Source organism: Olea europaea, chromosome 19 (genome assembly GCF_002742605.1).
Source record: "Olea europaea var. sylvestris chromosome 19, O_europaea_v1, whole genome shotgun sequence".
Taxonomy (NCBI): Eukaryota; Viridiplantae; Streptophyta; class Magnoliopsida; order Lamiales; family Oleaceae; genus Olea; species Olea europaea.
The window spans coordinates 8713869-8785725 of NC_036255.1; the positions used below are offsets into that span (position 1 = coordinate 8713869).

The 71857-nt window shown below is 34.9% G+C and overlaps 4 protein-coding genes and 3 pseudogenes across 5 annotated transcripts; 5 read left to right on the top strand and 2 right to left on the bottom strand.

Moving 5' to 3' along the window:
- The first annotated feature begins 16473 nt into the window (after positions 1-16473).
- Positions 16474-18247, top strand: LOC111368302 (annotated as a pseudogene).
- On the top strand, positions 18094-19652 carry LOC111368303 (annotated as a pseudogene).
- On the top strand, positions 19122-19652 carry LOC111368705. Its single transcript, XM_022990113.1, has one exon. The coding sequence runs from the start codon at positions 19218-19220 to the stop codon at positions 19434-19436; it is 219 nt and encodes a 72-aa protein (XP_022845881.1). The 5' UTR covers positions 19122-19217; the 3' UTR covers positions 19437-19652.
- An 11300-nt stretch (positions 19653-30952) lies between these two features.
- Positions 30953-34359, top strand: LOC111368707 (ras-related protein RABF2b). Its single transcript, XM_022990114.1, has 7 exons — positions 30953-31240; positions 31844-31921; positions 32015-32182; positions 32412-32460; positions 32667-32740; positions 33029-33122; positions 33993-34359. The coding sequence occupies exons 1-7, from the start codon at positions 31202-31204 to the stop codon at positions 34091-34093; spliced, it is 603 nt and encodes a 200-aa protein (XP_022845882.1). The 5' UTR covers positions 30953-31201; the 3' UTR covers positions 34094-34359.
- Positions 34360-37199: 2840 nt separating this feature from the next.
- LOC111368708 (O-fucosyltransferase 23-like) lies at positions 37200-39556 on the top strand. 2 transcript variants are annotated; one of them, XM_022990116.1, is made up of 2 exons: positions 37200-37789; positions 37864-39556. In XM_022990116.1, exon 2 carries the CDS (start codon positions 38010-38012, stop codon positions 39315-39317), a length of 1308 nt encoding a protein of 435 aa, XP_022845884.1. In that variant the 5' UTR covers positions 37200-37789; positions 37864-38009; the 3' UTR covers positions 39318-39556. The 2 variants fall into 2 exon arrangements, with proteins under 2 accessions (XP_022845884.1, XP_022845883.1); XM_022990115.1 differs by having other exon boundaries at positions 37873-39556.
- Positions 39557-40806: 1250 nt separating this feature from the next.
- On the bottom strand, positions 40807-45844 carry LOC111368709 (probable E3 ubiquitin-protein ligase ARI9). Its single transcript, XM_022990117.1, has 4 exons — positions 45674-45844; positions 45009-45470; positions 43703-44448; positions 40807-41469 (listed from the first exon to the last, which is right to left on the bottom strand). Exons 2-4 carry the CDS (start codon positions 45414-45416, stop codon positions 41088-41090), a joined length of 1536 nt encoding a protein of 511 aa, XP_022845885.1. The 5' UTR covers positions 45417-45470; positions 45674-45844; the 3' UTR covers positions 40807-41087.
- A 17131-nt stretch (positions 45845-62975) lies between these two features.
- Positions 62976-70333, bottom strand: LOC111368305 (annotated as a pseudogene).
- Positions 70334-71857: the final 1524 nt, after the last annotated feature.

Consider the following 71857-nt stretch of genomic DNA (forward strand, 5'->3'; position numbering starts at 1 on the left):
ACTTTGTGTTGAGGACCAATGACCTATTCCTTCGACCATCTAAGACACTTTGTGTTAAGGACCAATGACCTGTTTCTTCAACTGTTCAAGACACTTTGTGTTGAGGACCAAAGACATGTTCTTTCGACCGTCCAAGGCACTTTGTGTTTGGGACCACGGACCTGTTCTTTCAACTGTTCAAGAAACTTTGGGTTAAGGACCAATAACCGACTTTTTCTATCGTCCAAGTCACTTCATTTTTGGGAGCAAGGACCTGTTCATTCAACTGTTCAAGACACTTTGTGTTGAGGACCAATGACATGTTCATTCAACTGTCCAAGACACTTTGTAGAGGCTGCTTACATATTTGGAAGACTCGTGATTTTAGACAATAAACCAATTTAAGAGATTTACTGCTCCCTTTTTTTAATTGACTTTTTTTTTTGTAGGCATGGCTGGAACAAGTTCTGATGATAAAGCGTACTCTAATATACACGAAATTGTTGAGCTTAAAAATCATGGCAAAAGTTATCTAAGTTTCAAAGATACTAACGTGATGTACCATGCCCAGATTGACGTACGAGGTGAACTTAAATTTAGTGTCCATAAGCCAATGATAGATCCTTATCCTGATCTTCTAGAGCTATTGTCAGAGTTGCATATGCCTAACATTAGTGAATGTCACGAGGATTTGGATGCTGGCAAGTCCAATCGCTCTAGCAGTCATCTTCCCTTTTTGTGTCTTCCACCTCATCACTCCCAAAGCATGGAGTGCATCCCAAAGAATGTAATTTGTGAAAGGATTGATAATAGAGAAATACGATGGGGAAGCACGTTGGTCAGTCGAGGAAAAATTTCTTTTCTTCCAAAATTTTGGGAGTGGTCTTTATAGGTCCAAAAACTTCTACTCAAGAGGAATTTTCACGAGTTAGCTTTTGAGTCAGTTCTGCTACAACAGATTACCATCGCCCAAACTCTATTTATAGAGAGCTCTTTGTGAGGTTTGGTGTCCAGAGACCAACACTTTTGTGACTGCCAATGGTGAAATTGGCATTTCTCTTTGAGATATTCGTGAGATAAGCAGACTTTTGATCATGGGTCATTACTATGAAGAAGTAGTCCCAAGCCTTTCAGAGTTGACGGATCATCTTCCCAAGTCTTGTCTATACCTCTTTCATATTTTCGCATTGATTGCCCATGCGAATGAATATGAGAGGGTTATTCACGAACAATGGATTAATTTTTGGTTTTATGAGAATGGTTGTGTCCAGAATCCTTGACAACACAAAAATTATAAGAATGCTATGAATTTAAATCCATTCAAGAGTCGTCATCAAAGAGCATCAAAGGAAATACGGAGGCCCGTGGTGACAGACAAGCCAAGAGACATTACTCGTAGGGATTGGCGTCATTGGAGCAATTTGCCAGTATCTCTGTTTGTGGAAGAAAAAGAGGAATTAGAGATAACAGCCTATCTCTCTTTATGGCTTTGTCGCTTCGTTCTTCCGTTTAGGGATGAAAGTATGAGAGTTGGGACCTTTAAAGCATCTTTTAAGATGGCAGGCGGATACATTTATAGCCTGGTCCCACCCATATTGGCGAGCATTTATAGGGAACTTACACGAACATCTAACTATCAGATAAACCCAGACCTTGGCTCAAATTTACATTCATTTCCTGGACATTTTCTTTATGCTTGGGCGGTAACTTATTTTGTCCGAGGTGTTTATGCTCATGTGGACAAGAGTTATTCTCGCCCTATAATTCAAAGATACGCTGGCACTCTGAATGCTTTTCAGTCTTGGGAAAAAAATGTTGTTGATTGTCGGGAATTTATCCATGGAGCGATGAACGCCAATGACTTTTGTTGGAATCCATTACCCTCACGTCTTATCCTGATGTACGTGTGGATGACCAATCGAGGTCTGCAGATACTTTAGAATTCATGATGAGTATTCGATCTAGATTTGTTTCTTATCGTCGAGGAAATTTACCTTTCATTCTCGAGGTGTATAATCATCACAGGTTTGCAAGACAATTTAGCTTTAGACGGAAACTTCTCAGTTCACCAAGAAAGTTGAATATTGCCCCCAGTGTAGGTGACATGTATCGGGTTTGGTTGTCCTTGACTCGGACGAAAAGTGGGTCTGTATTTCATATTCCAGAGTATGTGAGAGATATACTTCAAAACGTTGATGTTGAATACCAAGCTTGGTGGAATAGCGAAGTGTTACCACTCTTGACCAGCGTCTCAGTGCAAGTCTTATTTTCTAGTGAGAGTCGTGACTTTGTTCTTGGCCCGACTCCGAACAGGATTTTTAGCTAGAGGGTTAGACCCTCCAAATGTTGCTCTTGAAGAGGCTTCTCGAAAGAGGTATCCAAACCAACAAAATGAAAGAGGTATTAAGAGAATCAAAATTATAGTTCCTTCGACAAAGATTGTTGCTACCTTTGAGCCTACTGATAAGGTGCCAGAAGCAATTTTAATTTCTGATCACAGTAGTCCTGGAGGCCGAGCATCACAAGCACCGGGAAAGACTTTGACTCTAGAAGATGAAAGTTCTAGAGATCAGGTATAGTTTTTTTATTTTTATTTTTTTATTGTACAGCTTGTATTTGATTTCTGTCACAATCTTCAATTTTAGGCTCCTCTTTCTCGATTATATAAAATCAAACGACCAATAGAACCGAGGCCACTTCAAGCTATTTCGAGTCTTTCAAAAGGCAAAGTTGGAGCTTCTCATAGTAATATCAGCCTCCCGACACACCATCAGACGGTGAATTTTTAGACATGTCGCTTAGGACACAAAATGGAGGTATGTTCCTTATTTTTGTTTGCTGCACCATTTTTTTTTTTTGAAATCATACTTCATTTTTTGTAGGTTTTCCAAGCATTCCTGAAGAACTAAATTTCTCCATGAATCCCAAACTTTTTGAAAGATCAAACTGGCGAGAATGACAGGCGAATCGATGCACTCCAAGGAATAGATGGTATTCACGATTCTCATGACCCTCCTTGTAACTATCCGAGCACCATCAATGGAGGTACTTCGATACTTATCATGAATAATTTTAGGGAAAATTGCAGCCAAGATACCAAACCTTTCGTTTATTAGTAGACTTTGCCCAAACCTTTAGTTTGTGCCACTGGAGGTACCAAACCTTTCAAAAATTCGCACCCGAAGTCCAAATGGATGGAAACCGTCCGTTTGACCGTTAGTTGACCAATAAAATTAAATATTGACCAATTTTTGACTAATTGAAAAAGGTAAAAAAGTAAAAGTTACTTAACCCTATAATAAAACAATTAAAATAAATAACTAAAACTAAAAAAGATACTATTCATCTCCTTCTTCACCCATCCCATCCCACCCCCCCCCCTACCCCCACCACCACACCATGTTCTTCCCTTTTTCACCAGTTTTCTTCTTCAAAAAAAAAAAGAAAAACCAACACAAAAGTAGAAAATGCAGAGAGAATCTATGAAGTAAAAGAGTTGATTACCAAATCCATAGCCTCCCTCTTCAGAGCATCCATAGCTTCATCTTTTTCCACCATCTCTAAACGCACAAACAAAAACAACTGGAAAATCAATTTTTAAAACCAACATATGCAAGTATATATGCAAACCCACAAATTGTCATGTAAATTTATGTTGAAATTAGATGAAAACACCAAGTAAAATTGAAAAGGGAACTCACTGGGCAAATTGATTAAATAGTGTGGTATAGGTAGAAATGATGTGCAGAGGGTGGGTTGGATTAGAAATGGAATGGAGCAAATTCTGCCATCCTTTTGATCTCTATCTTCTCTCACTCACACGCACTCACTCGTGTATTGGAAGGAGGAAGAGAATAGTTTACATTTTACAGTTTACAGTATGGTTTGGATGGGGTGGGGGTAGGGTGGGGGAGTGGGGTGGGGTGGGTGAAAAAGGAGATGAATAGTATTTTTTTTTATTTTTTTGTTTTAGTTATTTGTTTTAATTGTTTTATTATAGGGTTAAGTAACTTTTACTTTTTTACCCTTTTCAATTAGTTAAAAATTGGTCAATATTTAATTTTATTGGTCAACTAACGGTCAAACGGACGGTTTCCATCCATTTGGACTTTAGGTGCGGATTTTTGAAATCTTTGGTACCTCCAGTGGCACAAACTAAAGGTTTGTGTAAAGTCTGCTAATAAACGAAATGTTTGGTATCTCGGCTGCAATTTTTCCATAATTTTAATAATGAAGATGAAGTGAATTCAGGGATCATGGAAGCTAACATCTCAGGGATCAATAGAGGAGTCTCTGTCGTTCCATCTTCATTGACTTTAGTCAGTATCCTACCTTCATAGACAAACAATCATCAGGCTGCACCAATTTGCTCTTTCATGTCTGCTCCCCGCCTGGAATTACTCAAGAGTCTCCTTATCTGAAGGCTGCTCTACAAGAAGCCATGACTAATTACCTTCAAAAGTGTTTTAAGGACGTTTTGAAACATGAATTCTCCAACATCCGATCTTGGTGGGATAAAAATAATTTAATTTTTCAAAACGTAATTACCAACTCATTCAACATAGACTCAGTGCCTTTGATGAAGCGAGTGAATGTGTTTTTGAAAGAAGTTGACTTTTACTTATCTGAAAGAAAGCAACACTTGGATTGTCCAACAGTTGAGGAGAAGACTAAGCAGTTGAAACTTTTGAACATCCAGCTGAAAGTAACGGATTCCACCCGATCTTAGTTGGAAGGCAAAATTAGTCGGCTAAGATAAACTCTATGATGAATTTCAAGCTTAGCAGGAACGGACGAGTATGCTTAGAACTAAGAAGACAACTTTGGAATAATCACATACAAGAGATGTCACTAGCATAACATCCACTGACCAAAAAAGGAAGACCCTTGAAGATAGTTTCCTACGAGTGATCAATGGCGAGTGATCCTGATGAAGTCAAGAATTTCTGATCTCTTTTCTTTTAGACCATATTATATGAATTTTCACTTAATATTTTTATTTGGATGAACTTTTCTTTTTCATGTTTCTTGTGTTTTTTTAAATTTATTTATTTATTACAGCGAGTAATAAACAAATTGAATGAATTTATTAGTTATGACTGAATTTGAATTTATAATTTATTCAAACTACATATGTACCCAAACGGGATTAAGTCGAACGTAGTTCATTATAAGAACACAATTTTTTTTTACAATGAAAATTTTTTAAAAATAAAGAACTTTAGGCGTAAAAATGCTTTAAAAATTTTTCATTAATAGGTTCGATTTGTCGTCCATCTTTGTCGATGATCTTGTACACTCCGTTAGTGAATGCATGAGTAACAAGAAATGGACCATTCCATTTAGGTTGAAACTTCCTCCCTATTTTTCTTGTGATCATGATTGGCCTGCACACGAAAAGTACCAGATCTCCAACTTGAAATGATCTTGGTTGTACTTTTTTGTTGAAGGACTTTGCCATTCGAGCTTGATAGCACTCCAAGTGCATTTGTACTTCTAACCTCTTCTCATCCAAAACTTCTAGCTCTTCCAATCGAAGACGGGCATTTTTTTCAGTTAGTCAAACCTTCCTGGATGGCAATTCAAAGTGACGAAATTTGACACTCCAAAGGAAGTACAGCTTGTACTCCATATACTAAGGCATAAGAAGTGACTTGTGTTGGAGTCCGATAAGCCCATAAGACTTCATCGATTTTCTCATCCTAATCTCTTTTTGATTTAGAGATAACCTTTTTTAGTAGTCTGCATAGTATTTTGTTGAACGCTTTTGCCAGTTCGTTAGTTGTCGCATTATACATGGACAAGGATGCGAGTGAAATCTGCGACATTTTCTTTATTTACTTCCTTCAATGGTACGGTTTTGGCCCACTTAGAGAAGTAGTAAGTCTCGGCAAGGATGTTACATGCCCTGCTGAAGACTTTGGAGTTATAGGTCCAATTACATCAAGACTCTAAGCATCAAACGACCATGAAGCTACTGTCAAATGTAATGGGTCCGGAGGTTGATGGATGAAATTCCCATGGACTTTGCAAGCTTTACATTTTCTTGCATAATCCATGGAGTCTTGTACCATAGTTGGCTAGTAATACCCCATCCTCTTAATTCGAAAATGGAGTTTAGGTCAAGACTGATGGGAACCACAAATTTCAGAGTGGGCTTCTTCCACGACTTGTGTTGTTTCATCATTACTCGGGCATCGAAGGAAAACTCCATCAAATGATCGTCGATAAAGTGTTTCCTTATGAAAGATAAAGAGAGAGGCACGTTTCTTGATTTCAGTTTTTCGTCGTGGATTATGTAGTAACTTTTGACGTTGAAAGAAATTGATTGTCGGCTGTCTCCAATCTTCTCTTTCCTCATCTTGGACTACTTCGACACTATTATTTTCTTCCAAATTACTAGGTAACAACAATGGAAGCACCTTTCTTTGAGCAATTGATATGGAGTGAGAGAAGTCTCCATCTGACCTAGCTAAAACAGCGGCCAAATTAGCTAAGGCATCAGCCTCTCTATTTTTACTTCTCAGGACGAATTTGATTTTTATCGAATTAAATCACCTCATAAGTATTGATGCATATTCATGATATGGCTTCAAGTCTGAATTACGGAGTTCATACTCAGCTAAAAGTTGGTTGATTATCAATTTTGAATCTCCAAAGACTTCCAGCTGGTGGATATCCATATCTAACGCTGCTTCTTAAACAAGGATAAGGGCTTGATATTCTACCACGTTGTTTAAACATTTCTCTGTTAAGGCAAAAGAGTAGGGCATGATGAGATCATGTGGAGTGACAAAAACTACTCCTGCTCTGGCACCATAACTTCGGGCTGCCCCGTCAAAGTATAGCCTCCAAAATGGTATGACTTTAGTGAATAGAACTTCTTCATCGGGAAGGTCTTCTTGAAGTTCCCATTCCACTGGAATTGGGTGGTCAGTAAGGAAATTTGCCAAAACTTATCCTTTAATGGCCTTTTGTAGAATGAATTTGATATCAAACTCAGACAATAGTAGTGTTCATTTTCCAATCCTTCCAGAGAGAATCAGCTTAGACATTATGTACTTCAATGGATCAATCTTCGAAACGAGATTGATTGTGTGTGATAGCATATAATGTCTCAACTTTTTAGCTGCAAAGATTAACGCAAGGCATATTTTTTTAATAGGTAAATACTTCGTTTCAGCGTATACCAGTGTCCGGCTTAAGTAATAGAGTACATTCTCTTTTCCTTCATCGTTGACTTGGACAAGAAGTGCTCCTAGAGAATATTCTCGTTCTGCAACATAAAGAGTCAATGGCTTTCTTGGGAATGGAGCTGTAAGTACTGGTGGACGGGACAAATATTGTTTAATGCTTTGGAAAGTATTTTGACAAGCATCGTCCTACTCAAATGGTACATCTTTCTTCACCAATTTGTTGAATGGATGACATGGCCAGGTTAGAGATAAATCTTCGAATGTATGCAAGTTTTCCTTGAAGACTTTTTAACTCACGTACATTTCTTGGCTCTAGCATGTTGACTATGTCATCAATTTTTTTATTGATCTTTTCAATGTCTCGATGTCGAACAACGAAGTCGAGAAATTTTTCAAAGGTGACACCAAATGCACATTTCAATGGATTTATCTTCAATTGATATCTTCGAAGTCTTTTGAAAATATCATGTAAATCTTGTAAATGATCGTCCTGTCTCTTTGTTTTAACAACAAGATTATCAACATAACATTCCATGGTCTTATGCAATATGTCATTGAAAATCTTTTGCATTGCTCTCTGATAGGTTGCCCCCGCATTTTTTAATCCAAAAGGTATAACTTTGTAACAACATATGCCTTTAAGGGTACGGAATGATGTGAGTTTCTCGTCTTTTGGGTTCATCCATATTTGGTTGTATCCAGAAAAAAATCCGTCCATGAAAGATAAGATTTCATGCCCGGTAGTTGCATCCACCATCAACTCTGTTATCAGAAGTGGAAAATCATCTTTCGGATATGCTTAATTTAGATCCTGAAAGTCAACAAAAATTGTTAATTGCCCGTTCTTCTTTTTGATAGGAACAATGTTCGCGATCCATGTTGGGTATTTCACTTCGCGTATGAATCCAACTTCAATAAGTTTGTTGACTTCCATTTCTATTTGAGGGATTAGTTCTAGTTGAAATCTTCTTTGAGGTTGCTTGACCGGTCGAACTCCATATCTTACTGCAAGGTGATGCACTGCAACCTTAGGATCTAACCCCAACATTTCCTTGTAAGACCATGCAAACATGTCTTTGTATTCCTGAAGCAAATTAATGTACTCGAATTCATCTTTTTGACTGAGGAGGGCGCTTACAAATACTGGTCTCGAGTCTTCTTCAGTCCCTAAGTTCAATTGTTTCAAGTCATCCACAGTAGCTTGTCCACATTCTTCAAATGTAGGTGGGGCTGGTTCAGGTCTATCTATCATGATAGAACTTTCGGACTCAGAGTCTGAATCGGGAATTTCTTCAAAGGCTATGTGATTGATAGAAACTTCTTCCTCATCTTCATTTCCCTTTAGGGATGAGTGAACTTTTTAACGTCTTCGTCTCCTTCTTGACTGTTGTGGTTTTGGACTTGGATCGGAAGTTTTAATTTCAAGTCGAGAAAATACAGATTGTCTTTGGGATGACATTTGGGAAGCTTGTGTATTCGTATCAATTTGGGTAGAAGAAGAATAATCTTCGCTGAATTTTTGGAAGACGGAAAATTTACCTTTTGCGTCGACCACTGGAGAGGGTTCTCCTTTTAACCTTTTAAACACCGAAACTCTAGCATTCTCATTTTCAATTCAATCGAACACTGAAGGTCTTGGTTGTTCTGATTTCTCTTCTGTAACTTCATAAATTTGAACCATGATGGGGTTGAGGAAACCTTCTTGACCTTAATCTTTCTCGGTGGATTAGGATCATATCCCAAACCATACCTAGGTCGAGACATCAGGGCTCCATCATAATTAAAAGGGACACGTCCACCTGAAAGGACAGCGTCAAGATCACCTAATTTATGAGGCTCTCCTTTTCCAAATCCAGCATTTTCAAACAACTTTTTAACTTGAGGATTGTAACATCCTTTGAAAGTCTGTTTTGATTCAGCAGGTCCTTCTTGTTTGGACGAGCTGAAAATACAAAGCTTTGATATGTCTGGAATGGATGTCGAAGCCTCTGATGTAGGTTTATGTTCTTCTGGGACCGTCATGAGTTGAAGGGGTAGAAGCTATTTTGGAATACTAGGTATTGGAAGAGTTGACTCTTTTCTCAATACCTCAACATCGGTTGATTCTATTTGAAGTTTTTTTTACCTCTAGAGAATCCTTCATATATAAATTTTGACTTGCCTTTGATAAGTTGATGAGATTGACCAGCACTAGACGTATCATGATCATTTGTATCTTCTTTGATTTTGAATCTAGACATGGTCAATCATGCAGAATTGCATTCTTCATCTTCCATGTAGAATTTGACATTAGCAAAATGAGATTCTTTTTCAAGGAATGGTTTAGACTCAGCTACCACACATTTAACTTCTCCATCTCGACTATATTTGAAGCATTGGTGCTAAGTGGAAGGTACCACTCTGGTTTCATGTAACCAAACACGTCCAAGGAATAACTCTTATGATGTTTTGGCATCAATGACATAGAAGAGAGCTGAGGAGATTAATTCTTCTAGTTACAGTTTCAAGCGAATCATGTCAATGGCTCGCTGACCTTTTTGATTAAATTCTTGAATCATGATTTTGCTTCTGGGCAGATCACCAACATTAATTCCAACCTTCTTCATTATTTTAATAGGCATAATATTCACAGCAGATCCACAGTGGATCATTATACAATTTATTTTGTATCTTCGAATATAACTGCTGACATACAACGACCTATTATGTGGACGAGAACCCAGCTGTAAATCTTCATCGTTAAATGTTGTGGATCCAATATGCTCTAAAACTTTGCCTTCGTATTCTTCCGGATCGATTAATGCTACGACCAAAGTCATTCGATCATTGAAAGGAAGACTAAGAGACTTTGCTAGGCTCGTATTGACAGGAATATTATTAAGCCGTGAGATAGTTTGCTTCTGTTTTGAAGTCTATCCGGATGTATTTTTCATCTCATTTTTCTTTTCAACATTGATAACATTGGATGTAAAACATTCTTTATCAAAGAAACCCTTGGGAAAATAATCACCCAAGGCTGGTAGTCTGGGAGGAACGAGTGAAGCAGTTTCAATCCCCATCGATTTAGTGAATCCTCTTGATTATGCTTTAGACCTTCTTTGGTCGTTCCTTGATCTTATTTTTTATCACAAGCATTAGAATTTGGGAGTTGTGGAGCTTTCGATGACGTCTTTTCATAAGGGTCCATACCCCCTGATCTCCTTCTAATATTTCTTCTTTATTTGGTTGAATTTTTGTACCCAATCCCTCCAGCTCTGTTCCTGTAAAAGGCATAGAAGGTAATATTTTACCTGTTTTGTTTGACGTTCGATATTTCTGCTTTTTGTTTATAAAGGTGGACCAGCCGTCACCAATCTTGTTTTCAGATTTTGAGTCAGAATCCCAAACATCCAAGTCACGTGTCATAATTTCAAAAAAAGGTTAGACGATTGGGTGTGCTTGGACCATCCATCCCTGAATAGACATAACTGATAGTGACTTCTCCGTCTACCACAAACTCCACTGAGATGGCTCCTTCTGAAAGTTGAGGTCCAAACTCCTTCACTGAAGGTTTACAGGCATCGTGTACATCAAAGAATGTTTCTTTCTTTCCTAGAACGAGAATTGGATCAAATGATCCAAATGAAACCATTGAGCAGGAGGCTGTCTAATTTTCTCTAGTTTCAAGTTTGATCTTATTTTCTTTGTCCGGACGAACAATAAGATCTTTCAAGACAAAGCATTTTTCCACCGGATAACTAATGATCCTGTAAAATTTACAGCATTTAGGTACAAGCTTCCTCGAGTCTTTTTGGTGCTGGAAGTTCGATTATTTTCTGTTCAAGGAGCTAATCCAGAATTCCAGAAACTTCAAAATCTGAGAATGAGTACTCCTTTCCTTCAAGTTCTTTCAGAGTCATATGACCTCTGTTTTGGACTTGTCCTTTGTTAGGTCTGAACTCTGGTTTTGATTTCGAGTTCGAGCTCGACCCTTGGAAAGCTATCTTTGCAGGAACAGTAGAAATCGTTATAGCCTCTTTGAATTTATCTATCTTGACATCCTTCTTTATTTCCTTCTTAGGATCCTTCTTGTCAAGTACATCACTTGGTAAGTAATTCTGGTGCCTTACAATTTGGAGCTCCAAGTCATGAGCACTTGTCGTCAATTCTTCGAATGAGTGAGCATATTTGCTTGGAGATTATATAGTAATCCCAATGTATACCTTGTACACACATGTCGATGGAAGATGCTTCACTTATTCGCTCTTTGCAATTAAGCACGAGTTTCCTCCAACGCTCAATGTACTCCACAACAGGCTTTTCTTTGCTCTGTTTTGTTCGAGCAAGTTCTGGAGGGCTGACAGTTCGTCGGGTGCTGTAGAAACGTGTTAGGAACTTTCGCTCGAGCTGACCCCAACTATCAATTGACCCTGTTGGTAAGTCGATGTACCATTCAAACGTGGTACTTTTGAGGAAACGTACGGACTGCTTTACCATGGTGTCATTGTAAGTGCCCGCATTATTACACGTCTCAATGAAATGAGTAACACGTTACTCTAGGTTGCCCTTTCTATCAAAGCACTGAAATTTTGGAGGTTGGTAACCAAGTGACATCTTTATTTCGTCGATTCGACGTCTATAGGGATTGGCATACACCAATGAATATTGCAGTAAACCACGATGTTGGACACGAATGGTGTCTGCAATCATATGTTGAAATTGTTGGACGCACATAGAGCCAAGGGAGAGTTGAGTAGTGTCACGCAACACGTTTTGAACAGTTGTTCATAATGTATATCTTGTTTCTGTTGGCGCTCTTGGACTTTTAACTCTTTGGCTTTGGAAGATCCTGAATTGTCTTTATCTTCTTTAACCAGTGGATTTTGCAACTCTAGCCTGTGCATGAGTGCATCAATCTGTGCATCTTTGTCTTCCAACGACTTTGTTAAATTTTCAATGGCTAAAGTCATTTGTTGAATTCGATCATCTGAGTCCGATGCCGCTTCTGAGACAATCACTGGCTCAAGTGATTCTTTAGATGAGGCATCATCTTCCCACTTTTGCTGAGAAGTGGCATGAGGGGATCCAGACAAGGATCTACCACTGGAGATGGAGCCAGAACGAGAACTTTTCACTAAACTCATGGTCTTTTCTGTCGAATGAGAGTTTGGCTTCTTGAAGGCAATTTTCATTTTACCGTTGTTGGAGAACTTCTTCAGTGATGTGACCAGTTGAGTTTTCCCAGTTTTTGTTTGGGCTCTGTCGCGTGGAAGAGTTCGGCAAGTGTCTCTTCAAGATAGTCATAGTTTGTTTCACCTTTTCGCCTGCCATTGCTGATGTAGTAGTTGAAACTTGAGGATTTTGAGATCAAAAGATGAGAGGACAAGAAGGTCCCATCGGGCGTGCCAAGAAATTTGTACGATAGAATTGCAAAGTTACAAAAATTGTTACAAATTTATTTTGATAAATACAAATGATGTTGACATTCTTGTAATTGTAAAGTTGCAAAAATCGTCTGATTAATGATCTGAATATTTGAAGATGAGGGGCTATGTGGCTTATATTCTGGTCTTCGAGAATTTGTTGAAAATTTGTTTTGTCGATACTTGACTTGTTTGGAACTTGAATCTTGAGGCTTGGACTTAGACTTGAATTTGATTTGATTTGAAGAAGATTTTGATCTTCTTGGACTTGGCGTGAACCTGTTTGATTCAAAGAAGATTTTAATCTTCTTGGAGCTCACTGAGATTTGAGAGAATTTCTTCCCTTCTTTTGGCCTTGGAATTTTTTCAGTACTTCGTAGCGTTCTCTGCTTTCTTTCTTGCTTCCTCTTCACCTCTTCTTCTGTGCCCATGTCTTATGGACTATTGGTCCTATTTATAGGGGAGAATTCTTGCTAATTTTGATAATTACTCAATTATATTTAATTAAAAGAGATAATTGAGTAATTATGGTTTTATTTATTTATTTAAAATGTAGTATGGGCCTTTGATTTTTTATGGACTTTAGTGGATTTTAATTTAATTGGATTAACGATTTAAATCGACCAAATCCATTTTCTTTATTTATTTATTATTTTTTTTATGTCTACACACAACACTACCACCAAATTCAACAACCACCATAGCCTATTCATTTCACCACCACAGCTCGCCAGAGTGGGTAGATCTGCATCATAATGAAGATACGAACAGGAAGATGAAGAGAATATAGAGAGTTAAAGTGAGAATATATTATTACAGTTTAACAATGACTTGAATTCTGATGGTCTCGTGTTGGCACTGAGAGTCGAAGGTATCTCTAGTGGCGATCGCTCCTCGACGATGATGACAGTCAAAGGATAAGGTAGAGAGAGAGAAGGGATATGATAAGGGAAGAATTTGGGGAAAATGATTATGGTTTTAATTGAATTGGATGGGTTAATTATATATAATACCAGATTTTTGCAAAAGTAAACGTCGTTCCCTAATTTTGAATTTGAAAGTTTTAATACCTAGTTTTATGTAATTTCCTCTAATGGAAATAATGAAATATTCAAAATCGAACTACAAAAACAAGATTCAAGTAAAGTAGAAAAAGAGAAACTATGCTGAGGAACGATGAATATTAAACCGATAATATGGAGAGAATAATACAGGACAGCAATAATACTTAATCTAAAATTGACGAAGAAGTCTCTAATCTATAGGCCATGTCCATAAACCTAATGGAGTCCTAAAAGGTAAGAAAATATACTAGAATTAAGTTAAACCGCGTAAAAGGAAAAAATCTTGGATATAATTTGATTTCTTTCCAAATTCAAGCCAAACGTGATCTTCTAAGATTTCAACCCAATTCTGAGACATTAAACCTAACAATCTCCACCTTGACTCAAAATTTCAGTGCAACGAACGAAACTCCAAAATTTCAAATCCGTCTGCTTCAAATGAACTGATCAATTTCCTCAACACAGTAACCAAAATCTCCATCACCAAACCATCGTCCTCCGCATGGCATCCACAAGCGATACCCGAACCCAAATTTTGGGTTCCCAAAATTCCACCAAGGAATCACTGTTGACCAAACAGGGTCGAAACACATCCTATAGCAGAAACCCTACCACATGTTGGATCAGAAGGCCTCTTACTAGAACTGTTACCTTCAACGTCCTCTAAAGCATTCCAGACATTAATGACACCACCGTACCTACGCTCCATGATTCCAACCCTAACAACTGAACACAATGTATCAGCTGAAATTGGTGGCTAAGCGGAATCACTAACGCTCTCCCTAACAGTGTTCTTAACCAATTCAGAGCTTGCCACAAGAGGTACTGTACCACACTGAACTTCCAGTACGGTACTGAACTTCTCCAAATGTCTCTTAACTGGTTCTGCGTTCCCCTAGAATATGTACAACTGGGATCTCTTCCATCTCTCCAGTACTACTAGGGCACCCCTTCAAAATTTCAAGACTCCACCTCCACCGGAGAATTTATACCCTTTTGCATCCAGAGTACTCAGCGATATGAGATTCTTTGTTAAGTCTGAAACATGGCAAACCTGATCAAGTGTCCTTACTATCCCATCTTGTAGCCTCAATCTGACTCGACCGATTCTTGCAACCCGACAAGATTGGTTGTTTCCCATAACAACTCTACCTTGCTTCATCGTCTCATATGTCTAAAAAAAAATAGCCCTATTGGGACACATATGATATGAACATGCAAAATCCAGAGTTCACTCCCCAGGTTTGGATTCTCCATCAGATATAGCCAACATTACATCTCCATCATCCGAAAAATTCTCAACAATGTTAGTCTCGTTACCTAATTGCCCCGCATGCTTTGCATGTAAATCACCTTTACCCTACAACTTGTCGCAATCTTTCTTAATGTGTCCTTTCTTCTTGCAGTAATAAAAATACACATTGCTATACCTCATCTTCGATCTACCCCTTCGTCATTCACCATGAGTAACCAAAACATCCCCACCCTTAGATGTAGGATCTCCAACCAACAACTTTATCTTTTTCTTTGAGAACAGAGTGTCTGTAGACATAAAAAATAAATAAATAAAGAAAATGGATTGGGTCGATTTAAGTAATTAGCCCAATAAAAATAAAATCTACTAAGGTCCATAAACCTAAAGGCCCATATCTCTTTAAATAAATAAATAACAATAATTACTCAATTATCCCTTTTAATTAATATAATTGAGTGATTACCAAAATTACCACAAATTTTCTCCCATAAATAGGACCAATGGTCCATAAGACAGGGGGGACAAAAAAAAAAAGAAAGAAAGCAGAGAACGTCACGAAGTGTTGAAAAAATTTCAAAGCCGGAAGAAGGGAAGAAATTCTCTCAAACCTAAACTCGATGAATCCCAAAAAGATAAAAAAAAATTTCAAATCAAACAGGTTCACACCAACTCCAAGAAGATCAAAGTCTTCTTCAAATCAAATTCAAGTTCAAGTTCAAGTCCAAGCCTCGAGATTCAAGTTCCGAACAAGTCACGTCTCGACAAATCAAATTTTCAACAAATTCTCGGAGACTAGGATTCAAGCCACGTGGCCCCTCGTCTTCAAATATTCAGATCATTAATCAGAGGATTTTGCAATTTTGCAATTACAAGAAGGTCAACATCACTGGTATTTTATTAAAATACAATTTGTAATGATTTCTGTATTTAATATACGAAATTCTATCGTACAACGTCAGATACCTCCTTAATGGTTAGCGTGTCACGATTATACAATATAGTATAACTAAATGACGAAAAAGAACTGGGTAGCAAACACAACAGGATCAAGGCTAGATCCTCTTCATCATATTTTACTTCCAACATCTCCAAATCTGCAACAATCTCCTTGAACATAGTAAGATGGTCCTGCAGTGACCGTTCTTCCGTTATGCGATGGGAATACAGCTTCTGCTTTAGAGTAAGTTTGCTCGTCAGACTTTTTGTCATGCACAACTGCTCCAGCTTGAGCCACAAAGCAGCCGTCGTCTTCTCCTTCAAGACATCCTGCAGAATATTGTTCGATAAGTGAAGATGAATCTACGCTAGAGCCTTTCGATCCCTACGTTGTTTCTCCTCCATAGATAAATTTTCTGGCATCCTCTCAAAACCCGGCAAAGCATTTTCAAGATCCATCTACGTCAATATAGCCCTCACATTTACTTGCCACAGCGAAAATCTTGTATTGCAATCCAGCAGCAGAATTTCATACTTCAACGAATTCATTCTTGAAAAATCTCAACCAAATCACGAAGAACCTGCAACCCGTGCTCTAATACCACTTGTTGATCCTAAAGACAATGTAAGATTGAGATTTAATGGCAATGATGAATTATTCAAGATCGCACGAAGAAAACAAAATTAAAGTAAAGTAGAAAAAGAGAAACTAAGCAGAGGAACGATGAATTTTATTAAACCGACAATATGAAGAGAATAATACAGGACATCAATAATGCTTCATCTAAAACTGACAAAGGAGTCACTAATTTATAGGCCACGTCCATAAACCTAATGGAGTTCTAAAGGGTAAGAAAATATACTAGAATTAGGTTAAACTGCATAAAAGGAAAAAAATTTTGGATATAATTTGATTTCTTTCCAAATTCAAACAAAACGTAATCTTCCAAAATTTCAACCCAATTTTGAGGCATTAAACCTAACATAATTAACATTGCAAATTTGATTATGTCAAAATTCAATTCTGTCCTTAAATTTGATTACATTTCATTTCAATGAATAGAAACACTTTTCTCAGCTCATTAGAAAAAGAGAATCATCACTTGATTCACTTCATGTCAAGAGCGTTGATGGGTATGGTTGGAAATTGGTTTAATAAAGTTGATTTTGATCAATTTCAACCAATTATTCGAGGATTCGTTAGTTGAATATGAAAGCTAGGCCGAAAGTGTACTACTTCGAGAGTAAATTATCATAGCATATTTCAATGATGAATGAAAAATCAAATGTCTAAAGCGCACTGCTTGGAGACGTGACATCTGAATGCAACCTTCAAGAAACACCAGAAAGAGCATGTCGAAAATGTTAGGAAAAGTTATGAAACGCCTCAAGGAGAAGAACCCTAAAAGGGATGGCCTGGTTTGCACCAGCCCGAAAACCCTGGGTTGCTGTTGGAATGCGAAATATAAAGTATAAGAGTTTTCGCCATTTTCAGGTTGATCTTTGACATCGGCAAGGACAGAATGGTTGCTAGAATTGATCCGCTGGTCAGTATGGTCCAGATTACCGGGGTTACTTTCCCAGTGAATCTTGCCCTTGTGGTTGTTGCAGAGGTCGGTGATCTTAAATTAGTGGTTTTATTAATGGCTATGAGATCGAAGGAAGTCGCCACATTTACGGCCTTCTCTCTGATACTGTTGTAGCTCATGAAATTGTTGTGCCTGATGTGCGGTTGGTTAGAGCTAGAAAGGATAATGAATACGTTGACCTTTTTTTTTGCTATTCCATGGTCTCGAGGGACACTCTTGACTACTTCTTGCTGCTGAGATTAAGCTCACACCAATTAAGGAACACATTAAACTTACATACAAGCCTGTAGTGGGCAATCTGAACGACCTTGCACAAGACCAAGGGATGGAGATCAGGACAACCCTGAAAAGGTTTGAAACCATCAATTACTCTCCCGCAGAAGCTGCTGTTTGCATGAGGGGGAAGATTTGCTTCTAAAGAGGAAGCTAAAAAGAAGGGTAATAAAATTAATTCTGTTGGTTGGATTCAATCCCTTGTTTTACCAGCATGCTGAGATGGCGCTGGAGGGGGAGTTTGTGGGGGTAGATTACCACCAGAGAATATTATCACAGAGGTCCTTATACTGAGAAGGAAAGCTCAAGGTGAAGCCATCAGGGATTATTACCATGAAATGCGTGTCATTTAGGATATGCTTGTTCCCTTTTACAAGTTGGAGATGCTCTTGCCGTGAGATGGAGGTATACTTTTATTTATTTCTGCATTGTATATATGACTTAGTTCACTATGCTAATTTTTCTTTTTGACAATTGATGCGCACTTGTATAAAAGTATGCTAATTGTTCAATATTCACCTAGTTAGATCCCGTTTGGCTCTGCCCACACGGACTACACAAACTTCCTCAGAAAACTATGGTATATCCCAAACCAGAATTTGAGCTACACCACAGGCAAGGTGAGCTCAAATGTATACTGAGGTTGGAGTCTATTATGCTCCTGGACTGGTCCTCCAGGGCGAGCTATTTGATGAAGCAGAGGCTGTCTGCCAAATCGAAAACTTCCAGCCACAATATGCTGTGCCTGAACTGACCGAAAAGAATTTCTGGAGAATGTTTGATGCTGGTCTTTATGAGCATTGCAGGAGGGAAGTATGGAGCCGTTGGTATCTTCATGAGTGTGTACTATATATATAAGTCGAAGGAGGTGCAGGCAGTTCTTGATAGGCCATATGCTGAAATTGATCAGCCTGCAAATTGTTGAGCATTCAAGAAAACTTTTCTTAAGGATACTCATCTTTTCCATTTACAGCCATTTAGTCCATATGCCCAAGTAATCAAATTCTGTAATTTGCTCATTTCTAAATATTTCCTCTAGCAAGCAATATTGACTCGATTATTAAAATTGCTCGATCATCTCTCTTACACACAGATATCCTGATTTTACTAATCAGGTTGGTCCCAACACAACCATCGAGTGACTGATCGAGGTTGTAGTAGAGATGTTGGTTAAAATGAGGTGGTGGTGGTGTGGCGGCATATCATGTCGAAGGTAAAATTGATAATTACTTTAGTTAATAATTCAGTTAATGTTACTTTAGTTTTTAGTTTAAAGTGTGGACAAATTGCAATTCTGGTGACAGCAAATGGAATATTCTGTTGGATGTTAGAAAGTGAACGTTAGAAATAGGAACGTTAATTGTACCGTTGAGAGTTTTCTTTTAAATTCCCATAGATCCCCAAACTTCCAGATAGGCAGATTCAGAACTCTCTCTCTCTCTCTCTCTCGCTCGCTCTCGCATATATGCAAAAAAAATACAGGGTGTTTGAGAAATTGAAATTTACGAAGGCAAATTAAGAAGATGGGTATGGTTATTGTTATATCTTTGCCATTGATTCTCTTTTCAATATGTCTAGGTTTTGGGTGTTATTTTCTTGGTAGAGCCAAAGGTAGACAAGAAGTCTACACCAATGCCCAAGTTTTTGGTGCGCCAGTACCACCGCCGGGCAGCTTTTCTGGTGCAGATTCTCATACTTCTCGGCCACCCCAGTTCAAGAAAGACAATTCCGACAACGTTTAAGGCTGTTCGAACACTTCTGGAAGGATAAGCCCATTTTTGCGTTTGAATTATGTGGAGAATTAGAGGGTTTTGAGTGATTTGTTTTGTGTATGATTTTTTTATCCTATTTGTGTTTCAATCGAGGATATATAGAGTGGTGGTTGTATGTATATTGTGTGTACAACTTGTATGTTTAGTTTAATTCGTTTACTGAAATAAAATTTTACTACCTTTTTACCCTGAGTAATCCCAGCTCACCTCACACCTCTTAGTATGACAAAATGTATACAATGCCGAAAAGAAGTTCCAACAAATAACTTTTTCGAGTACCATAACTACAAACTAGAGTTTTACTGGAAAATGATTTTAAATCCCAGAAGAAATTTTCTTAGATCTTTGAACTCCCAAAGAATAATGTATATTTTTGTTGTGCATTTATGGAAATTACCCGACACGTATGTACCAAGATCACACGATATTACTATTCAAGTCATGAAAATACTTGATTTACAGAATGTAAAAGTGCAGAAAATTAAAGGATCAAGACAGAGAATTATTTCGAACTAAGCATAGGAGGTGGTTCGGTGACCACATTTAACGCCTACATCCCCTGTTAAGCATCCAATAATATGGATTATGCTCGGTTGCACTAGATCACCCAAATTGGCAACAAAATTACATAAGTTTGACCCAACACAAAAGGGATAAAGAATCAAAACACTTATCTCTCTAAACTTGCAAAAATGCTTTGAAGAATCACCAAGAAACTACACAAAACTCAATATGAATCAATCAACTCTATCATACACTCATTCTCACAGATATTCACTCAGAATATCACACATTAGGGAAAACATCACTCAGATTATATGCTACCAAAATTTGAGAGATGCGAAGGAACCCTAATAAACCCAAGAGATATTTTCTCTCTCAACCAAAAGTCTTCCGAGAACCAAATCAAGAGTCAAGCCTCGAGCCAAATCAAGAGACGCCAAAAATAGAAGCTTCCAGTACCACAGGCCAACGGCCACGATAAGGCCACATCTTAATCATCCAAAGTAGAGCATCCACTTAAAAAGATGCATTTCACAAACGCGACTTCACAAATTTTGGTAGCATACTAAAAACTGTCCAGGGTTCGAGTCCAACAGAGACATTTTCTACTGTTTCACTCTCATCCATTCTCACTATAGGAAAAATTTTGGTAGTTAAAACTGATATTTCTTGTAGTGCAAGTACATCCCTATCGGCCAACATCCCTGGCCTCATGCCATGCGAAGAGCCGAAGTAGTTTGCGAGCATGAGAAACAAGCGCCTAAAAATCTTGAATCCTCCTTGAAGCTTATTTTGAAAAGGCTTCAGCTGGCCTGTTGTTGCCTACTTGAATGGGATCATTGACCCCAATGTCAGGTAAAGAACTTGGTGGGATCCATGACTCCTTAGTCAACAAAACGAGCCAAATCTTGTGTCCATCTCGGACAATTTGCACTCACTTGAATTGATGGCGCCGCTGCAAGGAGTAGCAACTTAGAGGAAATACCTATAAATAGCCTTAATACAAGAGCAGTTTGTAAGATTAGACCAAAAAAATATAATCATTTGAAAAATAGCCTTTAAACAATATTTTTTCCAAAAATACCCTTTATAGAAAATTTGCAACCAAAGCCATTACAATGTATAGAAACCTTCAATTAGGTCCCCAACAAAATATAAATCATAAATCTTTAATAAATTTAAACCCAAATATTATACAAAATTTTATTGATCTAAGAAATGCAACAGATAATGAATTAAATTATTTAAAAGAAGACCTGAAAAGTTTCTTTACTGAATATTTAGATCCAAAATTAAAACATAAAAATGCTTATATAGATAAAGAAGCAATCAAAACCAAAAATGATATACATAAAATAATTCTTAACCAAGAAAGAAGAATTAAAAAATTAAATATAATTATTAAAGAAAAAGTATTAACAAAAGATAATGAATTTTATAAATTCTATTGTGATATTTTAAATACTTATGAAGATTTTAATTGGCTCAAAAATCTTAACCCCTCCACTGCACACTCCGACGAAATGGTATCAGAGCCAGATTGCGAACCTAAAATTATGATGAACATAGTAGATGAAGAAAATATAATTGAAGAATTTTTGAAAAAAGTAGAAAAACATAAAAAATCTAGTTATCCCTATTTACCCAAAAATACAACAAATGAAAGTTTTGAGGATATACATAAAAGATTAGAAAATTTAGAATATAATCTACAAGTAGGAAATGCTCTAGTAGATAAAAATCTTAAAGGAAAAGATAGGATTATAATTAATCTACCTCAAGATTTTAGAATAACTCAAAAAGAAAATAATAAAGGGAAAAATATGAAGAAAATCAATATATGATTACAGATGTAGAAGAACTAGAACAAAAATTCTTAGAATCTACTGGTGAAAAATATGATGAATATAAAAAACAGTTAGAAGAATTAACTGAAAAAATGGAAAATACAAAGATGAATACTAATTCATCATCAAGTCAAAATATAAAAATAGAATTTAGTAGTGATGAAAAATATGATTATCTTTATGGTACTACAATACCACTTAAGGATGATATTAATCAATACAGGAAAACACAGAAAAGATATACTGGAAATTTAAGAAAACAAATCCATAAAAGAAATAAATCCAATGAAATCCTATAATGAACCAATTCACACAACAGAAGTATGGTTAGATCTAGATTGTGTAAACAAAAATAAAGCTATTGAAACATGGATAAAAAGTATAGACTTAGCAATACAATTTAATAAATGGGAAACATATACATTTTTTGGATTTATAGAACATACATTCAGAGGAATTGTTTTTGAATGGTGGAGAAAGTTACCAAAATCCATAAAAGGAAGAATAAAGTATGGAGATAATAGAACTGAAGTATTAGATAATAGAAATACTTTGAATGATCAAAATATACAGGAGATATTAAAAAGGTTTGAAAAAATCTTAAGAACATAATTCTTAGGAGATAGATATGCTTCCAATGAAGAAGAAAGAAAACAAGATGAATATGATGAAAGAATGATTGCAATGGAAAATTTAAAGATATGTGATATGTGTGAATTAGAAAGATACACATGTAAATTTGAAAAATTATACTATATATTAAACAAAGGAGATTATCTAGAAAATAAACCTATATTAAGGTCTTATTTTACTAAGTTACCATTCCCATGGGGATTCAAATTATTAAAAAAATATGAAAAATTATTACCTCTAGGAGAAGAGGAAGGAGTAAAAATAGATAGTCTTGGAAGTAGAATTGAATTTACAAAAAGAATGATAGGCATGTGGTGTAGAGAAGCTCTTGAAAGTAAGAATGCATATAAGATAAGAAAGAATTCCCTATGTTGTTATAAAGATATAGGCCAAGTTGAACAATTTGAATGCCATAAAAAAAAATATAAACCATATAAAAAATATAAAAGAAAATTCAAAAACTACAAAAAATTTAAGAAAAGGAATTTTAAACCACGCAAAAAATATTTCAAGAAAAGAAATTGGAATAAAAAGCCCAAACCAATAAATATTAAAAAATGTAGATGTTTTATTTGTAATGAAAAAGGACACATTGCCCCTCAATGTCCTAAAAAGAAATATAGACATCATAAAAAAACTCTTAAAATTTATGAAAAATTCCAAGATGATAGTGATATAGAAACAATTGAAGATTTTGAAGATCTAAATAGTGAATGCAGTAGCATTTATGAATTAAATACAACCTCATCAGAGGAAGATTATGAGGGGATAGTATATATGAATCAGGAGATACAACAATCAGAAATAGAAATAGAAACAACTGAAGAAGTTGAAGACTCTATAGAAGGTATAAATCAAGAAATTGCCTTTAATATTAAAAAATATACAGGAATCACCAAAAAAATATTAGACCTACAAGAAAAAGATGTATTCTATCAAGGATTCTTAAAAATATTACCAAGAGTAAATAAAATAATTATAAATATGAATTATAAAGAAATGTTTATAAATATAGAAGATACTATAGGAAAAGCAAGGATTCCTATAATTACAAAAGAATGGGTAAAACAAAAGTTATCCAAAATTTCTGAGAATGTAAGAAACAAATTAAAATGTATTAAAATAGAAGGAGTCTAGATAATGGTAAAAGGATTTTTTAGATAAGGTATGAATATACCAATTGAAATTTATTGCATGGACAATAGAATCTTACAAGATCCTATTGATGCTCTATTAGGAACCGTAGTAGGAAACTTAGTCTATCGGAAGATAATATTTACAGTAAAATCAAATTATGCAATATCATTAAATGATGAAAATATTGACCGAAGTTTCAATCTATATTATAGAATAGGAAACTTGAAAATGTTACGAAGAAGTAAGGCTATTAGTATAAGTATAAAATCAATTTTTGCTTTTAGTACTAGCCATCATAACAATCTAAAGAAGATAACTGATAACATTATCATACATAAAGATTTTGAGGAATTAGCACAATATATACCTCCTAGGAAATACCAAGAACATGAAGTCACTATACCAGAACAAATAATGCTTGATTTCCACAAACAAGCTAGAGAAATTAATTCTGAAGGAAAACTAATAAGAAGAAATAGTGTCAACTTAGAAGGAGATAATCTTATTGCAAGATTCCCCTTTAGACAAGACTCTAAGATAAACAAACTTAAGAATTTAAGTATTGCTGAACCATCAAGTTCACAATATTATATCAAAACAAGATATGTAAATTAAGAAGGATACAAGAAGAATCTTCTTGTCCTCATAGATACTGGAGCGGATAAAAGTCATGTAAATGCCAAATTTGTTAGTCATTTAATAGACTTTGAAATACTAGAACCATATATATTTAAGGATTATCTAGGAAATAATCTTGAAATAAGAAAATATGTAAAGTTCCCTCTTATACTTATAGGAGAGGATCAGAAAGAATATACTAAAGAAATAATCCTATATAAGGATGAATTATACGGAGTTGATCGTTCATCTATTCTATTAGGAATGAACTTTCTTGAGAAATATAGTCCTTATAAAATCTACCAAAAATATTTAAAGATAACAGTTGATGATAATCCAATCATCATATCAAGAATAGACGAAAATATGAAATCATTGTTATTATGGAAAGAGTAATTAGTACTAATCCCATGAGTCCATATATTGAAATTACACTTAATATAAAAAGTTATTGTAGAATTAAATTTCATGCTTACTTAGATACAGGAAGTACAATAAGCTTATACTTACCAAATATACTACTATCTGAATACTGAAAATACAATTCAAAGAAGATAGTCACCGCTACAACAGCAGGTGGAAATAAGGTAGTATATAGTAAATATGCTACACAAGTACCTTTTCTAATTTCTTTTAAAGAAGTATTTGTTGATACAATATACATGTCAACAACAATTGGATGTGACATTTTATTAGGACAAATTTTTTTATTAAAATATGCACTATTTACACAATATATTGATAAATATATGTTCACAACTCCTTGTGCACACAAAATATTTACACCAAAAATAAACAAGGCTGTTACAATAGCATATAGAGACATAAACCATCAGAGTTCCTCAACCCAGCGTGGTGAATGTTGGAGTACAAAAAAATTTAAACCAGTTACAGTTTTAAAAATGACAACAGAAAATAGGTTAGAACAATTGAAAAAAGAAATTTCTAAAACATATTTTGAAAATCCGTTAGAAAAATGGAATACAGATAAAGTAAAGGTAAAGATAGAATTAACCAATCCAGACACTATTGTTAGAGTCAAACCAATAAAATATAGTGTAGATGACCAAAAGGAATTTAAAGACCAGATAAAAGAATTGTTAAAAGCCAAATTAATTAGGCCTAGTAAAAGTCTACATAGCAGCACAACCTTTATGGTTAGAAAACATAATGAGATAAAAAGAGGAAAAGTCAGAATTGTGATAAATTACAAAAAATTAAATGAAGTTACTAAATTTGATGGATACTACTTGCCAAATAAGGATGCCCTTATTAAACAAGTACAGAAAAAAAAGATACTTTCAAAATTTGATTGTAAGTCAAGATTTTGGCAAATTATGCTTACAGAAGAAAGTAAACTACTAACTGCATTTAGTACCCCTAATCCTTTAGGACAATACCAATGAAATGTAATGCCATTTGGGTTGAAAAATGCACCACAAATATTCCAAAGAAAAATGGATGAGGTAATCAAACCAATTACTCATTTTTGTATTGCATATGTAGATGATTTACTTATTCATTCAAATAACATTGATGAACATATTGAACATCTTGAGAAATTCTAAAAAAACATAGTATTACACTTTCTCAAAAGAAAGCTGAGATAGCTAGAACAGAGATAAAATTTTTAGAATTATTTATAAAAGAATGAGAATTGCAATTGCAATCCCATATTGGAGAAAAATTTCAAGAATTTCCTGAAGAAATCAAAGATAAAAAACAATTACAAAGCTTCCTTGGTATATTGAATTATGCTGAAGGATTCATTGAAAATTGTGCCAAATTAAAAAATTATTTTCTTCCAAAACTAAGAAAAAATATTATGTGGTTTTGGGAAGAACAAGATTGTGAAAATATAAAGAAAGTAAAAGAAGAATTAAAGGTATTACCCAGCCTTGTAATACCATAAGAAGAAATTTATCCTTGAAACAGATGCTTCAGATAATTACTGGGGAGTAGTATTAAAGGTTAAAAAGAATCATAAAGAATATAAATGTGAAAAGAATTGTTATCGTCCTGAGATACTTGCAAGTTATACATTAGGAATAGTCAAAGAAGTTGAAACAAGATATGAGACGAACAGGAAAGAACTCATTGCTGTAAAAAGAGGAGTTCAAAAATATGAAGATTATTTGTTACCAAAGAAGTTCTTAATTAGAACTGATAATACTCAAGTTAAAACATTTTTAAAAAATAATGTTGATCCATCTATTGCCAATAGATATATTATTAGGATACAAATTTGGTTTTCATATTTCAAATTTGATATTGAATACATAAAAAATAAAACTAATTTTCTTCGTGATTATCTTAGCAGAGATGGAGCTAGAACAATTAAGGACGAAAGTCCAAATACTTGCGATAAAAGTTTTCTATTTGGAAATACAAATTCAAAATATCCAAGATAGCCTTCGAGGCAAAAATATAGCCCTTGAGGCAAAAGATATTGTCAAGATATGTCATGAAGCAAAAATTCCCAGAAAAGATAATCATGAAAAAGTTATATTCTTTATTGTTATTTTTAATATTCTATCAGATTGGTATCTGGAGATAAGAAAGTGGATGAAAACTCTCCACTATACAAAATATAATAAGATAAACTTCTATCCAGGAGCATCAGCCAACTGGGTACGAAACTGCTTTGAGATAGGAAATATACTCTGTATATATCTCAGCAAAGATCTCTAAGAAATAGCCCAGCTTTCAGTCAATATCAAGAAAGCTGTTAAAAGATATACTGAAGTCGTCAAGACAACAAATATATACATCAGATTCCATTCAGCAACTATGGAATTAGATCCCGTTCTTGAATATATGCATCCATCGTTCCATGTTATCAAAATGGGACTTACAAATCAACATTTTTTACCAACCAGTTAAAAGGTTGTTAAAAATGAATATCAAGATATTTTAAATATGATGCCCTATAGAAGAGCAAAATGGTACAAAGAAATATTTGAACATGTAACTCAGATAATTACTGAAAAAGAAAAGATATGGATTTATCCATCTGAAGATCATATTATCTACTCCAATGCAAGGATGACTACAAAAGAAGAAGATATTTGTTATCTCGACCATTTATTATCTGCAATTATCTCCAACCAAGTACATAGATCAGAAGATATGGCTAAAGAACTGTGCAAATTACTCTGAAACTATAGTGATCACCATTGTGAATACTGTGTAGTTGAAGATATGAGTCAAGTATCTCTTAATAGTGAAGAATTCCCTGCAGAATTCTTTGATTCGAAAATGGAAAAGTGATGGTGACAAAAGTGGCCCTTTATCACTACTTTAATAAAGAAATTTATTAAAGAAAAACTGTGGCTACTAAAAGACAGAAGATAGTACAAAAGTCTCCATAATTATGATCACTCACCCACCAGTTGTCAAAAGTGGAAGACAAATGCAAAGATAAGGCAAATAATTTCAAAAGGAGAGGTCCATCTAGCAAAAAGATAATGGAAAAATCGGTGGAAATAAGACTACTCAGCTATCCAACAAGAGAAAGTGGGAAACACCTGTCAAGATAAAGATTCCCAAAGGCTTCTATAAAAGGAGGCAAGAAGGAAGATATCTCGAAACAATTTATCTCTTAAACACTCTGATGAAACACATCTTAGAGATAGATCTTTTGTAATCTATATACACCACTTGTATTCAGAAAAATATTAAATAGCTTGAAGATAGCAAAGCTTGTAATAAGGTAATCACTTATGGAGTTCTAAACTTCATAAGGTGAGTACCAAAGGTATGTAAATATAGATTGTAAGCACGTATTATTTCAGTTTATGAATATCAAAATAAAGTTTGTTATGTTCAACAAAACTTTTATAAAACGATTTCGTTAAGTTTCTCATGATTTCTCGGCAGTACGGACAGAGATTTTAAAAGATTTTCAAAACATTGATTTTGAAAGGATGCTAGCCATGCCAAAGTCCTGTCTTTGATGAATGGTTTAGGGGAAAAATGCAGTTTTCTAACAAAATTGTAGCACCTTGTATGTGAGTTATCTTTTAAAATTTCGTTCCAAGTAAGAACTTGATTCTGAAAAGAGTTTGGATAGAGGTGAAAACAGAGACTCTGGATACTGTGAGATAGCGTCTGTGACAACACGGCTAGTTCTCTAGAGTGTGAAATGCAACCTTAATTTAAAAGCCTTTTGCGGAAGCAGTTGTGGACCCAAATGATTTCAAAAAATATTTTAAATCTTTACTTGATTCAGAAGATTGATTAAGTACATGCAAAGCATCTATAAGAGCATACTGGATGGAAAGCCTATTTATTTCCATTTAATTACTGTAAGTTATTTACTTGCTTTTATATACTTATCTTTGATAAATTCTGATGAACAATTTACAAGCATCCACATACACTTCTAATGATAATCTCAGATTATATTTAGATGAGAAAGATATTTTGTTTTTATTTAAATTAGCTGAAAAGTCTGAAGATATATTTTCTGTTAGTAAAGAAAAAATTAAAGAAATATACCAAGAAATAGATTATTCTTGTAAGCACAATATAAGATTTGATTCTGTAAGAACTAGCAGAGAAATAAGAAAGGTAGAAGATATTATAATTAAACATAGAGATATACAAGAACAAGTCTCAGAAGGATTAGTTCAAGGATACATAACCAAGAAAGATCAGCCCAAGGTCTTTGAAGAATTATCAAGATACAAAGAATATTTAAAAGTGTTTGAAAGATTGAAAAATATAAATATAGATCCTGATTAATAAGTTCCAAAAGATACAGGATAGATTTTGCAAATAATAAAAGTAAGGGTAAAATAGTATTTCTAATAAAAGAGGTCATTGTAAAAAATAGGACCAATAATCCGGTCATTTAGAAGATTGCCGCCAGCAACTTACGAGTTGGCACTACAATCTATGAGAGTGCTTCCATTATAGCACATATCATTCAGTCAAGTGAGGAGAGACAAGAAGAAGAAGACACAAATCTTGAGGACTGCAAATTGAGGAATTAAAGGCTGAGATCAAAATGGATGGCATTAATGGACTGGTTGATGCCATTAAGCGCCTGTCTAGGACACATTTTATATCAAATTTTTAGTCAAATTCATATGCGTCAATGATGGCAGCTCTTACTTTCGACTGAATTATGTTAAATTATCAATGTGCCCCTTCACATAAAATTCATTCTTCTTTATAAAATGGCAATTTAGATAATTTGCTTCCTGGGCAGTCAGTAATTATTGCACAACTAGGCCCCACTATCCTTTCAAAGGGTAAAAAAATTGTATTAAAATCTGGCCAAAATGTGCCCGGACAATCGCTGAATTAATGATGATCATGTTAATTGGTATTTCATTTCTATTTCACATTAGTACTACATTCAACTGTTCAAGCCTTTGGTTACGGACAAGATTTTAGCTGATTTTTTTACCATTTACATTAGCCAACTATCATTGTTGAGCTAAGAAGGTTAATCCAAATAATATCGATGTTGATCCAAGAAATGATTGATCAAATCAAACAAAACCAAGCATAGAAGTTCATGAGACAACATAATATCCAAAGGAAGACTCGCAAATAAGTGTCACTTGTAATAAATTTTAGAAATTGTTCCGATAACTAGAGCCATCATGGTCGTGTCTTGTGTGGTCACTTCCCTTATCCTCTATAAAGATTAAAATCGTCCTGTCAATAATTTTTTTAAACAATCGAACTCTATTAAAATAATGTCATGAATTTTGACACCAACAAAATATATCCAAGATGGCAATGTAGAGAAATTATCAGTGTGGTGCTATATGTCCTTTCTAATAGATGACTATCCAACATAAAAATTGTAGGTTTGTTCAGATGTGCTTGTCATTTATCATTGCGCGTGAATTCTTTGCTGGGCTTTCTCTTTCCCACCACATGACTCATTACTCATTAATCATCAATGGCTGACCAAGAAAGCCTTCTAATTTTTTCTGCCAAAAGAAGCGTGCTATATTTTACCTTTTTCTTTAGGAGGAGACAGTAGAGTCGGGAGATGATGTCCTCTCCTCCTTGAATAGGAATTCGTTTTCTTAAAACATTGTGACAAACAATTAATCGAGTAAAATAAGCACTCCTTTGACACATTATAAATAACAAAAGAATCTCAAACACGCGACGTTTAAAGTCTGAATAGTGATTGATGATAGAAGAGATTTTCCTTCCATAGATGGTGGTGCTAGACGATTGCAAAACTTTAAAAAATGGCGAGCTATACCTCCCATATTTCCATTTTACTCATATTTGGCTATTAAGCCCTCTATTTGACAATCATTTTCATTTTCAACTGCACATTTTAGTAATAAAACATGACTAGCGTATTTATTCATATAACTCAAGCTCAAAATAATGTTTTATCTTAACAAACAACAAAATTAGAGGTGCATTACCCTTTCCAAAGGTTTACCACTCAAGAAACAACATACACATAAGATGCATCTCTCTTATTTCATATCACCATGTGTGGCGTCTAATGTGATTACAAAAATTCATTTAAGCTCATGTTTGGACTCTATTTTTTAAAAAATTATTTTCAATCACATATTTTCTCATAAAATAATGTTACACATAAATTCAACATTTTTAAACATACATTCTCCAAAAATAGTTATTTTAAAATACACCTTTTTCTAAAAATTTAATTTGAAGGGACCCAAGTGGAAGCTAAATCTTTTTATTATTTAAAGTCTACCTATTGTTTAATTTAATTTTTTTTAAAATTTCCAACCTACGTCAATGATGAAGAATATGGAAGGGAGAATCCTAATTTTGAAAATACTTTAATAATCGTGAGCGACGGCGCGTGGGGGTAGGTTTGAATTGAACTTTCTACCTTGGCTTCACACCATCATCTTGCTTATTGTCAACTCATTCCTCATCACAAAAATTCTTTTCTTTCTTCCAAGTCTTAATTCATTTTCTTAATCTTTTCTCTGCATATATTTCAATTTGTGTTTGAATTTTGATAATTAAGAACTCATGGCCTCCAGCGGAAACAAGAACATCAACGCCAAGCTGGTTCGTAATTTCTCCTATCTATTTTCTTTATATTTTACTTTTGATTAAGGTTGTGAATGGCGTTTTGGATGCATTTCTCATCTCGATTGTTTAACTTCTTCGAATATCAAGTGGGTCTGATTTAATGCTGTAGAATTTTTATTAATTGACCAGAAATTGTGCATTTTGTTACTGAAGATAAAATATGAGAATTTGCGTTGACTATATTTCTTTATCGGTATATGCTATTGATCTTCAGATTAATTGTGGGTCTTCTTGCTTAGTATCACAACCCTCCTTTAATTTATATCGATCCCGTGATATGGTGCTTTTATTGGTTTCAAAGATGAGATTTCGGATTAACTACTTTCTTGGTAGTTTGTATTAAAATCGAAGAAGTGGTGTCTACTAATTTGATTGTATATCAGTCTTTTTGATTATTTATCGTAACGTCTATTTGAAAAAATACTCTACTTTCTGATGTTGTGATGATTCATGAATCATGATTCTAACTTTTTTCCTTTTCTGGTTTTCTTTTTCAAGATTCATCTTTAGTATAGGACTCTAGTTCCTTACCCTAATTTTGCCTGCCACTAAATTGGACAAGTTTTATTGTTATTTCAGGTGCTTCTTGGAGATGTTGGAGCTGGAAAATCAAGTGTAGTGTTACGCTTTGTAAAAGGGCAGTTTGTTGAATTTCAGGTTGGTCCTATACTTGTTTTATGTATCAACTCACACCACAGAACATTCTTCTTTTGGGTTTCAATACATGACTCTTCTTGTACGATATCACAGGAATCAACAATTGGTGCTGCCTTCTTCTCACAAACAGTTGCTGTAAACGATGCAACTGTAAAATTTGAGATATGGGACACGGCTGGTCAGGAGAGATACCACAGCTTAGCTCCAATGTACTATAGAGGAGCTGCGGCCGCCATTATTGTATATGACATTACCAATCAAGTAACTATTTGTACCCTGCCCTTGGGACCTTGATTTTATTTCCTTACTATGCTTTTCATTTTTAGAACCTAAATAAGCATGATACATAAGCACATATTTGTGTGTATTGATGCACTAATTTTTTCATTCATTCTATATAAAGGAGCATCTGATGGTTCTTTCTTATCATGATTTCTTACAATGCAAATAAAGTTTAAAGTTTTTAATGCTAAAAGCCTATGCCTTGCAGGCTTCCTTTGATCGAGCAAAAAAATGGGTGCAGGAGCTTCAAGCACAAGGTAAATTGCATATCATTTTGATTTGGCAAAAAATGGCTTCAGTTGCTTTTCATTTTCTACTTTCTTGGTTGTATTATTGTCTAACATTAGGTAATGCAGTAAGTTCTCTCCAAGTAGTTCTATCCGCAATTAACTTAATGTTCATATAATCATGAAGAACTTAAGTGTTCTCATTGCTTTTCCTTGATTCTTTTCTGTGGCACAAGGTAATCCAAATATGGTTATGGCTCTTGCTGGGAATAAGGCTGATTTGTTAGATGCCAGAAAGGTGGCAACAGAGGCAAGTATGCTCTATTTTCTTCTAGAACCCAGATTTCTGTTTGATGCGATGTATTCACATTCATTTTTCATTTAAATCTAAGATAAGCTCTTTCTCTTGAGCATTATGCAATTGTATATTTCATATTTGATTGATAAACATAAGAAATTGGAATTATCAGTGTGTCTGGAAACTCTTGCATCACTCAGATCATTGATTTTCTAGCGTATTATGTTCAAAACACCTTTATTACTGACATGCATGTCATTTTATTTTATTTATTTATTTTATTTTTTTTAATTTTTGCAGGAAGCACAAGCATATGCACAGGAGAGCGGCCTTTTCTTCATGGAAACCTCTGCAAAGACAGCTACTAATATCAATGAACTATTTTATGAAATAGGTAGAGTTTTTGCTTGACAAAATTTCTGAAACATATTTTCTATGCATGAAGTAAGCCCTATGATACATCGACATGGACACATGTGTCAGACACAACGTGTTGGACGCAACGACAAATGATTTTTTAAAAAAACTGGCACGATATGTAGATTAAATTCTTTAAAATTCTTCATTTATATAATGTAAATTTATTTTTATTCTTTAATTATTCTCTTGAAATCTTTTTTTTTTAAATATATGTATCTATTTGTTATTTAATAACAACTTTGAATTAAAAATATTAAATAAATAATATTTCTAATAAAGATAAAAAAATAATCATGGTAAAATGTTCAAAGAGTGTATATGGACACTGTCCGTGCAACACAGCAAACCTGTAATCAATAATTCAACTGAATTTCACATCCCGTGATTTACCTCCTTCACAAAGCTCTAGGGGCAAGGCGGTAGGAGCCCTCAAGGTTGGAGTTCAACATTTTTAATAATTCAACTGAATTTTTCTTTTTGGGGAGTGATAGAATACTTAAGTGTCCCTTTACAAATGTACTTGTGAGCCCACAGAAATCAGAACACAATTTGAAGAGTGCACAAGTATTTAAATGTTGAGTATTTGTATCTTTAAGTATATTTTCTCTGTACTAGGGCAGTAATATATGCTCTTCTTATGTTCTCCTGGTGCAATATACTGGAGTTAAGACATTATTTTCAGTCGAGGAACGACTTAGGCTTAATTTTTGTACAGATTATTTGAGACCTAGAACCGAAGGTTTATCCTGCAATATAGATGGAAACAATTCGGTTAACCAAATTGCTCATATTTTTGTGATTTTTCTCTCATATCTTTCTAAAAAATGTCCATATGCATCTGCAGCCAAGAGATTACCTCGTTTGCAGCCAGTCCCAAACCCGTCAGGCATGGTTCTCATGGACAGACCAGCAGAGAGGGCTGCTAGTGCGTCTTGTTGCTCTTGAAGTTGATGCGTTCTTCACCAAAGAGTAGTATATGTTCAAGTTGTCACATTGTGTTCTGTCGCAGATTTTAGCATCTATTTTTCTGTATTATTGTTAAGAATTGTACAGAAGAGTCCACAAGATGTTCCATCTTCGAACTTTTTAAGATTCTGCTTTGGGTTCTCATCATCTCATGTGATGAAAGATGAGTGAAAGATATTATTTCTTTGTTTTTTCGAGTGATGATTTTTCTTAATCAATGGAAAAAAATATTATAGTTGTATTTCTGTTTGATCTGCTGTACATCTAAATGAGCAGCTAAATTCTTGCCGCCTGCGTTTCACAATATATCTTTGTGTAAGCATACATCAAGAAAGATAGAGGCACAAGGTTAAAACGAAGACGATTGCCAGTGATTAAAAACCTCGGACTTTTTGCAAATTGGGATGAGGAACAAGTGAGTAGGGTTACTGGCCAAATCAAGCTTATCTTGCAATTTCGACTTGTCGCGAAGACTTACTAAAAGATGTTATTGGTGGGTTGATTGAAAAATCAAAGCAAACCAACAGAAAATCAAAGGCTGGCAGCCAAGTTGTTAGGAGTATGTGCCTCACGGTCATGCGGTAGGTAGTTTTATGACTTCGATGGAACAGGTTGACCGTTGGCTTGGTCTTGGAGAGAGAGTGTAAACTCCGTACAATAATTACTTGAGAATAGAGAAGTGTGGGGGCAAAAGAAGAGGCTATTCCACCGTTTGATTTGAAAGTGGTGACTAAACACGATGTTAGAATTGAAGCACCACTTTCCTAGTCGAGAATAAGGGATCTAGCATATGATGTTTTACACTTTGAGGAAGCTATGGACGCCCTTAATCTGGGATGCGGTAATGAATTCACACTCCTTCAAGTTGCTAGTCACTAGACGTTTAGTAACAAGAAGTATGAATAGGATGCATGAAGTATGGTTAATAGTGTTTAATTTTTATTTATTTCTGCTGTTTTATGTTTTTGTCATCAATAAAACATGCTAATTCTTTTTTCTTCATTAACACAAGAATTAAATGCTTCTTTTTCTATTGTTGATCTCTAGTTTATAGTGAAATTTCGTGTCATTGAACGCTGCTAACTTTAATTAGGTGATGTGGGCATGCCACTTTTGCAATTCTTCAAAGGGCAACTTACAAAAATACCTTTAAAATTATGGATGTTTTGAAAAATCATATGAAAAGTTTTTTGGAAGTAAAAAATGCTGTGTAATATTAAAAAGTGACACAATGTCACTTTTTTATAGAAATTGTGTGACTTTTTGATTAGAAAAAAGTGACACAATGTTCATTTTAAAAATTAAGTGTCACTTTTTTATTAAAAAATGACATACAATAGCACTTTAATTAAAAAATGATGTTTGTTCTAAAAAAAAGTGATAAAAATAAAAAAGATGATTAAGAAAAAGTGAGAAACACTGAAAAAAGACAAATTTTAAAAAAGTGACAAATTCAAAAAAGTTACAAATTTAAAAAAAAAATTACACATATTAAAAAAAGTGACAAAAATTGAAAAGTGGCAAAATTCAAAAAAAGACAAACTCAAAAAAGTTAAACAAATTCATAAAAAGTGACAGAAAATAATTGAAAATAAAAGAGAGTTGACATAAAAAGTGAAGTAAAATTGTCAAAAGGATAAAATTCCACACCAGAAAATAATTATGAATCGACTTTGGCCAAGACATTTTAAGGTGGAACCAAGCCCATGAAGCTCAAATGAGCATTATATTATTCTAAAAGCTCAAACGGGTAAATTCTCTTGGGAATCAATAGTAAATTATGCTTCTACGTGCACATCGATAAGAACTCATATGACCCTAACTTGAAAATTGAAAGATAATTATAATAAAATGTTTAAATATGGCAAGGTGGTCAAATTAGCGAATCAAAACAGTAAGGAAGAATAACTTACTTTGGCTCAAAAACAGCCTTCAGTTGTGCAGATAAGCAATCGGGGGCTACACCAAGCAATTCATAGGCCAGAGAGGTGGTGAAAGGTACATCATTTCCATAATTTCTCACATTATAATAACAATTCACTTAATGAAGAATGTTGGAGATTCAAAGTTAGCTTAGAAGCAAAGATAAACGGGCAGTAGTGAAAACTGTGACAATTTACATTTTCAACTATATTTGGAGAAAAGGGTGAGATTGCAATGTTGCAAAGAACAGAGCGTGCTTCCATTTCATCATATATTTTTTTTTTTTTTGCTATTTTCTTCATATTTTGACCGCGCGCAAAAAAAGAAAATAATAACCCAAGAATTATGTCTCCTAGACTCAGTTAGTTCTTGGATTGGATATCTATTTGGTTTCGCGTCCAAATCTATTGCCATAAAAATACAGTTGGATTGGATTAAGGTGAGAAATGCTTGAAGGAATGAATCAGGTGCAAGGAGATAGGGTTTTGGGCCGTATGTAGTCTAATTTCCTCTTCTTCAAAAGTAAGGCCCATGGACAACCTGTGATTTGAGTCCAGTTGGAGACGAATCAGCCCAATAGGCCCAATTTCTATTTTTAGAGACAATTTTATAACAAACGTCTTGTATACCCTGGAATTTGAGTTTCGTGATTCTATAAACACGAAGAGGCTCAAATGAATTCAAACTAAAACCTTGAACCCGAAACTAGGGAACCCCTATGTTAAGTAGCTCGATGGAAGTACTTCACCAATGCATGTAGATATGCATGAACCTATTGACTGTGATTGTCAAGATTCGAGAAAAATGTACAAAAATTTCACTAAATAATAGACCAAGGTTGATCTATGTAGGATGACAACTCGATTACAACTTTACTTTAACGGACTACGACTCGACCCAATTATACATCTCACTCTTTGCCTTTGGGGACGGCTCATAGTTAAGCCGAGCAAGAGACATTGGACCTTGCCCTTGTGGCTTTGATGGATGGCTACGTATGCAGAGGTGGGGTCTCCTATTAGGAATGTCTATAAAGGTTGGGTCAAGGGCGTCGGGCTTTAGCCCAGACCTGCCACCAAGCTCAACAATTTTTCTAAGGGATTTTTTTTTTCCCTTTTAAATGAAAGTTATATTTTTCCAAAGATTTTTTTTTTTTTTATTTAATGTTTCAATTCAGTATAAATTTTTCTTATCCAACCTGACGGAGTATATAATGAAGTACTATAAAGTTTGTTTGCCATAGCTCACAAGGTTCCCACTTCCCACTAGCAAACCCTGGCGCGGTGGCGGTCCCAATTGTCTAATGTTCCCACATAAATGCTATCTGATCTGGCTTTCTCCTTTGTCCTGTACGACATTAGACAGCTTAGTTTGGTCAACTGCTTCTGACACTGTTTTTTCACTTCCTTTTTGGTCTTTTTCTATGATATTCCTTCTCCTAATCCTGTAGTTCTTCTGTGACAATTCGTACAATGGCCTGGATTTGATTTCAATTAATAGAATTTTTCTTTTTTTCTGGATTAGTACCCACAAATCTTACTTATATGGGTCTTTCTTAGAATTCAGATTCCTTTTATCATCAATCAGAAATCCGTCTTAGATTCATGCGCCTTATTTTGGAATTACTTTCCATGTTGAGTCGGGTTTTTTATTTTCATCTTGAAATTTTGTCGTCAATCGAAAAGAATGTTCTGGGTTTTCGGAATTTGAGAAATCACTGTCTAGATTTTTACCAATGACTTATGAATCGAGGTAAGAACAGATGATTTTTCGGTTTCCTTAATTTTTCTCAATTTCATCAAATATTGATTTTGATATGAAATTAGTGCTGTCAGGCGAGAGAAATATTAGAGAACAATTATCGTGGATTATTACCCGTTAAATGCTCGAAATTGATGTATGTGAATGCTTTTCTTCGGAGTAGGATAAGATTGTGATTGGAATGGTTTGATTTCTGAGAATTGAATCTCAAATGGATATATCTAATCGTAATCATTTGAGATTCCTTGGTCTCCGTTTGAATTCTCTGGCCTGCAAATGTGTGGCACTGGTGGTCATTGCTTTGGTTTTTAGAGCAGTTTTTCTTCCGACATTTAACAAGAACCTATTTGCATTTGACAATGGACCATTGACATTGAATGGAGAATTTCGTATTGAAAAGACAAAATTTTTGGAGGTTCCTCAAATCATTTGGGGGTTGAACAATCAGAAAATTGCATTTGCAAGAGCAGCATTAACCGCAAGAATGCTGAATAGAACGCTTTTGATGCCTAGCATGAGCGCGTCACTATTTTATAAAGAGGTTGATTTGCTGCAACCTATTTCATTCGATAAGGTCTTCCAATTTGAAAAATTTAACTCTCTTTGTAAGGGGTTTATCCAATTGGGTCGTTATTCAGAGGTTTCCAACTTCAGTGATGTTTTCGAGCTTCAAAAAGGGAGTGGAAGGAGGTGGACAGTCAAGAAAGATTTAGATCAGTTAAGACAATTTAGCAGCAATCCATATGACAGGTATGAAATCATTCAGGTTGTTGGCAAGAACCCATTTTTGTGGCATGATCATTGGCCAGTTAAAGACTACGCGAAGGTCTTTGAATGCTTAGTTTTGGTGGAAGAAATATCAAGAGAAGCTGATAAGATTGTTTCCAAGATTATAGAGATTGGGTCGAAAGAAATCCGTAAGGTTGGGCAGTCTCAAATTGTTGTCGACTCAGTGCCTTATGTAGCAGTTCACATGAGAATAGAAAAGGATTGGATGATTCACTGCAAGAAGCTGGAACAAAGATCAAATATAAGTGAAATTTGTAGCAGTAAGGAGGAGATTTTGGAGAGAGTGGGAAATATTGTCGGCCTGAAAACTCCGGCTGTAATTTACCTTGCTGTGGCCGATACCCTTCTTGAAGATAACTCTATACTAACCGGTTGGAAGGAGGGATTGCTTCCTTTTGAGAAGAAAAAGTTAGGTGTTGTCGAAGTATACAAGAAGCACCCGTATCTCATTCAATCAGCCATTGATTATGAAGTTTGCTTGAGATCTGATGTGTTTATTGGGAACAGTTTTTCCACATTTTCCAGCCTTGTTGTTCTTGATAGAACCCAGAAGATGATCAAAATGGGTGCTAGGAATATCTGTGGCGTGGAAGCTAAATGGCCTTCTTATTCATACAATTTACGTGGTCAATCCAGAGGGCCCCGTCCATGGTTGACGAATATGTCAGATCTTAATCTGCAAGCAATTAGTTACGGTTCTAACAATGTCTCGTGCCGATTAAGTTCATGATTCTAGATGATCACCTGATGCTTCCTTTGGATGTTGGTCGTGCTGCTATCATGCAATTGGTGATATTGATACAAATTTCTTTTATCTGTAAACAAAGTGAGGTTTGGAAATTATTGGAAAGCAGATAAGGAAAAAATCAGGTTTACTTTTGTTTTTGTAAGTCTTATATTTGGATCTTCTGGGTTTTTTAATATTTTTTGAAGTTCTGTATGGTGATGGGACATGTATCTTGGTGAATACTTGTGAATTGAATTTTGTTGGTACATTTAATGTCAGTTGCAATAAAAGCTTCATTTTTTAAAACTATTCTGTGCTGTGACATAGTGACTAGGCTATAATCTTATACATTTTTGTCAACTATTCCATGCATTAGACGAGGTTACACTCTTTTCTTTACATTCGTACACAATATCGTATAGGATTGAACTTGGATAATCGAAATAATTTTAATTTCTTTCACTCCTTGATATTGTTTCTTTGTTGATTAATCCTCAATAAACATATTATAATGGCAAAGAAATTATTGGTCACAAGTTTCAGCTAATTGACTAGTGAATATAGTTGTTCCTCTTTGACATTTCGTGCGATTAAATCAAGCACTCAATATTACTCTTGATATGTCATCCATTATATTATCTACAACATTTTCAAAATAATGTCAGTTTTTGACATTATATGATGTATTAAGAAGAGTTTGCACAAGTAATGGAATCATAGGTGGTAAGTATAGACATTTTTAATCACTAGCGGTCGGGTTTTCTTTTTGAATGCACAAAACAAACACGATGACTTCCTTGAATCCTGGAGTGCTTGTCAGTGCGTCACGATACTAGGGGGACAAATAAAGACTCAAGGAAAGTGCAAACACAACACGTCCTGAAGTAGAATTTTTCATATTTCGAGATTCTGCAATTTCCTACTTCTGCCTCCTCCTTGTGTTATTTGAAGACTTCTATGATGTTGCTCGAAGACAACAACACACCAATGGTAGAGCAACAGTTTAACCTAGCTTGAAAAATTTCGACATTCCTCTCTATTCGAAGTAATTTCTCTCTTGTTTTCTAGGCGCTGACCCTGCTCACTTAACGGTTAATTGAACCCACAAAATGGTGCCAGTGGTTGTGGCCCTTAGGGTGCTCCCTGCTGGACATCAATGTGCATTTGGTGGTCCTTTCAGTAGGGTTGATGCCTTGAAGCAAAATCCACGAGACAATTGCGCCATTAAAAACTGAAGGATACCATTTTCCTCCAAAAGAGAGTTGAAATCTTCCGTCCAACATGGTGTCCACCAAATGATTCATTGACATATCAATTTAATTTAACATCTCACTCTTCTTTCAATACCACTTGTGCTTAAAATTATGTGTAAAATGATATGTCAATAAATCATTAGTGGACAACAAATTGGACAGACAATTTCGGACGGCGTATCCAACAGAAAACGGAGCTCCCCATGAAATGCCAATACAATGTCAAAGTGAATCACATATATAGACAACATACAAACCAATTTGCTTCATTGCCTTGTAGATTGTCAAAATCATTTATCCTTTTGTTTTCCTTTAGTACTTCCATCTTCCTTCTGCAAGAAGGCAGCTATATAATGTATAAACTCATAATCCTTGCACAAAGAAATTTATGCTCATAAGTATTGAGCGCAAGGAATACAAGAATTGAATGAAAAAGGACCTATTCACACATGTTTAAACAGCGGGAGAGCAAGAAACTCTCTACCCCATAAATCAAACATATTAGAAATGGTAATCGACCTCATTGGATGTAGTCATCATAATAATTATCACTCATAACAGACACAAATCTTTCGAGCCAAGGTAGCTGATGCAGATCCTTCATGGCATCAACATAGGAATCTGTACAAGGAGGTGGGGATTGTTGAGGTTGATGATCAGTCAAACTGAATGCCCCTGCAAGGAACCTCTGGATCAGTGCCAGCTGTGATTTTTCTTGATCTGAATAAGCATCCATCATCATCGGCAGTGACTCAAATGAATCCCATGCCCATTGTTCAAAATCTTGGATAGGATAATTTGCCGATTCATTAGAATAATCTTCATTCCAAAATGTGCATTCACACGTCTGTTGGCCATTTCTGTATTCCGTACCACAAGAATAACAGAACTCGTGCCCACACCTGCAGTTAAAATATGGGCACGGGACAATTAGAATGAGCACTTACAAGGTTTACCGTATTCGTCCCATTATTCAGATTTTTCTATAGTTTTGACTTCTTTTATGCCAATATATCCTTTTGATATACAATAATTAATGATAAATCACAATTTCCAGAATTATTTCCATGATGCCACTCCTAACACCTACTAACCATGTTAGGTAATCTTACGTAACCTATTCAGAAGACATGCCAAGAGATATTGCAAGAAAATAAGAAGAAAAAGTGAGATGCCATGAATCCAATTACAAATAAAGAAAATAATATGATCATTAATGTAAATTTAAGTGTAATGCACCCCATGCGTCTAATTGGCATTTCAAGGAGTGCTTTTTGTCATGTATAAAAATTGGCCTCATCAAACCTCATTCAATAATGGTGGCTTCTGAATTAAATAAGGAAGATGATACATTCTTCATCGTCGCACGACAAAGCGTTGAGGATGAAATTGCAACTAGGAAAATTCATCTTACCCTCACATTTTGCACCAAGTGAATAAAAGTCATAACTGATAGTGATAAGAAGATTCCAACAAGTCTACTAAATTCACGTGTAATTCCATTTTACCATAAGATAATTTATTCCATATACATACAAAACCACTTATTTGCTAGATCTTTAACACAATTCACGCAAGTAGATGCTTTTATTATGGTGACATTCATATAACTTGACTGACTTAAACCTCAGAGTGTCTCTGTTGGGCAACTCAGCACTTCCTTGGCTGTCTGAGGTTTTGTAAGTTTATTCCCAGGCAAAGTCATAAAGAAACAGTATTAGCAGATTCTCGCACGTTGAATTTGTAACATTGACGGAATTTGACGTCAGCACTCTCCAACTATTTTTCTAATAACATTTCTTCTCATTTATTTTTATATTTTTTTTTAAAGAAGAAACAGAACAGAAATATTTGAAAGAACTCAGATGGTCGAAAAGGGGATAGATCTAAATGAACATCAAACTCCAACGCTGCAGCCTAAATGGGTTAGGTTATGTTAACATGCTTGTCACCCAAGAATAAAAAGTACCAATTATTTTCTAAAGAGCTTGAGGGTTGTTAGCATCAGTTGTCAATGGTGTGACTGAAAATTGAACTTTCTAACATTACCTAGTTAGCAGATTGTTTCGGTTTCAGGGATCAGAACGAGATAATTGCTACTTTGAACAAATATATGGTCATTTAGCTACAGGTCATTTCTAAAAAGTTAACTATAATGCAATAAGACCATCAAATCCTGAAGTTTTAAGAGTGAAAATTATAACGAGTACCTCTATTCTTAACAAGAAAATATGTAGAGGAAAAAAATAATAAGGAAAATGAAAAATTTGAACCCCTTGCATTCCTATCAATACTTTGGTTTTCAAGACCGACACTTTCAACCGCTCAGACATGTTACTTGGACAAATAGTCATACTTCATTTGCTTTTCTACTCGATGTTTATTTTATATGAAACTCTCATAATTACAGAAAATATGGCTCTGAAAAACCATATGAACTGCCAGATTTGGTGTTCTCCAATGAAAAAGTACCATGTTTGGTAATGATAAGACTCTGATGTCAATTACGCAACTTGTACCCATTGAAAGTAAACTAATTTCACCACAGAGCTCAACTACTCACACTCTCGATGCTATATTAAAGTCAAATCCAAGAGGGCTAAAGCCGATCTCTCCATAACAAGAACTTACAATCTGATACAGATTTGACTCACCCCAGAAAAGATGAGGGTATATTTCAACCTCACCATATACCACCCCACGGTTGAAATCAGTTGTGAGGACCATTTAAGAGAAGACAATTCTCTATCATTCAGACACACACAAACATCAGATCAGGTCCAATCCGCTAATGTGGAAAAATATAGGTGTTTTGGCATTTTTATGATGGCCTCGTCATCCTACTCTTACTAGTAGCTTAGCTTATATTGAGAAATCAAGATCAAAGAAAGGCGAACTTTTGCAGGCCATTTTTCTCCGGTCTCCTCATTTATCTTCAGCAACCATTTTCTTACAAATTGACTGAAGTATCTAAAGAAAAAAAATGTTCTTTCGAAGGAGAAACCAACTCACGAAGCAAGGATAATGTTGCCAAGAATTTTGAAGTCTATTTATCTTACCAAGTCACTGCGAGAAAAATACTTCAAAAGAATTTAAAAATAGAAGCATAAATATTTCGAAAGACAACAATCTTACCGACATCTGATGTGGTAGCAACCATAATTTAGTTCAATCATCCTGTGGCAATGCTGGCAACGTCTCCAACCTTTATTCTGTACCAAACTCGTGTAACAAGCTTCTCTCTCCTCGAATGGGAGATTTTGATATTCTTCACAGGTCATAGAAGTATGCCAAGGAACCCCACAATCCATGCATATAAATCCCCTACAAACAGGACACTCCATGCAGCCATTGTCTGTCTGGCTTGATGAACTTGTCCGAGTCAACAAGCATTCATGAGGATCAAGCATAACTGAGCAATTAGGATACGGACAGCAAATCTTGTCAAGGATATTTGCTTCTTTAAGGGACCTCTCCAAAGATTCATAAGAGGTGACAGGAAGAAAAGACCTAAACTCAGCGGTGGAAATACAGTATTTGCAACTCAATTGAGGGCATCTAATGGGAACACAAGTATATTGCATTTTCTCCTTGACGTAAGTTTTCATGCAGTCGGAACAAAATTTATGTGAACACTTGATCGTGATCATCATTGATGCAAACCTTTCCTCAGAACAGATTGAACAAATTTCAGTCAATTTATCTCCCTTGGCGGGAATAGAGACTATTCCAACCGCCACTTTAGCTAACTGCAAAGCATTCAGAATTTCAGTGCTTCGGACAAATTTTAGAACAAAGGTTTCCATATTACTAGTTTGTTCTAGGATCCTTAGCCTCAATGCTGCAAGAAGTGGATTTTCGAGTTCCTCATCTTTTGTAATCTGAAAGAAATTACTACGACCTCATCAGTAAGTTATACAAAAGATTTTCATCAAATGACTTAAAACCATCCGTTAGTACTGAGAAGTGCAATATTCTTTTGTTACAATTTGGGAGGATATTGATACGTTTCAAACTAATAATTGTTAAGTTTAGTTCGATAGAAAGCAAATAGGTAAAATTGAATTAGTTTTCTAAAATAGAAAGAAAATTGATCATGAGAAGTTCAATTTAAAAACCAAAAATGGAAAGATAAGAAAATAATTGCTCGTCATATGAAGCAAACACTTGTGGCTTGTTGGTGAGCTGCAATGTATAATAATGAGCAATATTAAAATAAAAAATAAAAAATGGTCTATTAAGGAGTCCAATGTCGTCAAATATTGTGTACCAAGCGTGTCCTAAGATGTTGTGGACCAAGAGTATTGCAGGAAACAAATGAACTTGCCATTTTGCAAGTCATGGGATAATTACAGATTTGTTGGGTTAACAAATTGTTATCATTAACAAACAAACACAAACCAATGCAAGATTACAAGTTTGGAGCTGGGAAATTGCTTACTTGATAATATAGGATATCAGACTCAGTAAAGGCGAAAACCCGCCTAATATTGTTTTCTGCAGCCTCTGATAAACCATCCAGCAAAGCTAAATAATCTGCCACTGATTCTTCCACATAGAAATCGAGCTTCTTCTGCACTCGAATTGGAGAAAAATTACATGACCTCTCCATAACCACCCCAATTCCAGAAAGCCTAGAACCAGAATCTCCAGGACCTGCTATAGACACACCCTTGAAATACATCTTTACAGAATAATCATCGAGATCGTCCTTCAAATCTGCCTTTGTGGGTTCTTCTGTATCCTCCACTTCGTCCTCATCCCCGCAACAGCTTCTAAAATCTTCTTCTTCTTCCTTAGTTTCATCCGCAGATGAACCGTCAATAATTGTTTGTTCCTTCACTGCCATGTACTAAAATTTTCAAAGAGCCACAATTTCTTCGCAGCTTCACTACTTCAATAACTGATAGATTTGAAATCAAATAAAAGACCAAATATTCAGAAAATATATCAATACAAATTTGTAAAAATAGATTTATTGATCAATGAAAGTCTAGGAAGTACTTTGTAGTACTGTCTTAATTTTAAAAAAAAAAAAAAAAAAAAGTATAGGCATGTGAATTTACATGTATATGCACAAGAAATCAAGAACTGTAGGTTCCATACCTCAGCGAGGAGAAATAATTATTGCTATGATTCAGGGTGGGTGATTATTAATAAATGTGCGGTCATTAGAACCCTAATCTGAAAAGTGCTCCTTTTGTGTCTGGACAGTGCTTCACTGTATTTTTCCTGGATTTTACGTTGGGACTGGGTGTAATGATAGCGTCACAAGAAACTGTAGTCATTTGTTGGGAGTTGTTTGAATTTTCCTTTTCCTTAATTGCAATTTTTTTACATTATTCTTTCGTGACATTCAGAACACAAATAATTTCGTTCAAGGAAGCAATTAACAATCCAATTACTTGCTTCATTTACCATTTATAGTAATGTGTTGAATAATTAACAATCCAATTACTTGCTTCATTTACCATTTTGCTCGTAACTATATGATGCAAATTAAAGTATGATTAGATAAGTTCATTGAAATCGAGTTTTGCATCAAAATCATACATTTTTACTTGTAATCTTGTTTGGCATTTGATTCGTTCAAAATTACTGATAAAAAGATGAAGTGGCATCATTAATTTACTTTGATTTGTCAACACCCTTCATTAATATTTTTCATTTTCTATTTACTTTATCCACTCTATCCATGATTTAATTATTTAAAAAGGTTGAACCCCAATTTTGAGAGCCCCCATCACTCCGTCCCTAGAGTTTTGTAAGGAAGGTAAATCGTGGGATATGTCCCAACAGGTCAGGGAACAAGAGCTGCTTGTACACTACGCCTACAAGGAGTCCAATTCCATGTTTCAGGAATCGAACCCTCACACCGCGGCTGCCAACAAGGCATGAGATAACCTCACCCCTACCCTTTGCACCACAAAATTATGCTCGGGGGCATGATTTAATTATTTAATTAACTGGGAAGGGGTCATTGACGAGGAGTGTAAAATAAGTATTACATGTTAAAATATGTGACAATCATGATTAGCACCCACTAAGCAATTATTGGAATGTGGTCTATTGGCTATTTTGTATGTGTCGGTATTAGGGATAATTGTGAGATAAAAAGGAAACTGAAAAGCTTTTACAATTCGAATGGAATTACGTGCCCAAAATTGATATGAAGTAATACTTGAACTAATAAACAAAAAGAGCCCAAAACTCCATTCGTTGAGTTTGACGAAATTAAGATTAATCATGTATATAACTAAAATATAAATAAAGTTTATAATACTCGATTATTTTTATCAAAAGAATAATTAAAAAACAAGAATTTGCATTGTATCCCGTTAATTTTAATTATTTTTTAAAGCATTTTTATTTTTAAGAAATAGAATATGCAGATTAGGACAACATTCTGCCCATGTACAACTGCATTGTATCGTCAACTTGCATTGGGAAATATTTGTAAATATGAAAGGGACAAAATGATATTAGAAATTTGGAAGTTGGAGAAGAGATTGATAGGAATATGTGCCGCTCTTCTATCCAAAAAGAAGTAAAAATGTTTTTTTTTTTTTTTTGGTTGTTAAAGGACTCGTTGTGTATAAGAAATAAGTTGGCGTTTGGTTTGCCGTTTTCTAGCAATTTTCTATTTTTTAGATTTCAAAAATGCCCAAAACGCGTCTGGTCACTCGTTTTCGAAAATGCATTTCCGAAAATAAGGAAAAATTTATAACTGAAAACTCAAAACGATTTTTTTTTCGTTTTGAGTATTTTCAGTTAAAAGACTCAAAATGCAGAAAATGCTCAAAACACACCGTTTTTGCTTCTTCTTTTTTTTTAAGGGATGTTCAACAGTACTTTTAAAATAGTAAATTCACCAAGTTTAAAATATATATTATCTGATAATATATTAGCATAAAATTATTATGTTTTACTAAATAATCAAATTAATTGAATAAATATCATAAAGCAATTTCTAAACATTTTAAATCAAACGCATTTTCTAGTTTTCTGTTTTGAGAAAATGTTTTTCAAAATGACAAACCAAGCACATTTTCTGTAATTCAAAAATAGTCCCTCGAAAAACAAAAGCGCAAACCAAACACACCCTTAACCTTTCATAATAGGTATACATATTTTCATTTATGATTTATTAGGAAAATAAAGTAAAATGAAATTAGAGAGGAAGATGCAAGATAAAAGAAAATGAAATTTAGGGTTTTAAGAACTTGGCACGAAGAATACATATTGTTTGTGCAAGATGTTCATTTTTTTTCAATAGTATATTTATCATATTGCAAGATGGGTAAGGTCTATTTCTATTTTCACAATGTGAAATTCAGACTTTCTACCTAATATACGTATTATGAAATGCTAGTCTATTGAATTTCTTAATCGAAAAAATTCCCTTCAAATTAAGGCTCCATTTGATTCCCATTTTTTTAAAAATGAAAATGAAAAATATACTCGTTACGGGACCCACACAAGAGATAGAAAATTAAATATAATGACTTAATATGATGAATAACGGCCATATTTTTTTATTTTTGTGACCAAAAAATGGAATTAAACGGGGGCTAAAACTAATATAACTTCTTTCATTGTTCAATTTAAAACTTTTGAAAGAGTCTTTTGGACATCAAAGGTCGTGTAAGAAGTGTTAATACTTTGGAATAGTCAAACTCGTTGAAACATAAAATCGAAAACAACACGTCAATTTTATATTAGAGGAAATTTCACGTTATGTCCATTTTCAGCGAGTCATTTGCAAAAATGTTCACAATTTTGTCAATGTCCATTTTTCAATTATGTAGACGAAAATACCCCTATTAGAAAATATAATTTCCACCCAAGAATTTAAAATTTTCCATATCATTATTTATGTCAATCAACGTAGAAATGCCAATCAGCATTAAATGCCTAGGTCGGATAGGTGTGGATCGATATGGGTCGGATTATGGGTCAAGTAGGTGCGGGTCAAGTTGGATCGGGTTATTGGTAAAAAATGGAAACCTGATAGAACCCGACCCAAATAAAAAAAAAATGAAGGCGGGGGAATGAAAAAATAAAAGAAGCCCTAAACTAAGTCCTCTCAACTCTCACTCTCAGTCTCTCAATCTTCACTCCGACCCAACCCGCCAACAACGAGCCTGTCCATTTCTCTCTTATTTTCCCAGTTGTCGTTTGCCCACCACACTTCAGAGTCCAGTGCTATAGAGTAAGTTTATTTCGTTATTTTTTTCTTTATTTCGTTATTTTTTTCACTTTCCCAAGTCTCCCCTCTTCCTAAATCCTAAGATTTAGCTAGTTTAACATAAATTGATGTCAAGGTCACTGAGTGTCTCGATTCTATTGGACAAGCAAATACTAACTGTTGATACAATTTGAGATAAAAAGTGGTACATGTGAGATACTGTCGAAAAGGTTGAAGAGGTAAAGTGTTTAAAGAAATCAGGAAAATGATTGTACTTTTCGTTGTCCCTGTTATTGTATCTTTTGCTTTGAGATATAATCTAATGTCAACTAAATTTGATGCTGCTAGATGATAAATAACACTAGTACAAAGTGAAGAATACTCCATTTGAGGCATATTTCGCATCTAAGTCAGGCAATAAACATGATGAAATGACACAGGTTGTGTTGCTATTATACACTCTTAGACTGTTTGAATGCTCATCAGCAACTAAATGGCTTCATTTTCGCATCAAATTTGTTCTGCATATTGTTGAGGGTTGCATTTGTATATTGATGGTTTTTTATGGAGGAAGACTGTGATAGGTTGATAGCAGATAGAAAACTTTGTTAAATCTTATGACATGTATACTTGATTTTGCGTATGGTCTGTTGTAGTTGGCTCTAAATTTATTTAATACAAGGCTATGTTGTTATTTATTTTGTTAAAGAATATTGCATTTTTGGTTTATTTGCATATCTAAATTAGGCAATTAACTTAATGAAATTGTAGAAGATTGTGTGTATACTTTTGAACTGTTTGAATGGTGATCAACTATAAAATGGTTATATGATAGCTTCAAATCAGAAGCCAAGTTTGTTTTAATTTCAACAATTAAACAACTTAGTTTAGATATGGTATTTTATCAAACAATTGTATTGTAAAAATCATTTTTCTTTCACTGCATTCTAACAAGAATATTATATTTGATTTCATTTGTACGTTCTCATACTATTTGTTAAAGTATTGTTTTCATTTGTTTTGATTTGTAGATGAGTATGACACATCGATATAAAATTCCGGAGGAAGAACGTGTTTCGGCCCATGTGTCGCAAGTGAGCAATACAAAATATATATCAGTTGTCCTCAACAAATTGGATCCCAACAAAAGCAAAAGCTTCAGTTGGAGGACAGTTGTATAGGACATGTTGCAAGGTTACCGGAGTTGAAACTATCTGCTCAATTAATTCATGAAATGGTAAACAGATCGGTGGTATGCCGAAAGCGGTTTGAGGCTTGGTTCAAGGTGAACCAAAGGTTTGCACCATTTGGACTGTTGGAGTTCGCACTAATTACTGGCTTGAAGTGCAGTCCAGTGCCTAAAGGTGCCGAAGTTGACAAAATCCTAGAGAAAACCCGTCTACAAGATAAAATGTTTGCTAATATGGACCGGATAATGTATAGCGGCCTGGAGAAAGTTTTTTTGAAATGTGCCAACCGTAACGATCGTTACAAGCTTGGGTTGGCACTAATTATTGAAGGGGTATTTAATTCAAGAGATCGAAATGTAGGAATAAATTCGACAACTCTTTCCATCGTTGACGACTTGGATTTTTTCAATGCCTACCCATGTGGGACAGTATGTTTTCAACTTCTCATCAAATCACTACTACGTGGATGGGGAAGAAAGGCAGACATGGTAAAAGTGAATGATTGTGATAGAATGACATACACATTGTACGGATTCCCTCTTGCTGTCCAGGTATACATCTATTTTGGTTCATTTCAGTTCTTCTCATCGCTCATTGTTATTTATCTCCAAATATGGTTATTACTGTTACAAATGTCATGCAGATTTGGGCGTACGAGGCAATTCCAGAGTTGGGAGCTCGATTCTCGAGTAAGAGTTGTGACGATGTCCTGAGGATGTTGCGGTGGTCATGCACGAAACAACCTCATTCCCGAAAGTATTCAGATTTTTTTGAGAAGACAAATGTAGGCGATTTACATACTTAATTGCCTTACACTTCGCAATATATATTTTTTCATTTCGCCTATTTTTCTTCTCCTGTAGGTGCACTTGTGGGCCACGCTGCGAGCAACTGCTGCAGAAGAATTACAGCCGTACTTCATCGATCTAGTTCCGTTGGAAGACGCAGCCAACCCCGTTCTAGATGGTCTTGTTGCTCAATCAATAGAAATACAAGCTTGTCCAGTTGAAGATGATGTCATATGGAACGATGACAACAACCATCGACCAAATAAATCCCAGAGAGGCAACAAAGGTGGACCTCGTCATCGAGGTTTGCATCTCGTTGAAGGCAGAGAAGAAGAGCATGGGGATCCGATCATTGAAAGACCTGTGTCTTTAGATGAGATAAGAGTTATCTTGAATGAACAAAGGAGGCATTTGAGAGCAAGATGGGGGATTTGAGGGAAGAAATGAACACAAGATTCGCTAGTCTCCAAAATGATCTGGGAGGTCATGTGTGTGGTTTGAGAAATCATGTAACTGATGAGATGAATGTTCTTCGACGAAGGTTTGATGAAGTTGCTACAGAAATTGGACAACACAATGTTGGTGCTGAGTATGGTGGATTTGGTCATGATGATTGCAGTGGAGACGAGCCCCGACATGATGTTTTCACTCCCAATATTTCTGCGGACAGACAGGATGTCGGAGAGGCAACCGAACTAGTTGTTTGCAATATCCCTGACGTGTCCATAACGTCGGGAGGTGGGGTTGGAGTACTTGGGTCAGTATATGTTGCTTGTGATATTGTGAAAGAGGTACCAGCCGTTGTACCTACAGTTGGTGTGATCATTGATGATCAACTGGTTCATGATAGCGTCGTTTCTGGACCTTCGATGGCAGCTGATCCACCTATAGGTAGACCTCGATCGTTGAGGCTGAAGAAGGCTAGTGCAAACACAAAGACGCCCTACACCCAATCTGGTCGCAAGAGGGGTAAAAGGGATGCGTAGAATTTAGAGGTTCGCCTATTTTAATTTATATGGTGGTTTTTCAATATGTATTTTGGTTTATGTCGTGGTACGAAAAATGTATTTTGGTTTAGACAATGGTTTGCATATTTTTGTTTATATGGTAGTATGTAATATTTTGTGGTACGGAAAATGTATTTTGGTTTAGACAGTGGTTTGCATATTTCTGTTTATATGGTGGTATGTAATATTTTGTGGATGCAAACCGGTGGTTTATAAGTTAGTGACATGTTCGGAATGTTGTAAGTTGAAAATAGTTTATAACTTTATTATCTCATATAGTGGAGTAGGAGATGTCAATGTTCTAATGAAATGTGGAGAAATACTATACTTTAGTTCAAATGTCGTTCTATACAAATGTACTGTCAAGTGTTCGGATTAGCAGACATTTAATGTCGAGAACTACACATCAAATGTCAAGAAATGAATGAAATGTTAAAAAATATATTGTTTCAATATCAATGTTAACGTCCCTTATATTTTTTTTCAATAATATGTGAACATATGTGTCATTCTGTGTGATCATGTATGTGGAAATAAAATAAACTTCGTGCTACTTAGCAATTGGTAAGGAAAAATTGATTAACTCGGTTAGCTTTAATAAATTAAAGAAATTTATCGAATATTTTTTTTTCAATATAAAATTTGAATTGTACAAAACGTTAATTTTTTTTTTTGTGATTATAAAATTTAAATGGAACAAAATGAATTAAAAAGAAATTTATAATTTGTTAAAAAGTTTCAAATTGCAACACAAGAAAGTTTAAAGAAACCACTGATATATATATATATATATATATAGAGTATGAAAAATATTCAATTATGACAATACAACAAGTAAATATATTTACTATATACAGAATCTATCAACAACATTCAATTATCGTAACACGACAAAATGGTTCTGACATTTACTCACATGCACACTTTTAGCTACTTTTTCTCGTTCACTCATTATCCTCACATTCACTGCCCCATCCACACATTTAGCTACAACTATTTGTCACATTCACTCACTCTCCTTTACTCACTCTCTACACATTTTAATTCAAGTTTCATTTTCACATTCATTTAGCTGGAAACATTTCCCACATTCACTAAAAAAGACGCTCATTTGATCGGAAAATGTAAGCAATTCAAAATTTGTATTTAATATTTGTGCTACAATTTACTCGAAAAACATCGTCTCCGTGTCACGGAGACGCGCTGCTCCGTGACACTCAGAGTGTCACGGAGAGCTCTGTGACACTATGTGAGTGTCACGGAGACACAGAAATGCAACCACCATATTTTATTTTATTTTGTAATTATCCACCCAGTATTGAATTTTGCCTCATTACTGGACTACCTTACCATGAACCATCCATAGAAATTGATTATAATAACGATCGTCTTAGAAATCAATACTTCAATGGCACAAAATAAATTAGCAATAGAATGCTTTTTGAAACTTTCCACATGTGTGAAGATGCAGAAGATAAATTTAAGCTGAGATTAGTTATGTGGGTTGAGTGTGTGTTGAAACTGACTTCACGACAAGTTGATTATAGAACTCTGGGCATGGTTGAACATCTGGATGAGTTCCTTACATATCCGTGGTGCTGGATAGCATATTTCCTTTTGTTAAATTCATTGAAAGAGTCACAATTGGAAAGAATACTAAGGATGCAACAGAATAGACAAACAGAATGTAAATATACATTACAAGGCTATCCACTCGCATTTCAGGTATTATGTTCCTATTCTAATTACTTACGTATTATGTATAATTTCTTTGTACAAAGAATAAAATTTATACATCACATTTCTCTTTCTTTACATTGCAGTATTGGATATATGAAGCGTTTCCACGAATTGGACAAAAGTTTGGTTCGTCGTAAATACAGAATGGTGTAGATTCCATGAATCTATAATTGGAGGCCTAATACTATACTGAAGGAATCGGTTGTTAAGCAATTTTTGGATACTCAAGATGTATGAATTTTTTATTTTCAATGTAGAATGACATTCGCATTTTATTATTAACAAGTTCAATTAAACAAATGGATTCTAATAGTTTATTATGATTACAGATCGAAGTCATTGCAGTGCTGCAGCCTACAGAGGAAGAATTACAAACACCCTGGTACACAAATCTTTCACTGCCGACTGACGATGAACATAATATATTAGATGCCATTGTCACTGGAGAAGTAGATAATGTAATACCACAAATACCGAATAACATTCGTGTGCAAGAAACGATCAGTCGTGGTACATCGAGAACTTCAACTGGAGTTGGGCCTAGTTCTGCTTCTAGTGCCTCCAGATATGTAACTGAAGATCGAATGGAAGAAATGTTGGGTATGTACAGGCAACATACGATATCAGATGTGTCTAGTTTGTGTGGCAACTTGAAGGCAGAATTTGTTGAAGAATCCAGAGCCCTGAACCAGGATATCCTTGAAAGCCAAAAGCAACTGTTCGAACAACATAACAAATCGATGCAAGATTACATGTTATGTGGTATGCAGTCATACATGGATAATTCTCTATCAAATATGTTTAGCACTTAAATGGCTCAGGAATCGCAACAACAAGAAGCCCATTATCAGGCGATTCTTCGAAAACAAGAAGAATTATTCCAGCAGCAACAGGAGCACATACAGTCTTATATTGATACAAGTTTATGTTCTGTCAGATCTTACATTAACGAAAAGAATGAGAATATGCTAAACAGATTATCTAACTGGGGATCCAACATGGAAGCCATTATAGGTTCCATGCAGCAGGATGTTCCTCTCCATGCAAGTCCAAATCCTACTGTTCAACCGCCTGAGACATCAACGTCTCAACCAACAAAAAGTGTTGACATGTGGAGAAGAGAAAGGGAAAAGAAGATGAAATACACATAGGCTTCGTCATCCACAGGCCATCTCTTAGAAGACTACGACATGAACAAGTACAAAAAATTAGGAATTGGATATCGAGAAATCAATCTGGGTAACAAATGTAACTCATTCTGAATAGTCCGAATGCTAAACATTATTATATCTATGTCAAATATTATTTGTTGAATTATTGACAGTAATTTAAATTATGTTATACAGTGCATATTTGGACGATGGTCATGGTAATGCCTATGGAAGAGACACGCTAAAAAGTTTAATCGATCCGACGAAGGATCTAAATATTGCGGTGAGTGAAGGTTTGCAATCACAATAAATTTGATTTCGTAGTTAATATGTTAATATATGTTACATATATTTATTGCATTAGCATATTGAGCTGGAGTTGAAGTTATTGAGACAGCGTATGAATGAAGATTGTACTCTCATCAATAAAAAATATGCAATTTTGGATTTTCAATTTGAAGAGTAGTGTTGTCAGCAAATGAGGTGGCACATGGAATATAACCAGAGAGATGAATCGGATGGAACTCGCCTACAAGGTTACGTCAACGGCGGTACATTGCATGTAGCTTGTCATTCATGGATGGGATGTGTTCACGAAATAATTCTTTCGATTTAAAACTACCGCAAGTGTACGGTTCGTAACAAGTAATAAAGTGGATTTTAAAAAGTCCGAATATCGTCCCTCAGAGATTGAGTAGTTCAATTCTATGTAATCTAGTCTTAACCGAATCTAATTGAGTATAAATGTGGTCTAAATGCAAAAAACCCTAATTTCAATTAAAAACTCTAATTTCAACTAAAAACCCTAATTTCTATTGAAAATCCTAATTTCTCAATTAGAAACCCTAATTTCGAAATTTCTCTAATTAAATGACTCAAACACTCAAGTAAATGAAACTATGCAAATTCAAAAGCTAATTTATGGAAATGAATCAAACTAAAGTCACTAGGATCACGAATCCCCAATTGAAGTTATGAAAACCCTAATTTCATAAAATTAATGATCCGATGGAAATTTGCCAATTCAATGTTCCTAATTTTATCCAATATATTCTCTCGATATATATTAGACCTATTCTTGCACACCACCAACCTATATCTTTATGGATGATGCAAATATACAAGAATGCATGTGATTTTGTGAACAATTAAAGAATTGCATAAAGCATAGGGGTATATCTCTATCCCCTATCGGACCCTATGTTAATTTACACTTTATCGAACATATTCCACTTCTCTCGAATGTAAGAAATAAGTCATCAACACTCACACAATCATTGGCCACTAATTGCGGAAGAAAATCAATGCATGTAAACCAATCAAATTATCCAAACGAGTCTTTATATTAAATTCATGAAATATGGGATTAAAATAACAAACAATGGTTCATCGATCACCTAGTAATTGAAAACCTAGCCTAGAATATTCATAATTACAGAAAAAAAAACGAAATTAATAAATAGAAAGAATAGCACCCGTATGAAAATTCATGAAATCTTGAATAAAACCTTGAAAGCCGCTTGAATTCTTGTGGAATCGGCTTCAAGATTGTGTTTCTTGCCTCCAAAAGTTATATTTTTCTTCTCCCTGGACGTTCTGCCCTATTTCTGATGAATTTTGACTTTTATATCATGTCCTCACGGAGCCCCGAAAGAGTTTCAATTAAAAACGAAACTTTAGAATGTTCTTCGAGTTTTAAAGTCATGCGGCCGCATGGTGTTAAACCATGCGACCGCATGGTTCAAGTGGTCTACCTCAATAATATCTCTGCCTCCTCATGTGCGGCCGCATGGTATAGTTACATGCGGCCGCAAGGTTGTAACTTTACAACCTTGATATTTTGGTCCCTGAACTCCGTTTTCTCTTTTCTTTCTTTCCTTTGTTCCATTATCAAATATTGACTCCTAATTGATGTTTGGGTCAATGAATTCCTTGATCACTTGCTCGGCTCATCTTTTGATTAATTGCAATTTAGTCCTTCATCTTTCACTTTTCTTCAGTTCAGTCCAATGTTATTTCTTTCTTCCTCCAATCGTCTTGTATCGTCCTCAATCTCATACTTGGCATATTTTCATTCTCGTTCTGCACTTTAGCTCAACTTTCCAATATTTGCACCTTTGGTCCCCGAACTATCCCTTTGTTCCGTTTTGGTCGTTTTTCGGCTCTTTTCTTCTAAATTCCATCTTTTCCATAGAAATACTTACATTGCATAAATTTAACGAGATTAAGTCACAATTCAACTACTTTGTTCATGTTTAAGTCATGTTTGTGAGCTAAATAAGTGTGTAAAAATACACTTATCAGGATGCAAGTATTTATTAATTCCAAGTTCATATCCAGGCAATGAATGTTATTTGTTTCTGGTCAATATTCCTGAATGAAAATTCTACATATACGACTGCAGCAATAATGTTCACACACCTGATACAATTAAGGCTCACGCAGAAGCAACATGTAAAGTCGTTCAAACATTATTGCAATTCTACCCCTGTCCACCAGATGAGATATAAAGAAATATATAAATGATCCAATGAAGATGGAGATTATACCTTATCTACCGTGTGCGAACAATGGGTGAGCATTTCAACTCTTGTTATTTACTGCCGTTGTTAATCTATTGTATATACTAATTTCGACTAACGAAAAATCATTTATTGTACAGGCCAAATTGTATAATGTTTGTACTCAAGTATATAGAATGCTTCGTTCTCGGGCATTCAATAGAATCAGTTTCAGCAGAGAGGATGTCAATATACAGAAGAAAGATTGCGGTCAATTTTTTGAATAACGAATACTTTCTTTGTCCCCGATAGTGAAACAGTTGTCGTGGCTTAGCTGTACTTTGCTTGTGTGACTGTTGATGATCAGTCGGTTCATGATATCGTCGTTTGCAATATGTATTTTGCTTTATATGGTGGTACATAACATGAATTTTGGTTTTATGTGGTGATACGTAAAATGTATTTTCGTTTACAAAGTGGTTTGCATATTTTGATTTATATGGTGGTATGTAATATGTTCTCGAACTGTCATTCTAGACAAATAAAATATCAAGCATCGAGATTCACAGCTATGTAATGTCGAGAACGACATATCAAACGTCCGAAAATCGAAGAAATGTAGAGAAATATCATATTTTGGTCCAAGTGTCGTTCTAGACATTCGTAATGTCAAGTGTCGAGATTAACAGCTATTTAATATCGATAACGACGTTACAAATGTCGAGAACGGCATCAAATGTCAACATAAATATGATCCAACCAAATTTAAGAAAGAGTGAAGGCAACCAAATGGTGTATTAATTGCAAAAACTGTAGCAAGCAGGTTTATAATTACTATAGCAATTAAAGTTGGTATGCCAAGCACAAGTACGTTCTCAACCATATTGATATGAAAAAAGTTGTAAAATAATCACCATGAATGACTTCAACCATATTGGTTGGTGAGATATCTTATCGTGCATTCAACGGACAAGTGTTTTTCCACTATAAAATGTTGTACTTTACTTAAATATGTACATACAAGAATTTAACAAATTCATAGCACTAGTTAGTTTTTCCATTGATTATGTCTTCATCAACTCAACATACTCCTGTTCTTGATGTTACTATCACTTTCGACCCCCCTGGGTCGTCCGCGCACAACCCGATCATCATAGACTTGGAATTGGATGATGAAAGCAATATCTTTGTTCCATATGTTCGTCAACCTTCGAACCGCCATCGTAGGGTTTGCCTTCAACCAATCCCTTTTCCGAATCTAATCGACGAAATTAAACCAATTCAAGTTCATCGTGAGATCGTCCCAATACCGGTCCAACCGGAAGCACATTATGTGTTGTTGGATGAAAATGTTGGAGCAGTTCCCGTCGAAAATGAAGATGTGATCATCATAAGCTCCGACGAGGAGTATGACAGTGATATGTCCTCTTTGTCCGTCGTGGAGGATATGTAGAACATGCAGTTATCGTAAGTAAAATGTTTACGTACATATAGTAGTGCTATAGAATCCATATAGGTGATGGATATTTTTTGGGATGATCACCATTTTGTATAATAGTTGTCTACGATATGTATTGTTGTTATGGCTTCCTTTTGTTGTGATTACCATTTTGTCTTCTCCAATGACTTAGGAGAACGAGTCATTCATGGGTTGCTTTTGTATCCATTACCACATTGTGTCTACAATGATTAAGAAAATCCCAGTGATGAAATAGATATGTGCTTGTTCACTTATATGATGAACAAAATGATATCGTAGTGAAATGCTCATAAGAATATATGTAAGCACCATTTTCCTTGTTGGTAGTTATACCCCAAACCTGGCCTCTCTTGTTTATATCCATTATGACATTCTAAAATGAAGTGTTGTTTATATTTAGTGAATGCCCATACGAATTTTCCTGTTTGTGAGCTATAAAATTTTGAACGACTAGAATAATATAAGAGAAAAATCACAAAAATGGGATGAATCCGTATAAAGGATTCAAAATGTATTACAAACTTAATTTTACAACAAGCAATTGCAAATAAGTGATATCAAGAGAGAACGAAGAAAGAAACAAAAAGAAGTAGAAGTCAAAAATATATTAAACAACATTTAAAACAAGAGGTAGAAAACAGGTAATACAAAAGAAAAAAATTCAAAACATTGATAATTCATGTTATCAGGGCATTTGACGATCGGAATACACAATGTCATTCAAGTATACGTGTCACTTAAAGATGTCGAATTCTGACATGTTTGCCTGTTATGTCCAGAACCCCCACATCGGCCACATTTTCATCTCAATGTCGACCTTTCAGTTCTTGATCGTTGACGTTGGGTAGGGGGTCGACCTGGTGCTCTACGTATATTCGGGGGCAAAACTTCGACGGAACGAATAGACTGAGGAACAACCCAATCTGACTCTCGTCCAACGGGGTAAAAAACTTCGTTGTACGCAGCTCACCAATATTCTATGGTGTAGTAAGGGGAACACAAATCATGCAATGATTTTTCTTTTGCGCAAGCAGCTCGGGATGCATGTGAACATACGATTTGTCGCATCTGAAACTCTCGACATGAACATGTGTTATCTATAAGGTCGACAGTGCAAAGTTCGGTAGCTATACCTACCTTAAAAACGAGTTCGTCCAAATTTCGTACTGGTAAAGTTGCATCGGCGTCGAATGATTTTCTCAATTCATCATCAATTTTTGGTGTCACAGTCGTACTACATTTTGTGGATGCACTTTTTCTCTCGTAGAACCATCGTTGCATCAATGACGTAATATTTTTGATCAATGAGGTTATAGGGAAACTTCTTTGTCGTCTTAGGACTGAATTCAGTGACTCCGCAATGTTATTCTTCATAACGTTGTACCGATTACCAACAAAATGTGCCCGTGACCAGGTGGATATACCGGCACGTTCCATGTAAGATGCCATTGATGGTCGAATGGTTCTTATCTATGTCATGAACTGATCAAATTCCGATATGCGGTATGCTAGTGCTGCTCGCGTGAATAAGAAGATGACATTGCTACTGCTATACCTAGTAATAAGATTTTTCTCGATATACCAGATGTAGGCACCATGGTGAGAAAGTGGGAACAACCTCGTAATTGCCCGCTTAATACTCTTCTTGCTGTCCGACACAAACACTAGCTGGTTTGAATCATTAACGACGTCTTTCAACTTTGCAAAGAACCAATACCACGAGGCATTTGTTTCCCCATCGACAACACTCCACGCAAGAGGATATATTTGTAGGTTAGCATCTTGCGCTGCAGCTACTAGTAGTGTTCCCTTATATTGGCCCTTCAAATGACTTCCATCAACACAAATTACTGGCCTCATGTATTCTCGAAAACCACGTACACTAGGCCTGAACGCTAAGAAGAAGTACAAGAACCTATTATTTGAGTCGAGTTCAATGTGTGCAATAGTTCCTGGATTTTTTCTCGGTTAACATGTGACAATATGATGGCAATTTCTGGAAACTTTCTTCGGGTGTACCACGAAGAAATTGAAGTCCCTTCTCTTTAGCCCTCCACGCTTTGTTGTAGATAATCCGTACGCCAAACTCACGTTCCATATCCCCAATAATACCCGCAGGAATGTATGATTGGTTTGCATCGTCCAACCTTCGCATTATGTGATGCCCAATTACTGCACTTGTTGCGTGAATTTGTGTATTTCGTCGAACGTCTAGAGAACATGTGCGCTCAGGTATGTACTCTCGAATCGTAAATATTTCTGAAGTTTTTATCTTAGAAGCTCGTACTAGCCAATGACATGTAGTATCGACACAATACACAGTAAGAGATATAGGATTAGACTTTTTAACCTTGAAATGAAACTTCTCTTTCAAAGCCTTAAGTTGAAGCCTTGTGTGTAAGTGTTGTTTGCTAAAGAATATCTGATTCTCCACAATGTCCTCTTCATCAATAGACTCAATTGCATTTCGAATAAACAAATTGCCTTCACCTAAACTTTCATCCATATTATCAATCGTTTGTGGCTCTTGTAGTTCGCACATACCGACTTCATCGCGTCCACACAATGCATCTTCTATTGGTGACAAAGGCTCAACTCCAATGTGCAGTTTGTGCTCTTCAGCATTATATTCATCTGCAATTACACACAACGCCGCTTCTGTGTGAACAGACATAAACCATTGCAAATCCTCATCGTCGGCTACATCAGCAGGGGATATATTCATTTCGGAACTGTAAATTTCAATTGAATTCGGAACCTTATTCTATCAACATTCAGCTTCTCGAATAATTTATGTACAAGATCTTCATATGTAATATCTTGTCGAACAACAATTGATGTTGTTCGGTTCCCTAACCACTTCTACCCGTCGTCTATGTTGACGAATCTACCACCATACGAGACAACAAATTTCTTAACATCTCCCATATCTGCATGTCATAAACAACAATACTGTCAACCACTAACGAAAATTGAAAATGAAAATGCTACCTACATGCAATATGTGAATCACTATACATGAAATTTTCCCAACTTACTCAAATTTTTAATGTTACTGTCAACATTTGACAGTGTCGAGAATGATAGTATAAATATCATTCTCGACGTTTATAAATGTCGTGAACGATATTTATACTATCATTATCGACATTTATAAAATGTCGAGAATGAAATGACGGGATTTCATGCATTTATCATCTCCTTCAACTTCAACCACCATCTTTGCAAGAATTTATTCCACCATAAATGATATTCTAAATACAGAAGTATATTATCTAACTAAATTATTTAAGATGAATGGTATATACGCAGGATAATTTCGTCCATTGAAAGGAAAAAATACCTTATCAAAAAATTGAGATTTGAACATATATAACAATAACTACTAAATAAAACTTATTAAAAAAATGAGAGTTCGAAGAAATAGAGTTCAAAGAAATATACCTTCTACCGACAAATGATGAAAGCCTAATCAGCTTCAAATTTCTATCACAGTAAATTTCTTAAAATGATTTCTTTGAAGTTGGAATCATATACTTCTTCATATATGTTAATGGAATTTTTGCTTCTTCTTCATTTGTTCTAGAATAATTGATTAAAATATAATTAAAAATGTAAGCAAGTGGACTCACCTAGGTAATAGCAACATTATTGTGGCTTCTTGTGGAAGTTATTTGCTCTTCTTAAAAATTGTGCCAAAGTGATATAAAATTGATTAATCTTTTCATGAGGGTAAAGTAGACATTTTGATCTAAAAATTGGACATGTTTGCAAGGATTATCAAAAAAGTACAATTTTCAACTCCAACCCTTATAATTGGACATTCTTGAAAATGTCTCTTTATATTAATACAACTATTTTTTGTTGAAAAGAATAGGTTATAAATACAAGACCATTTAGCCACGAGAGACATCATCTACTAAAAAACTGCATTGTAGGCTTGTATATTATTTTCCGACACGTAAATCAAATCTTGGGCCCTAATACATGGGCAGTCCTTGTTTGTTCCCATTTATTTATTTATTTCTTTTCTATTTTTGGTTTGTTATCCATTTAAGACACATGCATGCAATAAACAAATTAATATAAACCCTAGATCATGACTAAGAGCATGAAATTAAATATAGTTTATTGTACTCCACGGACGGAGTAAATATTTTTTTTTTAATCTTATTATGTTTTAATTTTGTCATCAATAAAAGCCCACATGTACTCATTCGTGTATTCAAGATTAATGTGGATGGACCCTCAATCTTGTGCAAGTTTGTTGAAGATTAAAATAATTAATTGAAGATAATTTTTTAACTCAACTAACAAGCAAGATTTGGTAGCTTGTAGAAAATTAACAGAAGGAAAACAATCATTAAGGCCACTTAGCCATAAGAGAGATTCCTCCAACGCCCAACAAGACAGCAATATAAGCCCATCTGCCCATGTTTGTAGTTTCATGTTCCTCTGCAGTTTGTCTCCCATGAAATTTGATCCCAAAAGATCCACCAGTGCGATGTAATTCAGTAATCAAGCAGAACATGCATTCAGCAATCCCACGACAGTTAAGGCTGTTGGACTGTTTGCACTGTACACATCTAATAAACCAATTCCAAAGTTGGCTGAGAAAAAGAACACCATTATTGCTTTAATTTTCGTCCCATATTCAGCCTGCAATATGCAACCACCTAGACCCATTCCTTCAAAGAGTTGATGAAAGCAAATAGCAGCTACTAATCGTCTGATTGTGCATGGATTTTCGAAAGCCCCCATTAATAACCCTATTACTATAGAATGCACCACAATTCCTAACTCAAGAACCTACATCATTTGGTGTTAAGATGATTGAAACTGTAACTGATTGATCATGCTTACAACGCCACAACAAAAGTAGCTTTCTATAACATTCATTTACGGCGTGTATATGAGGCATACTATAAAAACAGTCTATTTACTGCATGTCTTAAATGTGTACAGTAATTATTTAATTACTTAAGGTATTTATGATGTACATTTCGGGCACGTTGTTCCTCCATTGTATGCTATAAAAAAAGTGAGCATTTACAGCATGATTTTATATGGTGTTCACATGTAAGCTGTGAAGATTTTTTTACGACATGCAATACACGTCGTAAAAAGCAAACTTTGTTGTAGTGCAAATTCAAATTGTTGTTTTTGAAGTATAAGTTTCTCCTTATAAACAATCTGATAGAATTACCTTAACATAATTTTTTTTCAAAGTAACAGTATGATCGACAGGATCAAAAAAGAATAATTCGAGCCCACGGACTTCACGATATTTCCTTAAAATGAATTTGCTACCTTTAATGGTATTAAAGACGTCTAGCAATCGTTTTCCAAGATAGAACGAATTTCATTTCCTACGGAAGCAGTCTACAGGAGTTTCAATTAACACAACGAAGTGTTTTTATTTCGAAAGTAATATCAGAACGAATGAGATGAAGAATGAGATTCAAAGCTGAGAATGTTTGCAATGAAAATTGTGTAATTTTTTTGACAATGGGACATACTATTTATAGACTTGTTCGTGATCATCCGAACATCCATCAGAACAATCGTCACTGTTCAGACAGCCCCCAAAACTTGAACAGACGGCTTGGTTCAATATTGCATTGGTTAAGTCGGGTAACGGTCGACTATTTAGTCTGTTAACAGTCGATAGTTTAGTCGATTAACAGACCATCTAGATAAAAGTTTACCCGAAAATAAGCTAAAGATTTAATATTATTAAGCACCCAAGAATTTGATAACTTACAATTTTGGCCCAAAATATTCAAATAAATTTTATTCAAAAAGTTAATATAGTGCAAGGACCCATTCGTACTCGAACATAAATCGGACCGGACTCGAACTCGGACTCAGGCACGTGCTCGTATCGAGCCGAGCGGGTTGACCGGACGGACGGCGACGCATCGGTATAGGTTTATAATCGAACCCGATAGGATATAAGTCTCCCCCCTTCTAAAGACTATTGGTACCCTTTGAGGCCCCAACCCAATCCCCAAACTTTCACCATATAAATCACACCAACTTTCCTATGCGAGATAAGTGTTTGGCAAATCAAATTCTTTACTAACTCATAGTTTCAAGTGGGATACTTTGATGTTAAATATTTTATTCAATTTTAAATGGTTTTCGATAAATAAATATATCACGTTAATCATCTCAAGGAGTAGAATATGAATATGCTAGGTCCTGATTTAAAGTATGGGTCCCACTGAAATTTGGACTCAAAGTTAACCCATTTCAGTAACCATTTTTCCAACAATTCCCTCCATGAATAAAATATGTCGACATTTTCCAATCAACATTTGATATGTTTTTTTCGAAGTAAAGTTGAAGAAAACTGCATCGAGATAAGTAGTCGAAGACTTTGAACTTTTCCTAGTAAAATCTATTGAATTTATTTAATCAATCAGTAGCAAGTTGCTTTGAACAATCAGTCATTCATATAAATCTGGACAATAGAAGTCACACAATTTTCTTCAAACACAGCTGGTTCTCACGTTTGTGTCCATTTTGGCCTTCGACACAGGGTTCATTAGTGTTTTTAGAAAATTCATCTTCACCTATTTCTCTTAGAAGCGACCCCTTCTTACTCGCATAGGTAATTTCCATAAAGAGTATTTTGTTATACTCTACTTGAACGAATCAAGGTATGAAAATCATTAAAAGCATAATTTAACCTGTTTCGCGACAGTTAGGCACTGGCTCATCATAGGAATGGGTAAGAGTAATAATCTCCCCAGTGCATAGTAAGTTTTTCACAGTTCGATTGTCCCATTGAACCTAGATCTTGGGATCTCTAATCAACTAGGTTGGATTGCCACCATGAAAACTTTTGATTATTTTATCGATTTTAACCCCATCCCCTTCGATGAACTTTCGACATGCACTCTTGTCAAACTTTTAGTTCATGGATCAGCGATATTCTCTTTTGATTTCACATAATTTATAGAGATAATACCAGTAGAGAACAATTGTATAATGGTATTGTGTCTACAACGTATATGTCGAGATTTACCATTATACATTGCTTTTTATGCCCTACGAATTATGATTGACTATTGTAATGGATACATATAGCAGGCCAACATGGAATATCTTCTAAAAAGTTTTGTAGCCATTCGACTTCTTCTCCAACTTTGTCTAAAGCAATGAATTCAGATTTCATTGTTAATCTAGCTATACATGTTTATTTTGAATATTTCCATGATACTGCAACACCTCCAAGTATAAAAACATATCCCCTTGTTGACTTGGAGTCTTTAGTATCTGATATCCAATTTACATCACAATATCCTTTAAGTACTATAGGATATCTCGAATAGTGCAATACAAAATTTTTGGTATATTTTAAATATTCTAAAACTCTAACAATTACCTTCCAATGATTAGTGCTTGAATTGCTCGTATATCAACTTAGCGTATTAATTAACTAAGCAATATCAGTTTGAGTACAGTTCATGACATATATTAAACTACAAATAATTCGAGACTATTCCAATTGAGACTTACTGTCACCAGTATTGAAAACAAGGTGCATACTGACATCTATAGGTATTTTCATAAAAATAATATCATATTTCTTGAATTCATCAAGAATCTTCGCAATGTAGGGTGATTGAGACAATATGAGACCATCAGATGTTTTAGAGATTTTAATTTCTAATATAACATGGCCACACCTAAATCCTTCATTTTAAATTTATTTGTTAGTACCCTTTTAGTAGCCTGAATTATGATATTATTGTTACCCATAATCAACATGCCATCTACGTATAAGCATACCATGCATATCTATTTTGTGTGCTCTTGACATAAATACATTTATCACACTCGTTAATTTTGAAATCATTTGACATCATAACTTTTTATGTCATTTCTTAGGAGTTTGCTTTAATCCATAAAGTAATTTAACAAGTCGACACACTTTCTTTTCTTGTCTCGAGGTGACAAATCCTTGAGGTTGCTCTATATAAATTTCTTCATCTAGCTCTCCATTCAAGAAAGCTGTTTGAACATTCATTTGATGTATATCCAAACCATTCAACGCTCCTGTCGTAATTAACATACATATGGAAGTAATTCTTGTCACACGAGAATATGTATCGAATTATCAAGTCATTCTTTTTTCTTGTAGCCTTTAGCGATAAGTTTAGCTTTATATTTGTCAATTGATCCATCTGCTTTCACTTTTCTTTTGAAGATCTATTTACACCCCAATGGCTTATTACCCGAAGGAAGGTCTACTAATTTCCATGTATGATTTTGTAGTATGGATTCAATTTCACTATAAACAGTTTCTTTTCACTATGAAGCTTCGGTCAATGACATAACTTCTTTAAAGTTTTGAGGTTCATTTTCTAACAAATATGATAGAAAGTCAAGCGCTAAGGAGGTTGACATCTTAGCCCTCTTACTGCATCTAAGTTGTTCATTTGTAAATTCTTGATCCATAGCCTCCTCGTTTTCACGAGATCTCTTTTGTGAATTTGATTCACTTTGCATATTATAAGAAAAAACATTTTCAAAAAATGTAGCATCCCTTAATTCAATAATCATATTAACATGCACATCGGGTATTTCAGACTTATGTACAATAAATCTATACGCATTACTATGGTAGGCATAATTAATGAATACACAATCAATGGTTTTAAATCATATCTTAACCATTTTAGGTTTAGGAACTGCTACCTAAGCCAAACATTATCATACCTTCAAGTATTTATAATTAAGTTTGTGATCTTTCTATACTTCATAAGGTATCTTATGCGATTTTTGATGTGGAAATTTGTTAAGAATATAATTGGTAGAAAGCAAAGTTTTCTCCCACAAGTTCTGTGGCTGTCCAGAACTTATTAACATAGTATTCATCGTCTCCTTCAATGTTCAATTCTTGCGTTCAGCAATGCCATTGGATTGAGAAGAATAAGGCGTGGTAGTTTGATGAATAATTCCTTGTTCTGAACAGAATTGTTCAAACGATGAATCATATTCACTACCTCTATCACTTCTTATGATCTTAATCTTTTTACTAAGTTTGAATTTCAACTTTTAACTTGTAGTGTTTTAACACTTTTATTGCTTCGTCTTTGCTTTTGAGTATATACACATAGCAATATCGAATATAATCATCGATAAAAGGGATAAAGTACTTATTACCTCCTCTAGTTTGAACAAGGTTAAATCACATATGTCGATGTGAATTAAATCTAGGGGTTCGGTACTTTTTTTAATAGAACGAAAGGGTAAACGTGTCATTTTGACTTCTACACATATATCGCATTTGTGATTAGGATTTAAATAGCATTTTGGTAATAATTCAATTTGATTAGTCTATGCAAAGTATTATAGTTTATATGTTCTAATTGTTCATGCCAAATATTAAACGACTCAAGCAAGTAAGAAGATGATGTAATTTTATTCATAATTGGAGGTATAACGATTATTACATTCAACTTAAAGAGCCCCTCATTCATGTAGCCATTTCCTACACAAATTTTATTCTTTGTAAGTATAAATTTGTCTAAAACGAATACTAACTTAAACCCGTTCTTACTTAATAGGGATCCAGATACCAAATTCTTTCGAATATCAGGCACATGAAGAACGTCATTCAAAGCAAGCTCCTTTCCACCTGTCATTTTCAGCATTATCTTTCCATGTCCTTCAACCTTGGAAAATGACGAGTTTCCCATGTAGAGTTGTTCATCATGGCCCATTACTTTGTAGGTAGAGAACATCCCGCGGTTTGAGCATATGTGACGAGTAGCTCCAATATTCACCCATCATTCCTTAGTGTTTCCAACTAAGTTGCATTCAAAGATGACCACAGAAAGATTTATGTCTTGCGCCTTATCAGAGAGGTTGTCATATTCTGTTACATTGACCTGATGAGTTTTTCCCTTGACATTCTTTATCTTCTGACGGTCCTTGGATTAATGTCCTACCTTGCCACAATTATAACAATTGCCTTTGAATTTTTTAGCACTTTTTGAAGAACCAGTTTGCCAATCGCCATTGTTAGTACTTCCTCTTTTTGCTGGTCTTTAAACCTCCTTCCACAATGTTGTCTTTTGATTCTATCAAATGAGATGCGCCACTCTCTTTTCAGATTTGTGATTGTCTTCTTCTATTCTCAACTGGACAACGATATCTTTAAGCTTTCATTTCCTTCCTGTTATACTTTAGGTAATTCTTGAATTCCTTCCAGAAAGGCGTTAATTTCTCAATCAGTGCAGCAACTTGAAATGATTTACTTAGTTTTATTCCTTCGGCATGGATGTTGCTGAGTATGATTTGAAGTTCTTGAACTTGGGATATAACAGTCTTGCTATCAACCATTTTATAATCCAAAAAAGATCGACAATGAATTTCTTCGTGCCGGCATCTTCAGTTTTGTACTTGGTGTCCAAATATTCTTATAGTTCTTTTGCAGACTTCCTATTGCAGTACACATTATATAATGTGTTATCCAGTCCATTCAAAAAATCGAAATGCTTCCATGCATCAATCGCAGCCAATTTCTCAACATCACTTTCTTGCTCAGTGTATGAAGGCGCATCTTCATTGAGAAATTTTGTCAAACTTAATGTTGTCAACTAAAAAAATATTTTCTGTTGCCAACGCTTAAAATCTGACCCATTAAATTTCTCTGGTTTCTCTCCGATCGTATTCGGGAGTGTAGTATCAGAAGTTACCATTTCTGAAACACAATCAAAAGATAAATAATAAGAAAGAGTATAAACAAAATAAACAAAAAAAAATTCATTTTAAGATTGTTGTTTTTGGAGTATAAGTTTCTCCTTCTAAACAATCTGATAGAATAATTTGTTTTCAAAGTAACTTTACGATCAATAGGATCATAATAGAATAATTCGATCCTACCGACATCACGATATTTTCTTAAAACGAATTTACTGTCTTCAACGGTGAATATGCTAGGTCCTGTTAATCATCTCGCGGAGTAGAACATGAATTTGCTAGGTTCTATTAAAATTAAAGTACGAGTTCCACTGAAATTTAATCTCAAAGTTGACCTATTTCAATAACCATTTTCCAACAATAATAAAAAAAAACTAACAATGGCACGCATCAAACAAAGACAAGGCGATCGCTCGATACCATAGCAATTGTGATGCATTCCCATCTACAACCCTGATTTCACCATTATTTCCATGGTCGTGACCAGAAGTTTAAGAGACCACATTTCCATTCATGGCATCCTAGTTTGTCTCAACCTCGCATTCTATATTTCGTTCTCTGTAATAACTCATGGTGTATGAATATACCATTAAAGTGAACATTGCCGACAACATTACCACAAATTTTGAGAACGGAAATTTCCTCTAAGGATTCTCTAGCAGACACAACAACCTTAGATCATCAAATGAATCAGGCATGACATGCATGTACCCAGTGGCAAGAATAACCCTAGATGCAAAAGCCTTAACCAAAATAGATTATTCTTTGTTAGGTTTAAGCACCCGATTTGCACGAGAAGAAATGGGTAGACAAACACCAATCATGCTAGTTTACAAGAATCGAAGCAATGGCAATAACATTGGGTTTTAATGCCTCCTTTTTGTGGTGGCATCCCATGGCGGTGCTCCAATTACATTTTGGCTTCGCATTGGTTTCTAATGAACCCAAGGCATGAGATACAAAGAAGAAAATGACTGCAAGAAATTGTTTAAGAAGTGCCATGTCAAAGGACAGTGGTTGGCTTGATTTACAGTGTTTGAAAGGTTACTATTTTATGGGTTTTACAAATTCAAAGGTTTAGCCTGAAACCTCAATTTTATCCTTATGATGAGTCATATATCTGTGTGTTTTGTTTGATATGGCAATGTCATATCTCGTAAACTTTAAGGGTGTTTTGGGAAAAATCAACCAGGTTAAGATAGCCTCATATGGGCACGTGGCAAGAGTGTTTTAACCTTAACTTAGAGTGTGTACCCGGTATTAAAGTCTACACTTTTACTGTTCTTAGAATGACATGTTCTTTTTCTATTAAAAAAATGACTAAGCCCATTAGTGCTAATTTCTAGATCTGGGTCTTTTCCATAAACTCATATGTTGTTTTGGACCTACTCATGGCTTTGCTATAAATGGACCCTGAAATTGAAAGAAATTTGAGTTTCTAACTCAGTGTGGAAAGTGGATCAAGTCGAGCCGACTCAACTCGTGCTTAAGCAAAGCTACATATACAAGAATAGTTGCAAAATACTCGTTTGAGTCGCTCATTTTTTGCTCAAATTCAAAAGAAAAAAATTGACAAGCCCACTCAAAGGGAGAATCACCACACTTCATTGAAGCGCACCGACTCTTATGTTAAATCAAATCAAACCTGATGATAATGAGTCGAGCTTGACTAGACCCATTTAACACACCTAGTTCCAATAAATTTGAGGCCCAAGATACCCATTATATACCAACGATTTTTAGTATAATGTTAGATTCCTTTTTTTGGGTAAAAGTCCACTCAATACAAGGGACTATTAGGCCTTCTTGCTTGAACTTGAATGGAAGTTTGACATTATCCCTTATCCTAATATATTATTCAAAACAAGAACATGGAGTGGGACATACAGCCTTACCTTTGAAAGGTTACATCAAATACCTATACTAGGTATTTCCCTTACAAAGAATTAAGAAATGTAAACTTTAAGACTTTAATAAACCTAAATCTATACAAATTGCATAGAACAATATTATATATTCAAGTTAGGGTTAATTTCCCAAATAGTCACTGAACTTTGTCAAAAAGTTCCCAAGAGATCACTGAACTCCAAAACTTTCCTAAATGGTCACTGAATTTAGCAAAATGCTCCTAGGAGGTCACTGAACTTCAAAACTTCCCTAGATAGTCACTGAACTTTGAAAAAAGTTCTTAGGAGGTCACTCAACTTTACAAATTGAGACTCCAACATCACTGATTTAGTGACCTTCTAAGAAATTTTTGCAAAGTTCAGTGATCTCTTAGGAACTTTTTACAAGGTTCCGTTACTAAGTAGAGAAGTTTTAAAGTTCAGTGACCTCCTAGGAGCTTTTTACAAAGTTTAGTGTCTATTTAAGGAAGTTTTGAAATTCAGTGACCTCCTAGAAACTTTTAGCAAAGTTCGGTGACTATTTGGGGTATTAACTCACTCAAGCTAGGACTCTTATTTATAATTGCTATACTTCCTTTAGATCATATAATTAGGGGAAAAGATAATTTGATAAACTTAA

What these genes read in the sequence shown, in the direction of transcription:
- LOC111368705 (XM_022990113.1), top strand. Translation starts at nt 19,218, where the DNA reads ATGGGTATGGTTATTGTTATATCTTTGCCATTGATTCTCTTTTCAATA.
- LOC111368707 (XM_022990114.1), top strand. Translation starts at nt 31,202, where the DNA reads ATGGCCTCCAGCGGAAACAAGAACATCAACGCCAAGCTG. An exon ending in CCAGAAAGGTGGCAACAGAG is followed by an intron (nt 32,741 to 33,028) that starts GCAAGTATGCTC and finishes TAATTTTTGCAG; the next exon opens with GAAGCACAAGCATATGCACA. An exon ending in TGAACTATTTTATGAAATAG is followed by an intron (nt 33,123 to 33,992) that starts GTAGAGTTTTTG and finishes ATGCATCTGCAG; the next exon opens with CCAAGAGATTACCTCGTTTG.
- LOC111368708 (XM_022990116.1), top strand. Translation starts at nt 38,010, where the DNA reads ATGGATATATCTAATCGTAATCATTTGAGATTCCTTGGTCTCCGTTTG.
- LOC111368709 (XM_022990117.1), bottom strand. Translation starts at nt 45,416, where the DNA reads ATGGCAGTGAAGGAACAAACAATTATTGACGGTTCATCTGCGGATGAA. An exon ending in CTGATATCCTATATTATCAA is followed by an intron (nt 44,449 to 45,008) that starts GTAAGCAATTTC and finishes AATTTCTTTCAG; the next exon opens with ATTACAAAAGATGAGGAACT. An exon ending in TGCTACCACATCAGATGTCG is followed by an intron (nt 41,470 to 43,702) that starts GTAAGATTGTTG and finishes TTTTAACTGCAG; the next exon opens with GTGTGGGCACGAGTTCTGTT.